The sequence below is a fragment of the Ixodes scapularis genome, unplaced genomic scaffold, assembly GCF_016920785.2.
Source record: "Ixodes scapularis isolate PalLabHiFi unplaced genomic scaffold, ASM1692078v2 PGA_scaffold8__174_contigs__length_109621045, whole genome shotgun sequence".
NCBI classification, from domain to species: Eukaryota; Metazoa; Arthropoda; class Arachnida; order Ixodida; family Ixodidae; genus Ixodes; species Ixodes scapularis.
Genome location: NW_024609883.1, coordinates 97,078,419 through 97,134,974, shown reverse-complemented (window position 1 = coordinate 97,134,974; position 56,556 = coordinate 97,078,419). Strand labels below are relative to the sequence as shown.

At 45.4% G+C, this 56,556-nt stretch overlaps 1 protein-coding gene and 1 pseudogene across 1 annotated transcript; one reads left to right on the top strand and one right to left on the bottom strand.

Moving 5' to 3' along the window:
* Positions 1 to 11,630: 11,630 nt before the first annotated feature.
* On the bottom strand, positions 11,631 to 56,127 carry LOC121047612 (ATP-binding cassette sub-family C member 2). Its single transcript, XM_040503000.2, has 19 exons — positions 55,982 to 56,127; positions 52,458 to 52,620; positions 51,049 to 51,306; positions 41,374 to 41,577; positions 37,896 to 38,042; positions 33,484 to 33,580; positions 32,019 to 32,221; positions 31,524 to 31,700; positions 30,419 to 30,586; positions 28,500 to 28,681; positions 24,628 to 24,845; positions 19,757 to 20,067; positions 19,270 to 19,605; positions 18,232 to 18,333; positions 17,235 to 17,408; positions 15,583 to 15,741; positions 13,687 to 13,853; positions 12,735 to 12,929; positions 11,631 to 11,853 (listed from the first exon to the last, which is right to left on the bottom strand). Exons 1-19 carry the CDS (start codon positions 56,125 to 56,127, stop codon positions 11,706 to 11,708), a joined length of 3,555 nt encoding a protein of 1,184 aa, XP_040358934.2. The 3' UTR covers positions 11,631 to 11,705.
* Positions 46,246 to 47,293, top strand: LOC121047608 (annotated as a pseudogene).
* Positions 56,128 to 56,556: the final 429 nt, after the last annotated feature.

Here is a 56,556-nt window from a genome sequence, read left to right as displayed (position 1 = left end):
TCAGCATTAGCGCACACAGCTATGGCCGCCAGTGAATACTCCCTATACTTGGTTGCACCTTACGATGAACCGGAAATGACACGAGCCGCCGGAGCCAATTCATAGCTCGGAGGGCGTGACGTGTCCTTGCGGTTGGGCGCAGCAACGCGGAGTGCGCGAAGTCACACGACAAGCCACAAACTAAAGATTGACTTGTGTAGCTCGTAGCATGCAGTGTCGCGGAATGGGCAGCCCCATTCCATTCCAGTTCGATTCTGGGGGATTTAGAGTTTCCGACAATTTCATTTCTTTGAACTCGTCGGAGTGAAGACACTAGGTCCATTCCCACTCCTGGAATGACCGATCTCCCCCATTCCATTTCTCTGATTCCTAAACGTGAAGAAATGGCTATTGAAAGCCGCATAGTGTTACTGGAAAAAAAGCCGCATAAAGCTGCTGACGTTATCAAACGCGGAGATGACTTCAAAAGTATGCGAAAGCTTCATCGAAGCATTCTACTATGCCGAAGGGTGGTCGCAGAAAGCGCTTCGTAGTACTCGGTGTCGGTGAAGACATAGATCGTGCGGTCAAGAGTCAAAGGCTTAGAGCGAGTCGCAACAGACGCCAACAATTACAACCATTAATTTTCTTCACAAACGGACCGCATACCTTCTACGGATACATGGTTAGCGTGTTGTTTGTTTGATAAGAAATTAAAATTGTCTATAGACAGTTGCAGGTTAATGCAAATTTTCGAGGGGAAGGGAGGCCGAGGAGGAGGGAGCAGACGGAACGCTGGAGAAAGGAGGAGGTTTCGTTCTCTCCATTTCAGCATTCCGTTCGCTTCCTCCTTCCCAGCCCTCCTTTCCCTCGAATACTTTTCTTAACCTGCAACTAGGGTTCCATCCCTCTTAAATTGCCGAATTTCAGTGAAAAATCTTCCTGTCGAAGAGTCGGTTCGAGAATATCTTGGTTGAAACAAAGGGCTCGATTAGAAAGGGGAGGGGAAGTAATTTTAAGTACTTCCAAAAGTAATAAAATACTCTCGCGATTACTCTTTATTGAATGTAATAAAATAAAATAATAAATTACTTCGAAAGTAATCGATTAAAAGTAGTTTGATAACTTATAATGAGTGTCGTACAAGTCCGGCCGTAAGGGACTGTAAAAACTGAAAGTAGTGCCGAAAACAAATCTCTGGCAAAAAAGGTATATGATTTGTTTTTAATTCACGCTGGTAGCGTTCACCAGCTTCGGAGGTACAATGTTCCTCGGCCTTAATGTATATCGTTTGCTTCAAATATACATTCATATTTGGAGTGTCAACCAGTATTCATCGCTCTATCCGCGTCCCAGATGGAGAAGGTGGTCCCGTCGACGACAAGGCGTATCAGAGACCGGGCTGGGCGCTGTTCGACATCCAGGTCGAGATCTACGACGACGTGCTCTGCCAGAGGAATATCTCTAAGCCGGCCGTATTCGCGCGCATCATCGCGGCCAAGGAAATCCTCGAGAAGAACAGGAAGAGGACATTTCCGCCCGGGAGATGACCGACAATATAATGAGCGCTTGATTTCGTTGTGCCCAGACTCTTAATCCAAAGGGTTCATCTCTTGCACTCTAACGCCGCAGTCAGTCTGCTCGTACATCATACAAAAGACCCGGTGTTCGCTGCGTACGTGACTATACAGGATGTCTGCTTCAAGCATGCCTGCTGACTGTCTTTTGTAGGATGTATTAGCAAAGTAACCTCGACCTAATAAACCTGAAGCGTATACTTTCCCGCAGAGCAAATGAGGGGGGGGGGGGGGGGGGCAAATTGCTGCACTTTACGGTGGGAGTTTAGCGAGTGACAAAGCTAAAAAATATGTCTATACTTCAACAACAACTTTACGCTGTGGAACAACGCATGGCGTTTCATGCACATGCCCTGTACCGCAATGCAGACTGCATTTTTTAGATCTAAGCATATTTTCAGTCCTTTGCCGAGTTCCCTCCCTAAATTGCTGCCATTTGCTCTCCCAACAGGCTTCGCCGGTAAGTATACGCTCGAGATTACTTATAGTGTACATTTTGTGTAGCGCTTTTTCTTTTTTATCGTGCTCTCTTTCTATACGGTCACCGAGAGCTGGAAAGTGATAAGGCGACCCTCTCGGATGCCCGACCTTCGGCTCTAGGGCGCCTTCACGTGCGCTTCGCTTAAAGGCCGACGACCAGACTCGAGATTCTGCAAGGCAGAATATCCTCCTAACCATGGGGGAGGAGGAAACAGGCAACGGTGGAGAAAGTAGAAGGGGGGGAGAGAGGAGGAAGCGAGGGAAATCTGAAAAGCGCGAACGGGTCGTCGGTCTTTATGAAGGTGATGACATCTGACCGTTTTGTTCCCGACGGTTTTCTAGCTATCCCTGAGCGCTAGCAACCGCGCCTCCCGGCAAGAGCTCTCGGCATTATAACAGTGCTATGGCGGCATTTTGTTACCGGCTATTTCTTCGCATTTTTCTCGAAAGCGCGTGCTGTTAGCATCAGGTAGTGCACAAAGAATGTCGTCACCCTATGCGAAGCGCGCATGAAAGGACCCTAGTCACCACTAGCTCATTGCCTTTTAAATGAATCCATAAATAAATAAATCGTTTATTGAGCAATTCTTATACATAATTTGATCGGAGGCCCGCAGAAGCGCGGGAGCGCTTGTGTGCGGGACCGTGGCAATTCAACAGAGCTCCAAATAATTAAAACGATGCTAATACGAGTACAAACATTTTGCTCAAAAGAGGCTATACAATGTTAACACAGCACTGGTAAAAAGAACAGCAAATGAAAGGACAGTATGTATACACCTCAAACGTAACGGGAGCACCACTCCTTTAATTTGTGTTTCTTGCCCTTTCAGAGACGGCAATTCATACAATTCTTCCGGAGGTTTAATAAAGTAGAATGGAATATATTATTTTCTTAAACGCCTTCCGTAATTTGTGTATACCATAGGAATGAAAAAGGTTTCGGAATGTCTCAGCAGTTTTTGTAAGTTGACCCTAAATCTATACTTGGAATCGTTAGTATAATATTTTATTAAAACTGCGAATTTCCTCAATTTCTCAACCTGCAATATTTGTAGAGAGGCCAATTTTTCACCGGTATCAACAGTTTAAAATTTCATACCATATGCAATACTATCTGCAATCGTATAGATTAGTCTATTTAATTTTTTCTTCCAGTGGGCAGAACAGGAGCCATACACAGTGATTCCGTAACACAAAGGAGTGTACGAAGCGTATACTCTTTTTCTAAGTGAAATATCATAGACATTTCATAGTTTGAACATATACGCTAAAACCAGTCGTAGGCGCTTAACTAGATTATCGACATGTGCATTCCATGTCAAGCTTTCATCAAAAGTTATTTCTAAATATCTTGTTTCGGTTGTAGCATATACGTGCGGAGAGCAGTCAGAAGAATTACGATCCGTGGAATGCAGATAGACTGGACGTATAGGGTTCACTTTTTTTTATGTGTCCGGAAGCACGTTAAGTTGGTTTTGTTTAAAAATATAGTGTTTCAGAAGAACCAGTCTACTAAATTGTTTATGTCACTTTTAAAAATGGGAACTGCATCTTCGTAATTTTTTTGTGCATATACAATTGCAGTGGCGTCCTCGTATTGATATAACTATTTAGAGACAATTTTTTAAGTCATTTCTATAAATTTTAAATAGCAGAGGACATAAGATGGACACATGTGGTAAGACGGAAGTGACGGTAAAAGGTTCACTTATGCTACTTCCTATCCGTACACGTTGTGTACGTCTATGAAAGTAATTCTCCAAAAGCCGAAGAAAAGGTCCTCTGAAGCCAAAGGTTTTTAGTGTATTTAATAACAACCCATGATCACTTGTATCGAACGCTTTTTTTAGGTAAAAAAGTGCTAGGACAATATGATTATTCTCTCTCTCATGGATTCTTTGACGCTATTTTTTGGTAAAATGAACGCTTTTTTTAGGCAAAATAAGTGCTAGGACAATATGATTATTCTCTCTCTCATGGATTCTTTGACGCTATATTTAGGTAAAATGAACGCTTTTTCTAGGCAAAATAAGTGCTAGGACAATATGATTATTCTCTCTCTCATGGATTCTTTGACGCTATATTTAGGTAAAATGAACGCTTTTTTTAGGCAAAATAAGTGCTAGGACAATATGATTATTCTCTCTCTCATGGATTCTTTGACGCTATTTTTAGGTAAAATGAACGCTTTTTTTAGGCAAAATAAGTGCTAGGACAATATGATTATTCTCTCTCTCATGGATTCTTTGACGCTATATTTAGGTAAAATGAACGCTTTTTCTAGGCAAAATAAGTGCTAGGACAATATGATTATTCTCTCTCTCATGGATTCTTTGACGCTATTTTTAGGTAAAATGAACGCTTTTTTTAGGCAAAATAAGTGCTAGGACAATATGATTATTCTCTCTCTCATGGATTCTTTGACGCTATTTTTAGGTAAAATGAACGCTTTTTTTAGGCAAAATAAGTGCTAGGACAATATGATTATTCTCTCTCTCATGGATTCTTTGACGCTATTTTTAGGTAAAATGAACGCTTTTTTTAGGCAAAATAAGTGCTAGGACAATATGATTATTCTCTCTCTCATGGATTCTTTGACGCTATTTTTAGGTAAAATGAACGCTTTTTTTAGGCAAAATAAGTGCTAGGACAATATGATTATTCTCTCTCTCATGGATTCTTTGACGCTATATTTAGGTAAAATGAACGCTTTTTCTAGGCAAAATAAGTGCTAGGACAATATGATTATTCTCTCTCTCATGGATTCTTTGACGCTATTTTTAGGTAAAATGAACGCTTTTTTTAGGCAAAATAAGTGCTAGGACAATATGATTATTCTCTCTCTCATGGATTCTTTGACGCTATTTTTAGGTAAAATGAACGCTTTTTTTAGGCAAAATAAGTGCTAGGACAATATGATTATTCTCTCTCTCATGGATTCTTTGACGCTATTTTTAGGTAAAATGAACGCTTTTTTTAGGCAAAATAAGTGCTAGGACAATATGATTATTCTCTCTCTCATGGATTCTTTGACGCTATTTTTAGGTAAAATGAACGCTTTTTTTAGGCAAAATAAGTGCTAGGACAATATGATTATTCTCTCTCTCATGGATTCTTTGACGCTATTTTTAGGTAAAATGAACGCTTTTTTTAGGCAAAATAAGTGCTAGGACAATATGATTATTCTCTCTCTCATGGATTCTTTGACGCTATTTTTAGGTAAAATGAACGCTTTTTTTAGGCAAAATAAGTGCTAGGACAATATGATTATTCTCTCTCTCATGGATTCTTTGACGCTATATTTAGGTAAAATGAACGCTTTTTCTAGGCAAAATAAGTGCTAGGACAATATGATTATTCTCTCTCTCATGGATTCTTTGACGCTATTTTTAGGTAAAATGAACGCTTTTTTTAGGCAAAATAAGTGCTAGGACAATATGATTATTCTCTCTCTCATGGATTCTTTGACGCTATTTTTAGGTAAAATGAACGCTTTTTTTAGGCAAAATAAGTGCTAGGACAATATGATTATTCTCTCTCTCATGGATTCTTTGACGCTATTTTTAGGTAAAATGAACGCTTTTTTTAGGCAAAATAAGTGCTAGGACAATATGATTATTCTCTCTCTCATGGATTCTTTGACGCTATTTTTAGGTAAAATGAACGCTTTTTTTAGGCAAAATAAGTGCTAGGACAATATGATTATTCTCTCTCTCATGGATTCTTTGACGCTATTTTTAGGTAAAATGAACGCTTTTTTTAGGCAAAATAAGTGCTAGGACAATATGATTATTCTCTCTCTCATGGATTCTTTGACGCTATATTTAGGTAAAATGAACGCTTTTTTTAGGCAAAATAAGTGCTAGGACAATATGATTATTCTCTCTCTCATGGATTCTTTGACGCTATTTTTAGGTAAAATGAACGCTTTTTCTAGGCAAAATAAGTGCTAGGACAATATGATTATTCTCTCTCTCATGGATTCTTTGACGCTATTTTTAGGTAAAATGAACGCTTTTTTTAGGCAAAATAAGTGCTAGGACAATATGATTATTCTCTCTCTCATGGATTCTTTGACACTATATTTAGGTAAAATGAACGCTTTTTCTAGGCAAAATAAGTGCTAGGACAATATGATTATTCTCTCTCTCATGGATTCTTTGACGCTATTTTTAGGTAAAATGAACGCTTTTTTTAGGCAAAATAAGTGCTAGGACAATATGATTATTCTCTCTCTCATGGATTCTTTGGCGCTATTTTTAGGTAAAATGAACGCTTTTTTTAGGCAAAATAAGTGCTAGGACAATATGATTATTCTCTCTCTCATGGATTCTTTGACGCTATATTTAGGTAAAATGAACGCTTTTTTTAGGCAAAATAAGTGCTAGGACAATATGATTATTCTCTCTCTCATGGATTCTTTGACGCTATTTTTAGGTAAAATGAACGCTTTTTTTAGGCAAAATAAGTGCTAGGACAATATGATTATTCTCTCTCTCATGGATTCTTTGACGCTATTTTTAGGTAAAATGAACGCTTTTTTTAGGCAAAATAAGTGCTAGGACAATATGATTATTCTCTCTCTCATGGATTCTTTGACGCTATTTTTAGGTAAAATGAACGCTTTTTTTAGGCAAAATAAGTGCTAGGACAATATGATTATTCTCTCTCTCATGGATTCTTTGACGCTATATTTAGGTAAAATGAACGCTTTTTTTAGGCAAAATAAGTGCTAGGACAATATGATTATTCTCTCTCTCATGGATTCTTTGACGCTATTTTTAGGTAAAATGAACGCTTTTTTTAGGCAAAATAAGTGCTAGGACAATATGATTATTCTCTCTCTCATGGATTCTTTGACGCTATATTTAGGTAAAATGAACGCTTTTTCTAGGCAAAATAAGTGCTAGGACAATATGATTATTCTCTCTCTCATGGATTCTTTGACGCTATTTTTAGGTAAAATGAACGCTTTTTTTAGGCAAAATAAGTGCTAGGACAATATGATTATTCTCTCTCTCATGGATTCTTTGACGCTATTTTTAGGTAAAATGAACGCTTTTTCTAGGCAAAATAAGTGCTAGGACAATATGATTATTCTCTCTCTCATGGATTCTTTGACGCTATTTTTAAGTAAAATGAACGCTTTTTTTAGGCAAAATAAGTGCTAGGACAATATGATTATTCTCTCTCTCATGGATTCTTTGACGCTATTTTTAGGTAAAATGAACGCTTTTTTTAGGCAAAATAAGTGCTAGGACAATATGATTATTCTCTCTCTCATGGATTCTTTGACGCTATTTTTAGGTAAAATGACCGCTTTTTTTAGGCAAAATAAGTGCTAGGACAATATGATTATTCTCTCTCTCATGGATTCTTTGACGCTATATTTAGGTAAAATGAACGCTTTTTTTAGGCAAAATAAGTGCTAGGACAATATGATTATTCTCTCTCTCATGGATTCTTTGACGCTATATTTAGGTAAAATGAACGCTTTTTTTAGGCAAAATAAGTGCTAGGACAATATGATTATTCTCTCTCTCATGGATTCTTTGACGCTATTTTTAGGTAAAATGAACGCTTTTTTTAGGCAAAATAAGTGCTAGGACAATATGATTATTCTCTCTCTCATGGATTCTTTGACGCTATATTTAGGTAAAATGAACGCTTTTTCTAGGCAAAATAAGTGCTAGGACAATATGATTATTCTCTCTCTCATGGATTCTTTGACGCTATTTTTAGGTAAAATGAACGCTTTTTTTAGGCAAAATAAGTGCTAGGACAATATGATTATTCTCTCTCTCATGGATTCTTTGACGCTATTTTTAGGTAAAATGAACGCTTTTTTTAGGCAAAATAAGTGCTAGGACAATATGATTATTCTCTCTCTCATGGATTCTTTGACGCTATTTTTAGGTAAAATGAACGCTTTTTTTAGGCAAAATAAGTGCTAGGACAATATGATTATTCTCTCTCTCATGGATTCTTTGACGCTATTTTTAGGTAAAATGAACGCTTTTTTTAGGCAAAATAAGTGCTAGGACAATATGATTATTCTCTCTCTCATGGATTCTTTGACGCTATATTTAGGTAAAATGAACGCTTTTTCTAGGCAAAATAAGTGCTAGGACAATATGATTATTCTCTCTCTCATGGATTCTTTGACGCTATTTTTAGGTAAAATGAACGCTTTTTTTAGGCAAAATAAGTGCTAGGACAATATGATTATTCTCTCTCTCATGGATTCTTTGACGCTATTTTTAGGTAAAATGAACGCTTTTTTTAGGCAAAATAAGTGCTAGGACAATATGATTATTCTCTCTCTCATGGATTCTTTGACGCTATTTTTAGGTAAAATGAACGCTTTTTTTAGGCAAAATAAGTGCTAGGACAATATGATTATTCTCTCTCTCATGGATTCTTTGACGCTATATTTAGGTAAAATGAACGCTTTTTCTAGGCAAAATAAGTGCTAGGACAATATGATTATTCTCTCTCTCATGGATTCTTTGACGCTATTTTTAGGTAAAATGAACGCTTTTTTTAGGCAAAATAAGTGCTAGGACAATATGATTATTCTCTCTCTCATGGATTCTTTGACGCTATTTTTAGGTAAAATGAACGCTTTTTTTAGGCAAAATAAGTGCTAGGACAATATGATTATTCTCTCTCTCATGGATTCTTTGACGCTATATTTAGGTAAAATGAACGCTTTTTCTAGGCAAAATAAGTGCTAGGACAATATGATTATTCTCTCTCTCATGGATTCTTTGACGCTATTTTTAGGTAAAATGAACGCTTTTTTTAGGCAAAATAAGTGCTAGGACAATATGATTATTCTCTCTCTCATGGATTCTTTGACGCTATATTTAGGTAAAATGAACGCTTTTTCTAGGCAAAATAAGTGCTAGGACAATATGATTATTCTCTCTCTCATGGATTCTTTGACGCTATTTTTAGGTAAAATGAACGCTTTTTTTAGGCAAAATAAGTGCTAGGACAATATGATTATTCTCTCTCTCATGGATTCTTTGACGCTATTTTTAAGTAAAATGAACGCTTTTTTTAGGCAAAATAAGTGCTAGGACAATATGATTATTCTCTCTCTCATGGATTCTTTGACGCTATTTTTAGGTAAAATGAACGCTTTTTTTAGGCAAAATAAGTGCTAGGACAATATGATTATTCTCTCTCTCATGGATTCTTTGACGCTATTTTTAGGTAAAATGAACGCTTTTTTTAGGCAAAATAAGTGCTAGGACAATATGATTATTCTCTCTCTCATGGATTCTTTGACGCTATTTTTAGGTAAAATGAACGCTTTTTTTAGGCAAAATAAGTGCTAGGACAATATGATTATTCTCTCTCTCATGGATTCTTTGACGCTATTTTTAGGTAAAATGAACGTTTTTTTTAGGCAAAATAAGTGCTAGGACAATATGATTATTCTCTCTCTCATGGATTCTTTGACGCTATTTTGAGGTAAAATGAACGCTTTTTTTAGGCAAAATAAGTGCTAGGACAATATGATTATTCTCTCTCTCATGGATTCTTTGACGCTATTTTTAGGTAAAATGAACGCTTTTTTTAGGCAAAATAAGTGCTAGGACAATATGATTATTCTCTCTCTTTTTGTCGCGTCATGATTTACTGCCAGCGTCATTCTTCCATTGTTGTATTGATTTTACCATTTCCCCAGCGTCGAATGATTCTTCTGTAATATATTTTTAGGACGGGTTTGCAACGAATGGGGGCAGTTGTCAAGTTTTTGTCGTGTTCCTTTTATTTTTTTCCTTCAGTGTTTATCAAGTTTTTTGTTCATGCCCTCCCTATCATAATAGTCATGTAGGGACTGATAGTATTTTGAAATGAAATAATAAATAAAATGTAGTCAGCAAAATCCTCTAACAAGAGAGTTGTGTTTTTTTGCTGCCTAAAGCCATACTGGCAGCTATTTAATAAACAATATTTTTCGCAAAACGATCGCATAATTTGAGACACAAACTTTTCCATAACATGGGACAGTGCCTCCGTACAGGGCTTTGGCTGGGAGCGCACGCTCGAACCTCACAAGACGCCAAAGCGGGACAACTGGAAGAGCTTCCTGTCTTTCTCATCCTGCCACTGGCTGTAACTCTTCACGCTTACTGTGGTATCGAGCAGCGCGTATCCACGCACGTCCCTTTGGCGAGACAGGTACAGCATCAAGCGTCCAGAGTTTAGTTCCTGAGGGCCCCACACGAAGTTCCCAACACCATCGTGCAACAAACATTGCGTTTTGGCACGAAGCCGACGAGTGATGACTTGGGAAACACGTGCAGGGAGCCGCAAATATGTAGGCGACGAGTGATCGAAGCAACACCACTCAGAATAATCAAACCCCGCACACTAGCATTCTTACGTCATAACGTCGACGTCGAGAGCAGACGCGTATACCTTGACGTCGAGCGCAGACGCGCATCATGACGTTGAGCGCAGACACCGACTGAACGCGAGCGATTCGTAAGCGTTCGACTGATCCTCGTAACCAGTCAATGCTTCAAAAAACGCTCAATTACAAAAAATAAAAAGAAGAAAATCTTAATGTAGTGATTGCGCAGGCGAGCTGGTGGATGTTAACCATTTTGTTCTTAGCCCGAGACTGAGGCAGGAAAAGAGGAAAGTTTCGAAGTAGAAGAAAAATGAACAGTCGAGGACACGTCTCTCTTATTAGAGACGTGTCCTCGACTGTTCATTTTTCTTCTACTTCGAAACTTTCCTCTTTTCCTGCCTCAGTCTCGGGCTAAGAACAAAATGGTTAAGAAAATCTTACAAGGGTTTTCGGCAATCCCACATTGCACTGCGCGACACGCGGTATTGGGGGGGCATTCGGATGTATGATCGGGTCGGCTCGTGCGTTCCGTACACCCAAGAGGTGAGTGGCTCACCTCCTCCTCTCTTACCATTGTGAGTTCAGATTAGAGAAAACAAAGAAAAAGCATCACAAATCCGATACGCGTACCGCTTCTTCAAGTTATGAGTATGTAATCCTTCACGCGCCTTACTTCGAATTGCCGTATATATAGTGCGTCGAGAAGACGACGGGAGGCGCTGCGTATTTCCGGAATGGTGTACTGCTGAGTTCTAGGGGTGTCGCGAACCGGCCGCGGTTCGAGTTCGACCAGGTTCGACTTTTTCTAACTCTTAGTGAAAAGTCCGGCGAACCTTGTATCATCGTTCGACTCGTTTGCGCATGCGCGACAGGCAGGCCAGTTGGCTTCGGATTGGATGGCGATGGCTAAGGGAGGAATCAAGGGCAGCGCCGATTGGTTCTTTCAGTTAATTCAGTACAAAAAATTAATTAGGTTATTAACTTCTTCAGTGATAAGAATTGATTTCTTCTAAGTGCAACTGTTCATAAAATAAAAAACCCATTGCATACAAAAAAAAAAAAAAATTCTCCAAACTTAGACATGCTTGTATCAAGGTCTGGCCACAGTGTCCACAAAGTCGAACCGGTCGAATCTGGCGAAAAGTTCGAAAGTTCGTCGAACCCCGAAAGTTCGACCTAAAAATCCGGTTCGACAAAAGTTCGCGACACCCCTACTGAGTTCGGTGACATCCGTGTGTGATGATGTTACGTAGAGAAGGCTGCTGAATGTCTTTGATTATTCTAGGTGGTGTAGTCTAAAGTGAGGTGACGCTGTCCTTGGCTTCGGCGTCGCTGGTGAGGAGTGCGTCCTGGGCCATGTTTCGGAACACAGAGTCGGGGTTTGCGAGGAGGTCAGCCACAGGTCCGAACTCCAAGACACGGCCGTCGCCCATCACGAGGATCCTGAAGGAGAACCGTACGCGACGTTAAAGGCTGATTCACACATTTTCGTTTTGGCTGTCACCGACTGCGTTGCAGCAGATTGTGACTGCTCACGACGAGAAAAGTACGCTAGCGCTGTCTGTCGGGAACCCGTGGAATATTCCATACCAGCGAGGACATCAGACGTTTCACGTGCTCACTGTCCCTGAGCACATTTAATTTTTTTTTAAAAATATATAATCGTATTGAGAGCTTCGTGATTTGCAGATATATTTATGTTGTTCGCCGTGATTGGCTGTCTCCGTGTTCCGCCAAAACGAGAGCTCATGGGCGTTTTTTTTTTTTAAAGTGTATATTCCGGACAACAATAGCGACACGTCTAAGCCTTCTTTTGCGCTACTCTTGTAGACGGAAAGCCTTGAGGCTACGCAATGCTTGATGCTTATCGTGAAATGTTAACTCTGTGGATCGGGCTGACCGGCTGTTCCTGGAATGCGTCTCCGACTTGTGTGTCTACAGCGTCAAAAGGAGTGGTCCCTCGACTTCCGCCTGTTGACGTTATGAAAGTGTCGTACCGTCGATGATCCTGACTCTGTCACAGCAGCGGTTGTGTATGCGGCAGACGCCTCTTCTGCTGCAGGTCGCTTTCCAGTGTGGCAGCTCACGGAAGCTTCTGCAGCTGGAAGTTGGGACGCCGCGACGACAGCGACACTCGCGTCTGCTCGTGCTTTTTGCAGGAACTTCTACGACCAACCGCCAGGATCGCGACATCCGACAGCACGACACCCCGGTGTTTGTGACGTCATTTGTTGCCACTTTGGGAACACTTTCGATGCAAGGGCAGGATAGGACGCTCAATGGGGCCCTGCACGATGCATGGAGCTGCGGTGCAGCCGACTCACTTGTCGTAGTCGAGCACGGTGTGGATGCGGTGCGCGATGGTGATGAGAGTGCAGTGGGCGAAGGCGGTGCGCAGCGTGACCTGGATCAGTCTGTCCGTGTCGCCGTCCATCTGGGACGTGGCCTCATCCAGCAAGAGCAGCCGCGGTCTCCGCAGGAGGGCGCGGGTGAGGCAGGCCAGCTGGCGCTGCCCTACACTGCGTCGGGAATTACGTGGTCCGGTCAGATGTGACTTTCCGTACTACCGTAATAGGGAGTTTTGGTAGATTGTTTCCGCCGTCCTGCAACGCTCTCCGCAACCCGTTACGAGACCCAGAAGTCTGCAGACACGCTTAGAGGCAAGCATGTCTTGTAGAGGGTTGTCCTCAGTGAAGGGAAAGAAACAGTCCACAAAAAATATATGATGGCTGACTCCTAACAGCGCAATGATTAAGGAAATGATGGCTCAGATGCACACGTGACAAGGCAGAAGGCAACCTTTGCGACGCTTTCGCGTGCTCACTCGGCAGCGAACAATTGAGCGCGTTTGTCAGCACGCAATAGTGCTAACGCTAACGTAACCGAGTGGCGCAAAAAAGTTTGATTTCTCTAAATATACGATAGTTTCGTTTCCCTTAAAGACTACAAGACAGGCGAACGCAGTATACTGAAAGTTGGGCTTGTGTCCTTCAACAATCAAGTGCGCGCGTTTTCAAGAAAAGAGGCTCGTTGCCTCTGAGAATAAAACTCGAGCTAATTGATCTACTACTGCGTGAATGCGTATTTGTGTACAGATCTATCTTAGGAGACAGGGTATACCTGTGTGCATGAGTGATCATGCATGTGGCTCCGCTTGGTAGCAGTAAAAATAACATAAAGGGGGGGGGGGGGGGTATAGTGCGCTAATCGCGAAATTTGGAATAGGCATATTTGGAACCATGCAGGCTCACAACGTTAAGAGAGCCATCCTGTTACCTCAGGTTCGAACCGCCGTCTCCGGTGTCGAGAAGCAGTTTCTCGGGATTCCTCTCGACGACCTCCTTGAGGTACGATTGCTCCAGAGCGGCCCAGATTTCCTCGTCCGTGTGAGAGCCAGTAGGGTCGAGGTTCTCACGCAGTGTTCCCCGTACGAGGATTGGATCCTGCGCGTGGAAAGGCGCCAAGTCTTTTACGAGGCGGGACACCTTCGACAGGATGCCCTAGCAATTTAGCTAGTTTCAGAATGGCGTAAGCAAGAACCTTGCGCACAAGAACGACACATTCACTAGACGTAATTGGTTTCAGTGATGGCAGCCGCACAAAGACGACGAGCACCGTGACGGTGCACTTTTGGAGCAGTTTGATTGGTTCCGTCGGATCGAAGTGTCGGTTGTGCTAGGACTTAAAGTGAAGGGAAGTATAAAAGGCGGCAATTTACTGTGTTGGTCTGTTTGCACTCCGCTCGAAAATGTATAGGAAAGGAGGAGGAGGAAAAGCGCTTTTATAAAGAAAGGAGAAGAGTGGGAAGGATGTGGAGGTTAGGGGAAAGGTTGGGAGAAAAATCGGTAAGTTAACATGGAGTGTCGGCGAAATACGATTCTATCTTTGCTGACCCGTTCACTTTGTTGAAAAAATAACATAAATTAAACGGGCTAAATGCTGTTGAAAAAAAGGGGGGGGGGGGATGGGAGCAGTAAATAAATGTTGGTCTATTATTGTGCAATCTGGATATTTCCTAACCTCAGCGTGCACTGAAAACAGAGTCAGTGATTTCGATTTTTTTTCCCGTAATTAAGATAAGGGGTGCGTTTTCTTCATAATCCTTGATTTGTTTAAAAAATTGCCAAACACATCAGCAAACATCCCTAAAGTATTAGGCCAAAATAACTTTTTTTTTTTTTTTTTGCAAAGTTATTGAATTTGCAAGTTTGATCCACAACGTGTTTTTAAGGGGAAAGTCTATACTGGCCGCAATGAAAAAGTGACGCCACCGAAAGGCAGAGGTTCACTCTTTGGACTGTAGACTTCGTTCCCAACCGATTACAAGCAGGTTCATGATGTCAAACGAATGCTTCGGAAGCTCACTCCAGCACCCGAGCAGCAGCACGAAACAAATGCTCAGCATGCATAGTTCATTTTCAGACTGCCCACTCGACCTGCAAGCCTGTCTTCTCCCGACATGACGGCGCTTTTGGGTACCGGGATATATATTTCAATGTTGGTTTTATCATCATTTCCACTTGCCGATTTCGCAATAACTATTCTGCATTTCTTGATACTAGATAGCATACACCAGGAAGGGAAAGGCTGGTGTTTCCAAATATATAATTAATAGCAATAGCTAAAAAAGGAAGAAGATAATTGCTGGAGTTAAGAAACACCGGGTGTGCCTTATTATCTTCGCGCTTTCTCGATTCGGGGGTGGGGTTTCTTATCATCTAATGCAGCCGGCTCATTGGACGGGGAGCGATAACAAGATACTGGGATATTCGGCGTGCCATTAATACTTCGTCTCATCCTACGATGGACTAAAAGCCAAAGTCACGGGCCGCCAGGTCCAATCACGTTCCACGCTAAACTATGACACTGCATCATATTCATAGCTTCGACACTCTAAAGATCCCGTATTTCGTGGCTTTCTTTGAAAGGTAAAATTTTTGAGTCACTCAGTGCTTTTAGATTCAAACCATTATCTCATTAGCGATCCGAGACGCGGGCACCAATACATGCATCGAAGCGAAATACCACGCAACTTCTAAGTGGCTCGTGATTGGATCTGGCGGTCTGTGGCTTCTGCCTTTAGTCCATCGTAGGGTGAGACGAAGGATAGCGTTTCCGAAACTGTCAACTGGTGACTATATGGTATAATATTCGGGCAGCGGGAAGACTGGCCTGAGGGATGACCGTGACGACCGAGCGCAGGGTCTGCAACGGAACGCCGGCGATGTCCACGCCGTCGATTCGGATGCAGCCCCGAGAGCTCTTCAAGACCCGGAGTAGCGCCAGGACGAGCGAAGACTTGCCGGCGCCGGTCCTGCCCACCACGCCCACCTGCGTCCACGGTTCGCAAACAGTTTAGAGCACGCGGGTGACGCTCAACAAAGACCAAACAATTACGGACCGCCGTCGCTTCTCTGCCACACACCACGAAATGATCGGTGAACATGAATCCGTAAAGCGGCACTTACTGCTCACACGTCGTAGTACAAGTGAGACTAGTGTGTTCGTTGCAGGCATGATGGCGGAATTCTCGGAAAACACGCCTCAAAAGTGTACAGCCTACGAATATGTCAGCAGAAAATGTTTGTATATAACCATATGTGACCGTTATGCAAAAAAAGAAACACGCCTCGTACAATGTCTTGCAGACTGTCTTTTTAATGGTCCACACGTTTCTCAATCAAAGGCAAGCAAGTTGAAAATCAGGCTTTACTGACAATATCTCACAGTCCGGTTCTTTATTAAAGAGGCTCTGTGTTAGTAGGCTGTGACCAGACTTTTTTTGAATGCATGAGGCACAATTGGTCCTTGTTGCATTGTTGCGCTTGGAATTTCGCAAATATAAATGGACTTTCACCTGAAATGGAGCGCTCAAGCACTGCTGGTGACCGGTGGCCGCCGAAGAAAACGTGTCTGGCCCGGGAATCGATATTGGCCACCTTCTCAAGACTACAAGTGGGAAGCTCTATCAACTGAGCCGACTAGGAGCTAACTGTCCGTAGGACAAACGGATGTGAAGAGCTGCCAGAAGTCTTGATCGTTACCGCAAAGGTGAGACCCAATGTTTAATGATGAGGTTGTTCCGCTTCGAAATGACATCGTCACTGTGGACTACTTTCCAAGTAGAGTGCGGCTTGCCATGTCTGGGCGTTGATCGTTTATGTTGAGCTAAAGAGACTTACACAGATATATTTAAAAAAACGATTAAGTGTGGAGAGCATGCTTTCAGAGAAAGTTTTCGAGTTCAACGCACTGCCACCTATAGACCAACACGCGGCTGTGACGACACGCCTCTGCGATGGCGCCGTTGTCGCCATGGCGCGTGCGCAGAAGCTCCACCTCACGCGAATCTGGTTTATGCGCTCGCGCAGTGCCCAAACCTGCTGTGGGCAAATGCCGGCTTGTTTGTAAACAGTGTGTCGGTCTATAGCAACCAAACGATATAAGTCAAGTGACAACACCCGAAAAAGGCGGAACTCCGGAACACATTAGTTTTACATTCTGCTCGGCAGGATAATGTTAGGGCCTTGATTGAACAGAGGTGAGAACTTGAGATTTTGTGACGGAGAGCCAATATATGATTCGCCTTCCCTTTCCACGAGGGATTTCTGTTTTTCTGACGTAACTTGTGGCATATACGGCATAAGTTACTATATGGAACATCAGTAGCTTCACATAGATTCCCCAAATAAGCTCGTTTTGAAGTTCCAACATTTCATTCATCTTGCTAACGATGGCCGATGGCGTCCCCTCCAATCACATGAATGGCGAAGCCCAGAAGAACTTTGGGGAAATGTTGAGTGTCGATATGTAGTCGCTCTTACTCTTTCCGTGGGCCATACGGTGAAGGAGACGTCCTTGAGCACGTCCGGCAGGATTCCAGGCTTGTAGGACGCTGCGTAGCAGTCGAACTCCACTTGGCCTCCGGAAGGCCACACTCGTCCCTCCGCGGCCAACGCAGTCATGGACTGCCTCTTGGCTTCGGGTTCGACATCGCTCTGCGGACGCAGAAGTCTCCGTAAGCGGGTGTACCGCAGCTCTGACCATTTGGAAGTAGCCGACATTAAGGTCCCAGCGATGGAATCGATTGCCGCCTATAACTGATCGACGCCTTTTGGTCGATACGTGATCAGTTAATTAAATGATCGATCAAAAGAATTCCCGGTTTCTTTCCGTGTTGTGCGAGTGAACTGCGGCTACGTCAAAGCAGCTGCACACTCTGTTTGATACAGTCTGCTGTACACAGACTTCACAAAATAATTGCACGCCGCGCAATCATTTTTCCGATGCATCTGGGGTATACATTTTCCCGCTAAACATCGCGTGATTTCACGTGACAAAATGGCGTCATGTGACACCGAGGCATTTCTTGACACTATGACTTCACGCGACATCGTGGCGTCAAATGACATCATGACGTCGCGTACTGCGACGACCGTATACGTGAAACACTGTGGAATCCGCTGAGAACCGCGCCTATAGACGCTTTGCAGCAGTTGTGCATGGGCGCCGCCATTACCGACCTCCATTTTTTTGTTTCCTCTTACTCCCTTCACTTCATTTCATCAGTACCACAAAAGGCCAGGTTATTGCCGCCTTAGATTTTATGGTGTCCTTCTCTCCAGCACTGGCCTTTATGGAGGGTCGTCAACACCCGCCTCAGTGACTCGGCATCTCGGTAAGACAAGAGAAGGTCAGCAATGGCGGCTATAATCTGGCGCGTGTGTAAAGCGTCTATAACCGGCTGTCGCCGTACAACTCCACAAACTTCTGAAGGCGAGGCTTGAGCCAGCGTTGTATGTAGCGCCCCCCGGTGCTTACCTCACCAGGAAGCTGGGTGTACTCGAGGCAGCGCTCGAAACTGACAACAGTTTGAAGACTCGTGAACAGCATGTTGCAGAGGGCAACCAGGGTCTGTGGGACCTGCGTATAAAAAAATTAAGCAATTGTGTTGTGTGTTTAGGCAGCGGGTAGTTAGTCAGCTCCAGTGGGCGTCTTATGCCTCTGCTGTAGATGAAAAAGTTAACCAGTGCAGTACGACTACTAGTCATGAAGCCTTTAACGCGCATCACGCAGCGGGGATACGCGTGCCGGTACGATGCTCATCGGAACTGCCAGGGATGAGCATTGAACCCATGCAGGAGTCCATGGGTTCGGCAGCGCGACCGTTCGCTCGTACTCCGAGCTATTGTAGGTTAACGCGCTCGGCCAACGAATTTCTTTTTAAATCGCCAGTGTTTGACGGAAACCTACAACGGTGAAGTAACACATACATAGGAAAAGAAAGTACATCGGTTACCCTAAGCCGAACATTCGGTCAGAACGTCGGCGAGATTCCTGGCTGCGGTAATTGACCAGACTTAACGCGGGTCCCTGCCGAACGTTAAAATATAGCACCTTTGTCCAATCTGCCTCCGCAAGGTGATGGTGAAATCCAGCACTATACGACGTTCTGCCCAGGTGGTGTTCAACTCCCAGTTCAATGGGTACCAAACTGCCCATTCCACGACATCGAGCTCGACAAGCTTTGCTGTTGGCCGGTAAATATTACGCAGACAAAGCTTGTAGATGCCGATCGATGCGAACACGAAGAAAGGGAAAGAGACACACCTGTTTGTCTCTTTTGGCGTTTAGAATTTTCCTGGACAAACTACCTGTTTGTTTCTGTTGTTCAGCATATTTGAAGCACGGCTACCTCAACATAAGTATGCTTAAAACTTGTCTGCAGGCAAAGTTTGGATGACCAATGTGACAAGACCGTCGTACAATGAAGAGACACGACCCAGACAGTGTCTACAGACTGTCTTCTCTACAATGTAGTGCGACCGCGGCGTTATACGGACCAGAGGAGGGTCTCACCGAGGAAGCCGCGCTGAGTGCGAGTGCCATGGTGCTCGGGTCCAGCGATGCGGCGTCTGGGGCGAGCAGGATGACCAGTAGCACCGTGCACAATATGACGAAGAACCCGGAAAATGACGTCACCAACCGAACGAGACGGTAGCAGACGGCGAAACACGCGAAGGAACGCATGGTGTCGTCCACCAGGCGGCAGAAGTGGCGACAGAAGCGCTCGAGGACGCCGTAGCCGCGGATGCTGCTCAGGGAGTCCATGGTCTCGGTCACGTGGGACAGGGCTCGGGACAGGTGGTAACTCTCGCGGAAGCGTGCCACGAGCGAGGCCTTCAGCGCCAATCTCTGCGGGAAGAAGGACGCGTGCTTGGGTATACGAACTGCACAGTCACGCAGTGACGTGCATCGTCAGGGCGCTCGTTGTCTCCGACTGCACCAACCGCGGTTTAGTTGGGGACGCAAATGCACAAAGACGATGAGCGCCGTGACAACTTACCACAGTAAAGGCCATCAGCACAACAGAGACAGCGCCGCTGATCAGCACGACGGGAGCCTGCGTTCCAACGACCGCCAGCTTGGAGATTGCGAGGAGGCTGTTCTGGACGGAGAGTTTGCCCGCCAGGTACATCCGGCTGTCTATGCTGTCGAGGTCCACCGCGAACCTGTTGAGGATACGGCCCCGGGGCACCGAGTCGAAGAAGGACACCGGGCTGCGGAGCACGTGACTGGCCATGCGTCTGTGCATCAACTGCGAAAGCCGCCGGACGCCCAGGGCCAACAGGAGGCTGCCCAGGGTTCTCGAGAACACTGGAGAGTCAGGGAGGTCGAATATTGACGGCGACTTCTATCGCCCAAGTCCTACAATGCATGCACTACAGTACTTCAGGAGCAATTGTGTGCATTTGTTTGGGTCATTTAACGATCGGGGAGTGAGGAACCTATATTTTTTGCCAATTTCCTCGCTAAAATTAGCAGCGAAACCGTCTTGGTACAAAAGTCGCGTGACGTCACGTCACGTCACGTGACATAAATTTTCACGCTAAATAGTTTTTGCGCAAACTTCGATAGAATTTCCGCAGTCCATATATTTTACAGCGGCAGCTGTTTTTAAATCAAATCAAATCAGTTTATTTTTTCACCTTGTACAAAGATGAAGGAGCTGTGGAAAAAACCTACAGCATTGCAGCTTGACGAGTCCACAGACCCTTACTATTGGCAGCTAAGCAGCATCGTGCTAAAGTATTCATAGTAGATAAAAACAAAAACAAAAAAAAAAGGCGGGAAGAAAAGTAATCTTCACAACACATTGCAATAACACATTCACGAAAAAAAAATAATTGCGATCATAAATGTTTTGGGGCGCACACATTTAAACAAAAAAATCGCAAAAATCATACTCTCTCGGTTTCATACATTCTACGGAGTTCACTGTATTTACAGGTAAATAAATCAAAACGCACAAGATGATATCTATTTAATAAAGACGGTAGTATGTAACTTAGGCAATCTTTTCCATAGTTCGAACGAGGTGTACGCACTACCCAATTTTCTCTATGTCTTGTTGAGTAACTAGTTATGTTCTTTATTTGAAGATGAGCCAAATCACGTAAGTTAGTAATATTGTTTCGTGTTTCTAATTTATACCTCAAACTTAATCGATATCTATAGAAGTTGAATGCACTAATCACATGGAAGCGGTAGAACAAGTTAGTACTTGGCGCTCCATAAGGCTCATTGTAAATATGCCGAAGACATTTTTTCTGTAATATATGAATAAGTTGAAGGTTTGAAAATGTTGTTGTTCCCCATACCAATTGACAATAGTTTAGATGAGAGTAAAAGAGCGAATTATAAACGAGTAACTTAATTTTTGTGGAAAGAAGGTATTCAATACGACCTATAATGTCTGTGATCTGAGCTATCTTAGTTACTATATGGTTTATGTGGCTATCCCACGACATAGAGGAAGAAAATACGACACAAAGGCACTTAAAATGTTGAACAATTTCTATAGAACGCGAATTTAGGATGATATCATTATGTACTGGAACTGGCTTGTTTTTTTGTTTTTTTTTTGTCTAAATATGACTGCTTTAGTTTTTACTTCATTTATTTGCATAGAATTAGAAACTGACCACTTTTCTATTGCATTCATTGTAAAATTACATTTGTCTACAAGTTTGTGGATGTCATTACCAGAAAAGAAAATACTTGTGTCATCCGCGTATATAATGAATGTGGCTGTAGGGTTGATGTTAACAATGTCATTAAGATAAATGTTAAAGAGTAGCGGTCCCAATATACTACCCTGAGGCACGCCACAAAGGACGGGTTGAACTTTGGAGCACACATTATTTATTTGAACGACCTGCTTTCGATGAGATAAGTACGACTTCAAAAGCAACAATACCTGTCCACAATACCATAGCATGAGAGCTTTTTTAACAATGCATTATGATTTACCAAATCGAAAGCTTTCTAATAATCCACAAATATACCAACAACAATAGCTTTGCTTTCAAACTGTGTAAGTATGTATTCTTTTTGTTCAAATAGTGCTATTTCAGTAGATTTGTTTTTACGGAAGCCAAATTGGTATGGGGTTAACAAGTTACATTTATCGATAAAGTTTGAAAGTCTTGAACGTAAAATTTTTTCAAATACTTTTGAAAAAAAACAGGCAGAATAGAGACTGGCCTATAATTAGCCAGATTATTTATCTCCCCCTTTTTGTAAAGAACTGTTACTCTTGCAACTTGCATTCTTTCCGGAAAAGCAGCAGCCACTATACATTGATTAAATATCTTAGCAAGAATCGGTGCAAGGATGTGAACTACGTGCTTCACGGGCTTTATTTGTAAGCCGTCGATATCGCAGCTATTACTGTTTTTTTTATGTTTTTGATTACTGTTATCACCTCTTCCTCGGTAACAGGATGCAAAAACATAGATCTGTCATTTTGTACATTTACATAATCACAACATGTGCCAGGCGAGTCATCGCCGACAGCCATACTTGTAAAGAAATGATTAAATGCGTCAGCTAATTCTCTTCCGGATAATTCTTTCCCACTGACTTGCAGTTTGGAAGAGGGACATGTGAGGAACCGCGATGCAGGACTGTATTTAATCTAGACCACATCACGTCACGCCTACAGTTCTTGTCGTTTATAAATGAGGAGTGATATTCCGTTCGCGCACATCGTAGTTTCTTTGTTATTTTGTTTCGGTACTGCTTGAAAATGATCAAATCATCGGTGCTGCGAGTATTCAAAAATTTCTTATACAGGTTATCTCTTATTTGCATTTCCTTCCGTAATTCTGGCGTGATCCACGGCTTACGAATTTTTCCAGTTAGCCTACGCACTTTTACAGGGACGTGAGTACAATATAAAATGTTTAAAACTGCTCAAAAAGGTATTATAAATCTCGTTTGGCTCTTTTAAATTGCTTATATAGCTCCAATTTGCATGCAAGATTGCATCCCAGAACGCATTAAGTGCCGTCTCTGTAATTGATTGGTAAAGTATTTCGGATGATTTGTTTACTGCTGGCCCATTTTTTTCAACGTAAAGAAACACAGGAAGATGGTCACTAATGAGACACGATATAGCTCCCGCTTCATAATTTGATCGCACACAGTTTGTAATGAACAGATCAAGGACGGATAGACAATCCGCTGTGACCATTGTTGGTACGTTAATCACAATAACGAAACCATTTGATAATATAAGTGTGTCAAAATCTCTGGCTGACGGGCTATTATTAGCCATATCTATATTAAAATCCCCTCCTGCAAATAAAAGTTTTCCAGCTTCGGCCACAAATGCAAGAAATTGATCGTAGAATTAAAAAAAGTTTAAAACATCTCCGTTTGGTGGTCGATAGCAAACAGAAAAGACTGTCTGTCCCGAACACAGCGAAAGCACTTCATAATCAGGAGTGATTGCACTGTGACCATCAAGCAACGTGCACTCACTACTATTATAAAGTAGCAACGCAACCCCGCCATCTCGGCTGCTGGTTCTGTTTAAATAATAGGTTCTATAGTTCGGCAATCTAAAAACATCAAAGTCACTTGTGCTCCAAGTCTGGGTTAGCATAATAACGGAAAATTGAAACGAAAATTCAGCAAAAAACTCTTCTAAACACAAAAATTTTTTTCTTACCGACCTAGTGTTTAAATGTATACATTTCAATGAAAGGGGTGAAAATCGAGGTACAAGCCCATTCACATCATTCGGCAAATGCCTCCTTTGTGCTCCCTTTCCCACGAAATCCCCGTGCCGTCCGTACGCAAAAGCCCACTTGATCGCGACGCGCTCTCCGTCTCTCCACATCGCCGTTGCCCCTCGTACAACATCACCATCTATGACAAAACGCGCTCTGGCTCACTCTCTCCTCCCCCCTCCTCTCTTTTCTCTCCTCACCTCTGCTCACACGGGGGCAGCTCTGAAACTGCCGCAGCCTCCACCTCTGCTATACGTGATTGTGGAAGGTTCTCCGGCGCAGCCCCGGGCGGTGCCTATTCAATTCTATTCCCCCTCCTCCCCCCCCCCCCCCCCCCAACACACACACACACGCACCAGATATGGTACACCATACAGGATTCACTGTTCGTTCAGAGAGCACGAATAACAAGCGCACCGCGCTGAGAAGAATAAACAGAAAGCCGCAGCGGCAGAAGAACAGTGTAGGGCACTGCAGGACCCCGACCATCACGCACGAGAGGCAACGCGTAAACGCGAAGGTTGTCAAAACCCTCACGTCATCGACTAAAAGCATGTCTTTTAACAACGCATCAGCTGCCGCTGACAATAGACCGATTTCACTCTGCTTTCCACGCACGCCTGACGCCGCCATAACTGTATGTTCACACAAGGCAAGCGACTGTTCACGAGAGACCTCGTGCGACCTCGTGCTCAGACCCCCGTCATTTCTTGATCACGTGCTCAGAGCACATGACCAAGCAATGGCGGAAAGGCGATGGCGTGATCTCTTGAAAAAGGGTTTATTATTTCGTGAAATCTGTTCGTTGTACCTCATCATTCGCACCGTTCTATCCGCAAGCGTTAGCTGGGTTCAAAGCTCTGCCACGAAGCGGCAGTTATACACCGCTAACAACATCATACGAAAGACAATCTTGAGACACTGCCTGAGGCATGTTTCTCTATTTGCACTACGGTTCTTTCACGTTGGGCATGGAAAAGACTGTCTGCAGACAGGTTCAAAGCATATGAATGCACGAAGCAAATGACTGTAGATGGTTGTCATCATGTTTCCAGTGAGCACCATATGTTTTTCGTGTAATGTACAAGCACTGTGACTGCAGGTTTAAGCGCGAGTTGGAACACTTGTGCAGGCATACCGTCCACCAGGCAGATGGCAACGAGCGGCCAAACCCAGACTTGACTGTCTGGACTTCCGCCCGTGTCACTGCTGGAAGCGTTTGTCCAGTCCTTGATCCACAGGAGCTGCCAGGCGACGGCCACGGTGCTGGCCACGAAGGCCACCAGCCCAACGCCGAACCAGGATCCAGACATCTTCATTAAAGCGCACGTCAGCTGCCAGCCACTCTGTCGTGCAGGGGAAACGGGAGTTCGCGTCAGGCAGCCGTTCGGTAAGGGATTTGAAGTTCAAACAAAAGTTGTCACAACGATAGTCAGGTGATAAATGGTCGCCCCCCACCCCCCCCCCTCTTTTCCCAAGTAATAGAAGCAAAAAAAAAAAAAAAATAAAAGCAATCACCTTTACCCCACGAATAACGTTTTAAATATGGAGGATGCCGACTGATAGGTAAATTTAACCATCAGCTACCGAACAGTCGAAGATATTTCTGTCATCGGTGGCCAGGAATGAAACGACCAGTCTGTGGCTAGCCCCTTTCTGGGCACTATTTTTGTCATCGGTGGCCAGCAATGAACCGAACAGTCAGTGGCCAGCCTCTTACCGGGTACTTTTTTGTCGTCGGTGGCCAGCTGCCTGCCGGTGGCCAAGCTGGCCAGCCAGGTACCAGGCTAATAACGGACATTGGCCGATGGCTGGCCAAAGTTTTGCGCTGCCTGGGGTTACTTGGTCTCGTGGCCACGTCACCCGACGTCAGGAGGTCACGTGACCATGAAACTCAGAGTGGCACCAACTACGTGACCATGCGACCGGAGTGGCGCAAACTATATGATCGTCTTACCTTTGTGTTATCATGTTCATAAAAAAGTTTTTGTGACTCTTTAAGCTCAGAGGACAGCCCATATCTGCACCTAAAAAGAAGGCTATTTTTTCACCTCATTTACGAACAGACAGCTTTGTTAAGGACTTTTAGAACTTTACGTGTATAAGGTGACCAAGCGTTGCCCAACCACCGGGCAAATTTAACGAGAAAATTAATCCATAAATGAGTCTCGAGGCGCCTTGGCACTTCAAAAACTGTTTAAATTGATTTAGCCATAATCGTAACTGACGTTAATTCCGCAATTTCAAGACGACCCGTCTGACCATTCATTAAAAGGTTAATAAACATATTTTTGTTAATTATCCGACTTATTGTCACGAATAACCCCTATATTATGCACCCCTGGCCAAATAAGTAACTTGCACCGACAGCCTTAAGGTAGCCTTCACGGCCTTCAAAACTTAATTAGAACTGTTAAAAAAAAAGAAAAAAAAAGAGGAACAGCTTGCATGTTTTGAACACAGGGAAGACTTTAGAAGAATGTGCAAGCGCTCGTTCTAAAATGTTGCTAATAAAACAACATTGTTGATTAGTTTACTTTCAGTGAGAGCACAAAACAGGAGGGAAAGATTGCTTGTACTCGTTCATGAAGCTTCATAAAACCCGCGCATTTCTTTAAAAACCAGAAGAGCTCTGTTGCTCTTACGGTCGAAACTGATTTAATACGTTGGTCTATAAAAATAATTGACCAGGTGCAGCCCAGGCTTCTTGCATTTTAAACTTGGATGGGACTACGTTATAGCCACGGAGTACATTACAGGTGTCTCCACTGCAAGAAATGAGTTATTATTTTTGAATTTGTTAGAAAGTCAAAGTTTTGATCAACTCATTGCTTCGGTTTGCGCCGAGACGTTTACGACTCATATAATATTGGTTGCTCGAATGTTTCGATTATTCTATGTCTGAAGTCCTGACAGTTGCGCCAAATTTACAAATACAACACCCGTGCTGTTTATTTTTTTTTTTTTATAGCGTACGATTCGTTCGCCACTGTACTCAGCGAGCAATAAACGCTGTGGTGCAATTTGTTATTTAAACAAACCTACTATTCTTACAATAATCAAAAGAGCACCTACCATCGTCGACTCTGCGACTTCATCTTCGATGACTCGCCCGTTGAGTTCGCCATCATTCGATTCTGCGCCACGACTCCTGGCGGTTACAAAGACCAAGTAGTGAAGATTATACGATGGCCAAGACTGCACGCTATGTGGCGCAAACAAAAACAACCTCAGATGCACAAAAAAATGCGTAATATCGAAACATATGGGCGCACTATGGGAGGAGCATACAACTTAGTTATTTTTCTTTCATTGTGGCAACCTTCCAGATAATGTATTCAGCATATCATCTATGCGAACAGTCAAGCAAATTAAAGAAATTGAGTGAAATGCACTAAACCCAATTTTTGTTTCCTTTTGTGCGCATAAAATCTTTTAATTATCTCCCGATTGGCGCGGCGAGCAAATGACACAGTCTGTCGTCTACTCGCTGCGACTAAAGACTATCCAGTGACTTTAGCTGTGACTATCGGGAGATGGCGCCACGCGTTACAAGCGTCCCTTAGCGTCGCTAACTCAGTCGTCGGCGAATCCGTACGCCGTTGTCCTTAGCATAGCCTCCTATATACTAAAAAAGCCTGGCAGATCGCCACAAAAAGCGGCCGCCGAAATGGAAAAGGTGGGGCGGCAGACAACGAATGAAAGGAAAGCCACGTGACTGGCGCCCCGCTGCGGCGAGACTCCGAAACACTTTTCTCCCGGGCGAACAAGTGTTTTTCGGGCCCTCGCCGCTGCAAAAGCTGCGCGCAGACGTCCAGGTTCCGCGAGAAATTCCTCTTTGATGCTCTGTGCTACCAGATACTCGCCCTCCAAACCTGCGACCAGGCACTCTATGGCTCCGCCGTCGAACTGCCAGGCTTTGTTAGTGTAGACAAGGCTATGTCCCTGGCTATACGCCTTTCACCGCTAAGCTGACAGGGCGGTTTAACCTACGTGCTGGTTTCAACATTTTCGAACGTCGGCATGGCACCATGTGATTACGCTCTTTACGCTTACTCTTGAGCGAAGAGCGAGGTTAGACAATAAAAAGCAAGCAATGAACTGGATCGACAAACACGCAGCTTCAATCGCCCTGTCAACTTTGCGGAGATAGTTTGTTGGTCTCATTTTACAGCAAAGCTGTTTATGGTTACGGTTCCGTGGATTTTTCATGTGCGTCCACAAAAACTCTACGCTCGCACCGCCGCACCCGCCGCATGCGCACACCTTCTTCGTATAAAAGATTCGAGGTAAATAACCAGAATAAAGCGTTGACGAACGCGCTTGCAGGATGCCATTTGTTTTAGGCTTTTGCTTTATATAGAACAGTTACTGCTGCAAACCCCGGCACGTGGGGCGCGTGGAAAACCATTCTTTGCATTCTCCTTGGTGCTTGGGTAATTTAGCAATATGCCTATTCAGTAGATTAGTTATCAATAGGCACCATTTTCAAGATCAGTAGACTCTCGGGTAGTCAGTAACGGTTTCTCAAAGATTTGACGTTGTGTGACCTACGTCGGCCATGTCTACGCTCGCACCGACCTCTCTTTGTCGTCGTTCCAAGCGCTCGCGTGCCTAGTTTCCTTTTTTTCCGCTCTCCCGGGGTGGCGGTCCCGTCGCGCGTGTCTAGTTTTCTCCGGCTCCTCGGGGCGGCGAAAGTCGTTCATGCGAAATAATGACCACCGATCAAGACAACAATAAGTGTGTGCGCGTACCTATCGTCACGATGACCACCGATCAAGATGATAAATGTCTTCGTGCCTTTGTTCAAAATTCTGTCACGTCTGTGCCGTGTGCTAAACAGCTTCGCTGGTCATCCGCCTTCAGAAAGTGGAATAGCTCATGATTTTGTTTTACAAGAAGGAAGCTATGCCCCGATTTTGATTAAACGGGCTCGGGGGGTCAACTTTCGGGGTTTATCGGTTTTGCTGAAAACACGAAAAGTCGGTAGCAAATGACCCTTCAACTCACACGACGTCCTTCTTTGACTCGGTTTCCGACGAACTGAAACCCTGACGAAGCGTCAGCGGAGTTGCGGGGTCCTCAAGGAGCTCGGTGAGGGTTTCGTAGATAGTGACCGTGTTGTTATGTACCAGGACGAGCTTGTCCATCTGGTGCAGGAACGAGCCCTGGTTGCAGGCCATGATTCGCGTCTGCAAGCATGCAAGTTTGCCAGCTCCTATCAGGCGACCAATTTCAAGAAGAGCTCTGCGCATGCGCGGGCTCCCACGCAGCGGCAAAAGCTGGAACTACGGTTGGCGTCGGGAAGGAGAGTTGCGCTACCTCATACCTGCCTCCCCCGCGACTCAGGTTCAAGAAAAGTTCTGTGCACGCGCAGGCCCTCCTCGCGCAACTGCCTCCTACAATTAGCATAATCGTCAACAACATCGTAGTTTGCATGCCTCAAATTATGTGCAGGTGTCTGCGTTCTTGTTATTGGTTATAGGGTTTTGTGTTTTCGGATAAATCGGACAAAATCCGAAAAAAAAAAAACTTGCCGGTAAATTTTACGTTAAATCGAATTTATCGTGAAAACTATGAATTTCGAGGTCACAACGACAGAATTAAGGGCAAGAAAGGCGGTGTTCTGCCAATAAACTTCGTAAGAGCACAGGGTCAGTGGTTTCGAGGCACTTCAGTTTCCTTCGAAATCTATAACTGCTAGGAGAAGGGGTTTGCCTTGTGGCACGTCAAAGGTCTTTCAGGAAAACGAGTCATGGTGCCCGGACTTTATTTACTTTAATTGTTTCTGAATTTTTAAAATATAAGAAGACAGCAAAATGAACTCCAATATTTCAAAGAATTGGGAATCTAACAAAAACAAACCGCGATAAATCCCAATTTTTCAGCGAAAAAAATAAATTCCGAAAAACACCCTCCGAATTTCACTAGAAATAAACTTCGAAAACACGAAATTCTATAGTTACGACACATATCTTGATTGTGAGGGTAGAGAGTAAGAGCACGAAAAAAGGAGAACGTAAAGCCTTTTAATTTATTAAGCATGCATTTGTAGTTACTAAAATGTCCTGGGTCAAAATAGTTGTAACAAACTATAGTATGTGACAGCTTCAGAAACCGAGGGTGTGGCTTATCGTATCCCTGCTTCGTGATTGGTTGTTCGGCGTTCTTATCGGCTAATGCCGCAATCTGATTGGTTGAGGGGCGACAATGAGATGCAGGGCACTCGACACCCCCTGCATTTTTTTTAACTGTCAGGACCATGTATCGTATACGTACACATTCTAAGAAATGTCTGTAAGTCTACTTTCCCGCACCACCACTCGGAGAGCCAATCAGCGCAACTTACGGAGGCAGCTCAACGAATGACGATGCCGAAACATATGTTTAGACCACAAAACGCAGTCTGAGTTGTGACATTAAGCAATGCCAAACGTCACGCTTGCATTGCTTAACGTCACAACTCAGACTGCGTTTTTTGGTCTAAACATATGTTTCGGCATCGTCATTCGCTGAGCTGCCTCCGTAAGTTGCGCTGATTGGCTCTCCGAGTGGTGTGCGTGAAAGTAGACGCACACACTTTTTTTAGAGTGCAAGACGTCGCTCAATGACCACCGATGCTTTTTCCACCGATGCTCAAATCTTGTTAAAGGTTCAAAAGACACGACAGTGCCCTATGCGTGGCGCAAGTTCGTCTGCTTCGTTTCTGGTGACGCCAGAACGCCGAGCTTCGATTGGCTATGATTGACGAATAGTGGGTAGACCTCAAGGCACCTGGCTTTGAGGTCTACCCACTATCCTTCACTCAGAACCAATCAGAGCTCGGAGTTCTGACGTCACTACAACCCCCTACAAGAGAAGCAGACGAACTTATCCTCCGCATTAGGTGGCACCAGGGGGCCTTAAAGGCGAACAGACGGACTCCTCACCCTGTTCCTGAGGATGCCGTTCTTGCCGAGGACTTCCTTGAAGACTTTTCTCGCGACGACCGGGTCGAGCGCGCTCAGGGGATCGTCCAGGAGATAGATGTCCGACCCACTGTACGCCGCCCGTGCCAGGCAGATGCGCTGCTTCTGGCCTCCACTCAGCGTTTCACCCTGTGTACGTTAGAGAGCTACAATATGAAATCTGCCTGGCTCTCCGATTCACTCATTTCTAATCTTTTTGTATGAAAGGGACCTCTCTGCAGAGGTGCATCCCACGTTTTTGCTCGACGTTCCGAAGGCCTCGAAGACAGCACAGTCTGTCTTCGAGGCCTTCGGGACGTCATCAAGAACTTAGATCTAGAGTCTGCCAGTCTGGGCAACTATCTAGACTTTTCCTTTCAAAACTTTTCCAATCTACTCCAACTTGTTTGTGTTTTGCTGGGTCGCGGTTCGAGTCAATTTAAGACACAGTTTGAAAATTAGTATTGAAGTATTCGCATTGGAAAGAAAGGGAACAACGTCTTCAACTTTCCTAGCGTCGTTCGTGTTCAAAGTGACCGCAGTCATATCCTTCTAAGGTCTAGACGCTTTCGGTGTTACGAGTTGATGAGGCAAATCAGACAGCGTCAAAAGCGCACGATCATGCTGCTCGTCATGTTTCTTCATGTGTTCTATTATCGCTGAACTTATAAACCGGAGAGGCATAGTGACTTGCGCTTTTCACGCTGCTCGGGTCCCAATCCCTCGTAGCGTCGGTAGCGTCTTGACTTAAGCTGAAACAAAGTATAAGCGTCTTGTTGCCCGTTAAGCACTTGGGTAAGCCAATCGCTCCAATCTACAGAGGGACCTTGGCGAAGGACAAGGCTCAAAGTGACCCTGAGCATGATGTTCTACCATGCGGAAAGAATGTCACAACGAAAACGGTCTCTTTTAGGCCTAAACATATGTTCAGTCTTGTCAATGGCCGAGCGTCCTCCGCAGACTGCAACTAGTGACTTCTCTAGGGACTCTGCCAGAAAGGTAGCTAGACGCTCCAGCTTTCTGAGAGTGAGGGCAGCACCCAGCCCTCGGTTATTTGTTCGTTACCCGTCGATGCACAAGAACTTACTTTCTCCCCGACCTCCGTGCGGTCCCCAGCGGGTAAAGAGTTGATGTCGTTCAGAAGTTGGCAGCCGCGAAGCACTCGGTCGTAGCTCCTCGCGTGCATTGGTTTTCCAAAGAGGATGTTGTCCCGCACGCTCATGTTGTGCACGTCGGCCAACTGGGGAACATAAGCCACGCGGCCCTGCGAGGAAATATTAGGAAGTTTTAGAATACCTCTGTGCTTGCGCAGAACCTCTGTGCTTGCGCTGAACCACTGCGCAAGCGCAGGGGTGTTCTTAAAGGCGTAGAGTGCCTGCTTTATAAACGCCTATTCACCTAGAATGATGAACGAAAAAAAGAAAATGTACAAAACTTTCGTGCCTACTAGGGCAACCCGATAAATAATGCCAGTGTATTCTCTCGTCGTAAGATACCACAATAGATTTTAAGGCACACGGTCGTAACCAGTCGCAAGCCTGTACCGGCCCTGATAGGTAACAAGAACACCTAAGCCACGTACCGTGCACGTGGCGACGCCTTCCAGGCAGTGCATGTCTCCCAGGATTCCGGACAGGAGGGAGGACTTTCCGGAGCCCACGAACCCGACCACGCCCACCAGGGATCCAGCCTCCACGTGCAGGCTCACTCTCCGGAGCCCCGCGCTGGCCTTGCCGTCGCCGTGTTTGCTCCAGGCAAAGGAGCACTTCTCCAGGATCACTTCTCCTGAACCGGAGTCGAACGAGCACCGTCATCCTAGATCTTTTCTTTTTAGTCAGCATTGTCCACTTTCCAAGACATCGCAAAAAGGTTTGAAAGAAATATCAAAATTCTAATTGATACCCAGACAATTACAGTCCTCTGGAAGGTTACGATCTCTTGCAAAGAAAAGCGGAAATTAATAATTTTGTAAATGTAATTAACCAAACATATTCAATGCAAAAAAAAAAAAAGAAAGAAAGAAAAGAGAGCTGTGCAATAAAATCTACAGGTGTCCAAAAGTTGAATTACTGCCTACTTATATTTTACGACTTTCATATAAAATATTATCAGGGAACATTGCAATCTTTCTTGTTCTCAGTTGAAATTCTCATTTGAGTGCATGCTCCGAGCCGTAAATGTTTAAGAAAGTTGGAAACAACCAGAATTTGTAGAGAGAGAGAGAGAAAAAAAAAGAGGCTTTAGCGTCAGGTTTTTTTTTAGCCCTGGGGATAATTTAAAGGTCATGGGGTTTAACATTGGCGACTTCTGATATGTCGACGGCACGTTGTGGCTAGGATAGATAGCTGTCACGGCAGGCGCGTTGGCCAGCTTTCTTGAGCAAAACACATTTCACGGCGTCATGTCAGGAAACCAAAGCTCTTATTGGCTGATAAAAAAAAAAATAGTGGGTAGACCTCGTGTCATCTAGCATTGGGGTCTACACACAATCCTTCCAATGAAAGCCAATGAGAATTCGGCGTTTTTCTGACGTCACAGCAACCCCTGTGCAAGAAGCAGACGACTTGCTCTCCGCATACAGTATAGATCAACAAGCAGCTCTGACGTCACGTCGCTGCGGTGGCGCTACTGTCGGCAAGGCCCATGAGCAGACGCTACACGTCACGTGATGTGGGTCTCTGCGTGAGCGAAGTACCGTAACATGGGCAAACGCGGGTCTGCTTTTAAACAGTGCTTATTTGGCCTATATTGAACAAAAAGAATGAAATACTTCTGTTACAGCGGAGCTGTTAAGGGCTATAGTTTCCCCAGGATCGTGTCCGTCCTTAAATGACCTGATGACACAGAACTCTGGACAGGTACTGCCGTCTATAAACGACAGGGGCAACCAGACAACCGGCTTGCCGGTTGTTGGGTGTCCGCCGTTGCTCATAGATGGCGGCTACCTTTCGAGCCTTTCCACTCTGGCTTGCCGACTTGCGGCCGGCCATTACTCCAGAGTGGAAAGGCTTACGGTTTTGATATGTGGCGTGCTCATGGAGCCCTACCTTGTTTCCGAGGTATCTTGTTATCCGTGTCCTTAGACGTGTCCTCCATCTCTTCTTCCGTGCAGAACGCGACGATGCGTTTCAACCCCAAGGAAACCTGACGGAAGGATCCCAAGTATGCATCAACGCCCTTCTCCTTTTTTCCCCTCCTCGATGCACAAACTATTGGTGGGTCCTTGCAGTGTACCGTAAGTTCGTGTAAGGTACAACTCGTGTCAAGGGCAGTACAATCAAGGCATAGCAAATGCCGTGCATGGGAAAAAATAAAATAAAAATGGGACAGTGCAATCTTTAAAAAAAAACAAAAAAACACCAAATATTCTGCACGTATCGACGCGCGACTTTGTTTTCGGTTAGAACGTCAACCACGCAAACTGCATGGCTTTGCTTCTCGCTGTGATCTCCTCCTTTTTTTGTTTTGTTTTCGGGAGGTTGGAGACTGAGTGCCAAAACAACACCGGAGGCCTTTCAACAAACGTCAGTGGAGCGTGCGAGTGCCTGTCCAGAATCACGTGATAGGCACGATCCAAGCCTGCATCCAAGGCAGTGTTGTACATAGACTTGGGAAGTAGTCCGTTACAAGTATAACGAATTACATGTAATTCGTTACTTTTTTAAGTAATTTTGTAATTCTCACGTTACTTTTTTGCGAAAGTAATTTGTAATGTAATTCTATTACAAAATTTTGGTAACAGACTACTTTAATTACTCGTCACTTTTTTTAAAAATATGAACATAATACATAAATTGTAGCAATATCAGTCTCAGGCCAACCGCTCGACCAAAGCACAAAAGCGAGCGCTCGCGCTCATGCATTTTTCAGTACTGCAGCAACGTGCGCGATCAAAAAGCGTCGCTGTGGTCGGCCTTCCACTATTGGCCAAATGCTGACTATGACGTCAGCAAAATATTTTTTTTTGACGGAAATAAGAGGAATGGAAGAACTTCAATTTTGGCGGTGTTGGCAGCGTTTGTTTTAGAGCGCAATGATTTCAATCTCCCACCATGCTCATTACAAACACAATCGAACTTGTTGTTCGCAAGGTAATGACGTCACGAGAGGGAACCACGGGAGGGCGCCACCGAAACACCTCGCCGCTAATAGGGAATATTCACTGGCGGCCATAGCTGGGTGCGCGGCAGCTGTGCGCGTGCTGACGGCGAGCTTTCACAGTTCTCCTACAACGTGCATTCCGCACAATCAAGGTTGCCGGTCTTGGTATCCAATTAATGTTAGCTCGTTCTGAGCATGCGCTCTAAACATCGCCGTCAAAAATACATAAGCTGACAGTGCGTGAAAGCACGAGAGCGCAGCTTTGAGACGCAGCACTTACGCTTGAAAGGCCCATCACAGAAAGGAGCTTTCGTATAATCGGTTCCTTACCTCCGAATCTTGTAGCGGAGCAGATAGATACTGCTACTGAGCATTCGCACAGCCAGCTTTATCTGTAGGATTTCAGGAATCTTTTCCATTCACCGCAAACGAGCGGAATGGCGGGTGTGGTCGCAGCTTTCGCTGCTTTGTCAGCTTACAGGGTGAACGAAGTGCATGCACTATACATTCGTTCTCTTAAATATAATATTTTGTTTTTACAAGGACTACCGTAATGGGGTGGTGTGAAAATGGGCAAGTAGTGTTGCAGATCATTTTTGTAAACATCAAACTTGTTTCAATTGTTTTTCTATTAAACGTACGGGAAGAGTAACGTGAAAGTAATTTGTAACGTAACGATTAAGTAATCCGTTACTTTTCAGTGTAATTAATTCGTAACGGTAATTCATTACATTTGAGGCTACATAATTTGTACTTGTAATCCATTACATTTTCCAAGTAACGGGCACTAGTCTGGTACGAAACAGCGTTCAAGTAAACGAAGTTCCAGGAAGGCGTTCCTTTTAGGAGGGACGAAGGAACAACGCCGTTCCATCTCGCATACGTGGAACTGTAACGGATATACGTTACGGTTTCGAGGAGATGGTAGGAGGAAAGACATCTCTTCTTTTTTTTTTTTTTTGGTCCATTTAGTCGAAATAGATAGTCGAAAACCACGAACTGGAACAAACGTGATCGTGGCAACACAAGACGTACTTCGACACGGATATTTTCTCTTGCTTGCTTTATTGTATGCACGGATTATCCGGATCAACATTTTATTAAAATACACGAATGAAACGCTTTTGCAATGGCACGTTCCAATTTTAGAATTGTGGCGTTTTGGTTTAAATCAGTGTGTCGAACCGGAACCGAACCGAACCGAAAACCGGAACCGAACCGGTATTTTTTCCGGAACTGAACCCGAACCCGAACCGTTATATTGTTATCGCGATGAACCCGAACCGGAACTGAACCGGAAAAAAATAACGGTTACCGGCTCATGTCAAAACGGTTCGGCCACGCGCTGTTGACAATGAATGTGCTATCAATGCCATTTGTTTTTTAAGTGCCGTCAACTGACACACACCTCGATTACATATTTTTCTTCTCCACTCAGTCTTAGGAATATAAACGCTGCATCCATGAATCTTGACAAATGCTGCATCCATGAATCTTGACATAGGAACCAGTATTGCGCTGGTCGCGGCTTGCACGGAAAAAAAAAAAGAATTAAAAAACTGTGCAAAAAAAAAAAAAAAAAAAAAATCGCGTCACGGGATTTCATTTTCCTACAATCTCGTAAATCCTAAATGCTGCTGTGTGCTCATTTCATAACACGTTTCTAGAACGCGCGAGTTCTTGAAGCTTGCTTCCATCGGAATGAGAAAAGAAAAGGCTGTGGAGTTTGATAATAATGCATCCGGTTTCGTATAGGCACTTAGAAGCTAACATATTTGTGAGACAGCGAACTCTTCTATTTTAATATTTATCCTATTACGTCCTTCTGGCGTTGCGTTCGGTGAAGTGTTTTTCATATTCCGTATCTTGTCTAATGGAAACTTCTTTAAGGGTCTAATTTGAGTTACCGAAGGCTAGTTCAAATAAAGAAAGCTGTATTTTCTCCCCACTGTTCCTTCAATTGCTTACACGCCGAGGTGGCGGGACAGTTAGCGAGTTCTACTTGTAAGTGGGTTTGTAAGGAGGTCGCGGATTTTACAGCTACCGCGTCGGACCCAGTTAGATGAAGTCCGAATGCGTAAACGTCGTTGAGGTAACCTTTGAGTGCACATAAAGAAACCATTCCTGGTAGAAATCCCTGAGCCTTACACTACGATGTATCCCGTTTCGTATGTGCTGATTTCAGATGTTTTATTTGCAATTTATTTTGATGTTGCAATTTGTCATTTATAATTTCCGAACCGGTTCGCGAACCGGTTCGGGGATCGAATTAATCGAACCGGAACTGAACCGGAACAAAATAAATTTACCTGAACCTGAACCGTAACCGAACCCGTATTTTTTTTCGGTCCGACACACTGGTTTAAATAGAACTAATAATTCGTAAATATTTATTTGTTTATATATTCTTGATAGAGACGGAATCGCCTCGAACTACTTTTTGTCGCGGAGGGCTCTGTTGCTGTGGCGGTAACGAGGCCTCCGTGGCGTCGAGTGTTATCACGTGCCTTTTTCCGACGCTCTTATTGGGTCGCGTGGGTCGCAGCCTCCCCAGTTTGCGAATTTATCGTGAGACGGAATAAAGGTGTCGCTTCTTGTATCTACAGGGTGTCACAAAAGAAAATTTACACGGTCTTTTTAAAAGTAAAAATAAACTAGGCATCGCCGAACGCTCATTCTCCGCCCAAAGGTAAAGCTAGAGGTCACAACCAGATGCCAAAGTTTCAGCCCGATCCGATAACTTAATCAAAAGTTATAAGTGATTTTCTGAAAATTTCAATGGGAAAATGGAGCCCATTTTTGCCCGTTTTCGGTTTCTGGTGCCATAGAGCCCCATGTGTTTGAAAGCTCCGTCGGCCGCCATTTTCCCATTGAAATTTTCATAAAATCACTTATAACTTTTTATCAAGTTATCGGATCGGGCTGAAACTTTGGCATTTGGTTGTGACCTCTAGCTCTACCTTTGGGCGGAAAATGAGCGTTCGGCGATGCCTAGTTTATTTTTGCGGTAAAAAAGAGCGTGTAAATTTTCTTTTGTGACACCCTATACTATAGTGACGACGTAATAGACCGATCTCACAAACTAGCTTAGCTACGCCACCGCTACCGCTATCCATCGAGGGAACTTGAGTCTTTCTGTGTACGTGCGCCAACCCCGCTGGAGCTCTGTGCCTGTGGAGCACGAGACGGCACGAGCACTCGCATGCCGCGGCCGTGTGCCTCCTGTGAACTAAAGTTATGGCGGCGTCACGCATGCGCCGAACGCTTAGTGAGATCGGTCAATTGTGGAAGCCTCGTCCTCTATAGGTGGTTGTGCTCGAATGCGGCCCATATGGCGGCGAACCAAGAGGAGGCTCACCTGACTCCTGAGCCTGAGCCCCATAGCAAACTGCGACGTGGCCACGTCCGTTATGTAGAGGAGGGACACGCAGGCGAAGGATGTGGCGGCTGTCAGCGTCCGCTCCGGGTAGAAGATCGCCAGGGTGCCGAAGAGTAGGATGATGAGCTGCGGATGACACGCGCGCATGTTGATCTGCTGCGCGTGTAACCCTCCAGGCGAGACATGGTGAGTCGCTAGGCTGTGGATGGACGGGCGGTACCTGACAGTCGACAGGACAAGTCTACTGCGCATGTTCAGAACGCCTTCTACAGCACAGTAGACAAAGATGGACGCTGAAGCTTCGCCTTTAAGAGTGGAACCCGATAGCGAAAAATATAAACACATACTCCCGCCTATTCCCAAGCCGTGTAAACGTGCCTTCCGTGGCCCAGTCAGTAACGTGACTGGTTCGCATCCCAATGTTCGAAGGCCGACAAAAACTCTGAAATTTGATTTAAGACAAATGAATTAATTTATAGAGTGAAATCAGTGGAGACACGCGGCGACCTTCAATTCGCATTATATGCCATGTTTCTCAATCAGTTTCATTCCACGCGTGACGTCATGTTTCATGCGACCGTTGTTGGGTTGTTTGAAATTCTCGCGCGAGGTCACACGGCTGTGACGTCATGGACCCATCAACCAATCCTTGATTTTAGCACACGCCACCGATGCCGGCTTTCCGGCGACACAAGCTACCTAACGCTATCACGTCAAAAAAAAAAAAAGTGCGGGATGACGGTGCATATTTACTGCGCCTCATCGGTCTAACCGGTGACAGCAAACGTATTGAGACAACGAGCAGCGTGACAATGTAGTTTTAGGGACTGCTTGATGGGCTCAGTCCGATCCATCGTGCATGTCGGTTGCGCTATAGGCCCTAGTGGGAACCGGAGCTTAGGGAGGTTTAGTAGATCATTCCGACACCCCGATAACGATACCTGATAACAAAACGACGCACGCGCAAAGGCGACTGTGTAACTAAAACTCTGTAAAGCTGCAGTCACACTGCTCACACATCGAAAATCGCTGCAGGCATGATGACAGAACCATCTGCGGACGCGGCTCAAGCATCTAAAGGCCCGTTCACACTCTTGCGACTGCTTGCGACCTCTTAAACCTGGGTTCCTTAAAACTTCTTAAACCAGAGAACACACTGGCGCCATCTATTGGGAAGCAGTGTAAACTCGGCGGTCCGGCATATTTTTTTTTTATTTCTCGCGCAATATCCTTTCTTTTTTGGCTCGAAAACTTTTGTCAATGTTATAAACGAGCCTTTCTATGGGTATTACGCACATTTGACCTCGGAAATCCCGCAAAACCTTCGCTTTTGTGAAATGCAGTTCTAGGGTCACCGCATAGATGGCGCCACTATGTCAGTGTGTCCCCTCATTCTAGAAACATTTAAGAAGTTGTAAGAGATCTCGTCTCTGTCAGTCGTACTCGGTCGCAAGAGTGTGAACGGGCCTTTAGATTCACGTTGGCATTATTCAAACAGAGTGCGTTTAACAACGAAGCTGTTTATTGCTAGGGTTCCGTGGATCTTTCGTGTGCGTCAACAAAAACTCAGAGGGGGCTCGCACCGCCCTCTCTTTGTCGTCTTTCCAAGCCGCTTGCCTGTCTAGTTTCCTTCCCCTCCGCCGGGTGGCGGTCCCGTCGCACGTGTCTAGTTTCCCCCGGCTCCTCGGGGCGGCGATAGTCCTCGAAATGTGTGTCTATACCTTTCGTCACGATGACCACCGATCAAGACGATAAATGTATACGTACCTTTGTTCATAATTCTGTGTCACGTGTGTGTCGTGTGCTAAACAGCTTCGCTGGTCATCCACCTTTACAAAGTAGAGTGGCTCATGATTTTCTTTCTACTTTTTAGATTTGTTTAAAATAAAAAGCCATGAAAGCTACACTTGTGCGGTTTGTGCAGGTGAGTTTTACGGCCAGGGGGACAGGGTATAGGAAGCTAATCGTAACGATCGATCAAATAATCAAGTAAAATTGCTAATAAACTTTATTAATTTGTTAACATAGATGCGTGGTTCCGATAGAGGGTCTCATCAATCGCTGGGCGCATGTGTGTCCTCGTTGTAACTTTAGTTCTCAGGAGGAAGGAAGCAGTGCACGAGAAGGCTCGTGCCGTCTTGTCCTCTCCACGCGCAAAGCTCCAGCGAGGTCGTCTCGCGTGCAGAAATACTAAAGTTCCCTCCACGCACCGGGGCAGCGGAAGCGTGGCGAAACTGACTGGTGAGATCGGTCTATTAGAAACATGGTGAGCGTCATCGAAAACCGCTAAATCAGTAATTTTCAGAGAGACACTGAGCGCGTGAGAAGCGCAGTAGTGCGCTACACTCTCAAGAAAAAAGGGTGTCAAAAGGTGTATTTTTACACCCTTTGTCCCATATAATACAACCCAGAATTTCAATTCGACGTACAGTGCCCTACAGTCGAACAGAGGGCCCGAAATTTTACGAGGGGCTTGATAGCCGTGTGGTACAACATTTTAAATAGCTAAAGTACGTATCAAAGACCACGTAAACAAAACACCGAGTGTTTACAGTAGGGCCAAGAAAACCCGGGTTATTTTTTTTTGTCTTCAGTAAAACGGTACATTAGCTATTTTAATAAGTTGTACCACACGGCTATCAAGCCCCTCGTAAAACATCGGGCCGTCTGTTCGACTGTAGGGCGCTGTATGTCGAATTGAAGTTTGGGGGTGTATTATATGGGACAAAGGGTGTAAGAATACACCTTTTGTCACCCTTTTTTCTTGAGAGTGTTAAATGTACGCATCAGGAGCGAGGCTTCCGGTTCGACAAGGCGACCGCGCGATTTTTCCGCCTCTTATCGTAGCCCCAGCCTTGTACCTGCTCCACGAGTCGTACCCTTAAGCGCGCTACTACGCTTCCACGCGCTCGAAGTATTTCTAAAAATGAGTGATTTCGTGGTTTTGGACGACTCCCAGCAAGTTTCTAATTGGAATGAAATGTCTAGTTTCCCTAATTAAAAAGTTTACTAAAAATTTTACTTGACTAGCCGATTGATCGTTACGATTAACCCCCTATACTCTGTCCCTCTGGTCGTGTAACTCATTTTCACAAACCGCATAAGTGTAGCGTTTACGGCTTTTTTAAAACAACTATGTAAAGTAAAAGAAAAGCCTGTATGTATGCTTCGAACAGTTGTGCAACGAGTTCTTGTATGACCGGTGTGATAGGACTGCAGCAAGGCATGTAGTTGGGCTAGTTGGTGGTACATAATGTTAGGAGGGAACAGCGCAAAAAAGGACGTAAGACGAGGTCGAAGCGGTGAGTGGTGGACTTCGACCTCGTCTTACGTCCTTTTTTGCGCTGTTCCCTCCTAACATTGTGATAGGACTGTCATACAAGAATGAAACGCGCCTGAGACAGTGTTTGCTGACTGTCTGTGTTGTGTTTGCAGGGCGAGCGCGGCTGGAACGCACCAATGAGCTCGAGGCGCTGTAGACAGAGTCGATGATTCCATCCAGCGCGTTGATCCTGAAGAGCGGCTTCATCTCCGCGTCTCTGGCGCGGAGCAGCTTGTCCTGGTAGGCGTCCTCCCAGGCGTACATCTTGACCAGGCGCACGGAAGACAGCAGGTCCGAGGTCTGCTTGAGGCGCTCGTCGCGCGCCCTCATCTGACGTCGCTGCAGTGGGACGCCGTTATAATTAGAACGGAGACTTTTCTTAGTTACTCGTACACTTTAAAAAATGTCTGTGTGGTGCCTACTTTCACGCACAACGCTCGGAGAGCCAATCACCGCAACTTACAGAGGCAGCTTAGCGAATGACGATGCGGAAACATATGTTTAGACCAAAAAACGCACTCCGAGTTGTGACTTTAAAGGGGCCATGAAACGAATTTTGGGTTGGGATGAAAGATTTTAAATTGGTACTTTACTAATCGCATATCGTTTAGTTGGCCAAAGGAAAGAGGCTAGAAAGTCAAAAGCCAGCTTTTCGGTACGAACATTTGAAAATATAGCGGACTATTTTGTACCTTCTTGCCTTCGAAAGCTCTCCGCCTTTTCACCATGATACATCCGCGGTTCCAAAAGCGCGTCACCGGCGCCAAACTGACGTCAGCAGAGCCCAGCTCACGCATTGGACACGAGAACTGCGTCATTCGTACGTATGCGCTCGTCAACAATCAATCCGCCGACGAATATTTGGATTCGCGTTCGTGGCCAATGAGTGCCCTGACGGAGCTTATCGTCACTGGGGAATGACAAGTTCTATGGTGTGCATAAAAAGCACGGTGAAAGCTAGGAGTCATCGCACCGGTGCTAAAGGAATGTCACGACCACGTAATTTCACAATTCGGATTTGAGTTGAGGATTAAGGCTAAGGAGGAAGAAGTAGGAAAATCGTTTCATGACCCCTTTAAGCAATGCAAAACGTCACGCTTGCATTGCTTAATGTCACAACTGACTGCGTTTTTTGGTCTAAACATATGTTTCGGCATTGTCATTCGCTGAGCTGCCTCCGTAAGTTGCGGCGATTGGCTCTCCGAGTGGTGTGCGGGAAAGTAGACGCACAGACTTTTTTTAGAGTGTAGATCTCAAAAAGCGCGGGGCGGGGCGAATGCCGAGCATCTGATTATCGATCAGCAGCCGATCAGATTGTGGCATTGGCCGAAAAGAGCGCCCCCACTAATCACCAGGTAACCGTCATCGACGACATAAATCACGCTCTAAACTCTAAAAAAAAGAAAAAAAAAAAATGTCCGTGCGTCTGTTTTTGCGCACAACACTCGGAGAGCCAATCACCCCAACTTACGGAGGCAGCCCAGCGGATGACGATACCGAAACATATGTTTAGACCAAAAAGCGCAGTCTGACTTGTGACATTAAGCAATGCAAGCGTGCTGTTTTGCATTGCTTAATGTCACAACTCAGAGTGCGTTTGTTTGGTCTAAACATATGTTTCGGCATAGTCACTCGCTGGGCTGCCTCAAGTTGCGCTGATTGGCTCTCCGAGTGTTGTGTGGGAAAGTAAACGCACGGGCTTTTTTTAAGGTGCTTTTCTTGAGCTTGATAGTGCACTCGATTTTTGTCTGTGTGACGAAGTAGACCCAAGTCCCTCCCCTCCCTCCAATGCTACATAGCTATAGAACGCTATCATTTTGTTGCATGGAAATGAGAACGCAGCGCCCGCCACCCGGAAGCTCAACTGACAAAATACGCACTATAAAAAAATTGTCGTAAAAGAACTTTTAGAAGTTCTTTGGCTTGTCCATATTTTGCACCCTAGAGAGGTATTTTCAGCACCCCCTAAAATTTTGCTTCGTGAAAAACGCACAAAGAGTTCTTTTAAGCTTCTTTTTTTGATGCGAAAGAGTTCTTCATCGCCCACTTGCCTCCCTAGTGCGTCAGAGAGCCATAGTGGTTGAGGCGGAACCGTTCCTCACAAGCTGAAAGAGTTCACGTGGCGTCAATGAACGTTTCAAGAACGGATTCTTTTTCTTAGAGTGTATAGCTATAGACCATTCTATTTAGCGCTCTCAGGGCGGCGCCATTTTGTTGGACCGCAGCGCCCTCTCCGCCAGCAGGTTCGGCGGGGTAAAGCGGGAGAGAGGGCACGGGCCGGATTCCGCTGGCAGACGACAAACCGCGAGCTTGCCGTTCTCCATCTTTGGGCTGTCTACGGCGGGCTGTACCGAACATCGAACTCTCGCCCTTAGCTGTCGTTGTGAAGTGGTTCGCGTTCTTAGAATATTTATAGCCATTCCAAAATCAGCCTGTAGCGCTCTCTTGTTTTATTTAAGGATCAATTAGCGTATCTTTGTTCCGTTATTTAATTAGCAGTGTTACCCCCAATCACCGCGCCTTTTGCGTGAGGAGAGCAGGTTTTTATTTGTTATTCCAGATTTCCACTCATTTTCGCTAAAGGCCTACAGCAGTACGAACTTCGTATATACAGAGCTATTGCAACCGGATTTACTTTTCGCCGGAGGACCGGCCACTTTATACAATTTTCCCATTTTTATTTTTTTTTTATTTGCACGCAAGTACCAGCACAATCGGACTTAGTTCTTTTGTCGAGCATAGCATTACACGATAATTTCCATATCAAAATCCGCGGATCTACGCTTGAAATGACCAAAATGACGCGATTTTAAACCAAGTTTGAACGCCATCCGGATGTTAGGTACAGCGCTCACTCGGCGGAGCAGACGACGCCGGGGTGAGAAGGGGAAGGCATTTTTTCTCTCTCTGCTCTTCCTAGTGGAACGGTCTACTCTATACAGTGAGGCTCATTAACAGAGGAGCGTTCACTTACGTTATTTTATACCACAAGGGAAGATTCGTTGTGTGCACAACTACTCCCTGAGATAAAAAAAAACACACACACACAGACAAAACATAGGTCTGCGTTGTGACGCTATGGCTTGGATGTTTGAGCATGCTCAATACCACGCTACAAGCTATGTTTTTAAGTCCTAAGCATACCTTCCGCTTCATTCAATCGCTGAGCTTCCTCCGTAAAATGCAGCGCTTTGCACTTCCAAGTTCTTTGAGGGAAAATAGGCATTTTATATTTCATAAACCGCAGTCAGGCAGCTCGAAAAACATGATGTCAGAAATATCTGCGGACATACATTAGTCATCTTAGAAGCACGTTCGCCTCATACATATGTGTGTTTCGAACATATCTGCAGACTGTGCTTTGTATGATCAACATAAGAGTACCGTCATATACAAGGAATTCCGAATGAACTCTAAAGTAGAAGAAATATATGCTGCATGATGTCAGAAATATCTGCGGGCATACCTCAAGAATCTTAGAAGCACGTTCGCCTCATACATATGTTTGCGTCGAACATATCTACAGACAGTGTTTTGTATGATCAACATAAGAGTACCGTCATATACAAGGAATTCTGAATGAACTTTAAAGTAGGAAAATATATATGCTGCATGATATTGCCTCACGCATGGTCGAGAGGGAACGTTTCTCCATACTTTTAGAAGATAACTGTTTACTCTTACGCCCTAATGAAATAGATAAGAAGGACAACATAACCCTCTCAAGTCAATCTCCCAAGTGTTCGACGTTCGAAATTTCTAGACCGAATGTTCGAGATACCGAGTGTAGTAGATAAGAAGCCCACAGAGTGGCCAGCTGCCACGCCGACACCGCGGCGCTCGCTGCTGCTTTATTGACGCAAATGATTTCTTTTGTTTGTGGCACCCCTACTAAAAAATTAGGCCAAAACTTCCAGTGACATCCGGTGAACTTCCAGTTACATCCGGTGAACTTTCAGTGACACCCGGTGAAAACTGGTTAAGTGTCACCCGTTTTCATTCGAAGCCAGCGTAGTTTCCCAGTCGTTGCTGGAAGATTTGCCGGAGGCTACTCTCGGTTAGGAGATTTTGCTGGAATTTTACCCGCAGCCACTTTCGTTTACCATTTTTACCGGAAACGAATTACTCGTTTCCCCGTCCACCAAACTTCACAGGAAACCGACGCGAAGGGAAGGAGAAGCCATACAAGTCCAAAGCCACCTAGAGGAGGAAAGCCTGGGGGCTCCCGCGATCACGTGGGTCTACGTCACCGCTACTCGGCCTACGGTTCGGCCGCGGTGTAGTTCCGTTCCGGCTCGGCAGATGGAGCCGGCTTGCTTCGGCGTCTTTCCAGAACGTTCCGCGGCTTCTTTCGGCGTGTTCGGAGACGCTTGGTTTTGTCTCGGCTGTTTTCTTTGTTTGTCTTGTTTTAAACGTCGCACAACTTGTGAGTGCTCTGCGTTTTGTGCGCGATGATCAAGTGCTCTTTCCGTCATGCCTGACAAATGCTGTGTGCCTCGGTGTAACGGTAATTACAAAACGGGGCCCAAAGTGCACGTGTTCGGACTCCCCAAAGATGAAGCGCTGCGGAGTGCCTGGATAAACGCCATCCCCCGAGAAAACCTGATCGTTTCCCAGAGAACGAAGGTGAGGAATTCCCATTTCCAATTGTTTATCTCGCATTCGTAGTGGCATAGCGCCATTTGGACGGGCTAGCAATAGAAGGGTTGTGGGAATAGGCGATAACGGCGACGTGTAGCGCGTTTAGTGGTAAGTCGCTATTATTTATACGAAGGGTATATATCTTTATAGGTGTGCGAGCGTCACTTCTCCGACGACGACGTTCTTCGGGAGGTGTCTCGCGTCGACGAAGTTACCGGGAGGACGGTGACTGCGCCGCTGTCTAGGGTGCGCCTTCGCCCAGGCGCAGTTCCGTCGAAGTTCCCTGGCTGTCCAGATTATTTGTCGAAGCACCATGCGAGAAGAGAAGACCCGGACAGCAAGTGATTGCGTCAAGAGGCTTCTGCAATGGAAAGAGCGCTTGCAGAGTCGATCGATTCATTTCGCAATGAGGAAGAAGCGGGCCGAATACTCAGCATAAAGGACTTGTCCGACCACTTGAAAAACGTAAAATCGGCATTCTGGCATGTTATTGAGGGCAATGGACACCTCACTCTGGTGCACATTGTTGAGACTGAGGCCCCTTGGATAAAATACTCGATCGTCGTGAAGCCTGACCTTACACTAACTCTACATTTTGCGAAGACTCAGGTCACAAGGTTGGGCTCCAACTTGCTCATACCAAGAATCGCAAACAGCAAGAGGGGAGTTGTAGAACTACTCGAAAGTGTCGAAAATTGGGACAACGATCTTGAGTCAAGCTCTGAAAGCTCGCACAACGATATCTGTGCCACGATTCGTTTTCTGCTTGACAAGCTGCCCGCAACGCAAAGCGAAGATCAAGCAGCGGTCATCCAACTGCTCGCCGAGCAACTGAAGCTGATTTCTTCCAAGAAAGAGCGAAGGCGTTATTCAGTGGATTTTATGGTGTTTGCATGCATTCTTTTCACAATATCGCCTCATGCATACCAGTACATCCGTAGCTCTGGAAGCATTGTTCTGCCACACCCTAGGACAATCCGATCGATATGCTCCTCGTTTGGAATGAGCCCTCAAAACGAGCAGCAAAGTTCAAGTTTTCTCAGCTACATGGCAAAGAGGATCTCTGACTTGAACGATGACCAACGCTATGTGACCTTGATGGTGGACGAGGTCCACATCAAACCGTTTTTTGATTATAAAGGAGGTAGCATTGTCGGTGTCGCACTTAATTCCACAGAAGTAGCGAATAGTGCGTTCGTGTTTATGGTGCAAAGCATCAAGTGCCAATTTAAGGAAGTCGCTCACGTCGTACCCGTGCACGGAGCCAACGCCGAGTTTCTGCACAAGTTGCTTAGAGACGTGATTTGCGGGCTCGAGAAAATCGGGTACCGAGTGATGTGCGTCGTAACGGATAACAACGCAGTGAATCGAAAGGCTATGGCTCTCTTTAAGAGCTCGATGGACAGCCACGACACGCCTGGTACAACAACGCGCAACCAGGACACGCCTGACACAACGATGCGTCGTTCAAACGAGTTCTGCTACCCACATCCGTCTGATCCCAACAGGCCGCTGTTTTTTGTGATCGACACTGTACACATAATCAAGTGCATACGCAATAATTGGCTGAAGCAAGACGATCAATGCTTCTGGTTCCCCGAGCTTCATGCTGACACGGAAGGCCAGCGGCGCATGCTGTGTGCGTCGTTCAAAACCATCAAAGCTGCCTACGACTTGGAATGTGACCAACTGCTGCGCTATGGATACAAAGTGTCAAGGAAATCCCTTTGCCCGTCGAGTATTGAGAAGCAGAACGTGAAACTTGCTCTCCAGATATTTGACAGCTCTCTTCCCAGTGCCCTCCATGCCATTGGAGAGAAACACAACCTGAAGTTTTTCAAGGAGACGGCCACTTTCATTGAGATTATAGTAACGTGGTGGAAAATTGTCAATGTAAAGACACCCGGCAAAGGAAGCAGGCTGAAAGATCGGTTCCAAGAACCTGTGCGCCCGGCTCCAGACGACGAGAAGGTAGATTTTCTCTATGACATTTTAGACTGGTTGGACGAATGGCAGAAAAATGCAAACAACTGCAAACTGACCGACAAAACTCATACCGCACTGCACCAGTCAACTTACGCGCTTCTCGAAATATGCAGGTACTGCTTCGAAGAACTCAACCTGTCCTACGTCCTCCTCGGGAAATTTCAGACGGACTGTTTAGAGGACCGCTTCGGAAGGTACCGGCGGCTGGCAGGTTCCCAATACCATATCTCAATACGACAGCTTTATGAAGGAGAAAACAAGCTTCGGCTGCAGAACACACTTGCACCGATTGGCAAAGCTTCTGAAACAGAGAGAGATGAAAAATGGGAGGAAATGCAAAAACGACGAGACGCGCCGCGCCCTAGCTACAACATAGTAGTAACAGAAGACTCCCTTTCAAAAATAAAAGACATCGTCCCCGTTCTAGCCTATATGGCAGGATATGCGGTGTACGCGACGGTGAAGAAGCTAAAGTGCGAGAACTGCAAAAATGCCCTGACAACAGACCACACGATCACAGCCGCCACCGGCCATGAGCACTATCATCTCATCAAAGAGATTGACAGAGGAGGCCTTCTGTACCCAGCAATGACCGCAGTCAATGCCGTCGCCTACAACTACGTTGTCGTGGAGGAAATGTCGAAGCGGGTGGACTTCTTAACGATGAGCAACCAACGCCAGCTGGTCACGGAGCTCACACTGGACTTGCTAGTCGACGAGGATTGCGACTTCGATGTGTGTGAAGAAGGACACACGAGTGAGGTCGTGCTGAAACATCTGTTGTGGTGCTCTACAAACATTCTACTAAAAAACTTTTGCCGCAAGCTCAACGACAAAGTTGTCGAAACGAACAACAAATCTAAGAAACGAAAACTGGCCACGTTAACAAAAAAAAATGATGTGGATATTCTAGCATGCACAGTGACAACCGTTTTGTTCGAGATTTCTAACGCGCGAGTCAATAAACACGCGTTTGTGCCGAAAAACTGGAGTAATTGCTACCCTTGAGCGCTGCTCCGCGGCGCGCTTCGGCTTCGCCTAGGCCGACTAGCGTGACGTCACGCGCGGAGAGCCCCGGCCTTCCGCTCTAGGTGGCTTTGACAAGTCCCCACGCACCCTTTCTCCCTCACATTGGGTTCGTGGGAAAAAAGTGAGGGGGTCTTTTTGCTTTTTTTTAGCCAGCAATGGTTACAAAAAGTCTCTCACTGTTGGCTTCCCGCTCCATATGTGCGACATGTATCTTCCAGAGCAGCTGAGTGTCCGAATAAAAAGAAAATGTCTTTCAGTGACCTGCTTCTACGTCTCTTTGTCCGTCCGGCTTCAGAAGCATCCAGCGAGCAAAAAAGACGGCAGAGACGCCTCTATGACGGCATCAGGGACGACACCGTGACTGCGCCCAAGATTTCTCAACGGCGGCGGATGTTCGTTCCACGCGTTCATGGTTTTCGTTAAGCGTGCTACTGACAGTGTGTATGTGTCCGCTCGGTGCACCCGCGGCGACGGCATCAGAACGACACCCTGTCTGTGCCCGCCATTTCTCAACTGCGGCGGATATTGGTGGCGCGTTCGTGTTTTTCGCTAAACGTGCTCCTGACAGTGTGTGTGTGTGTGTGTGTGTGTGTGTGTGTGTGTGTGTGTGTGTGTGTGTGTGTGTGTGTGTGCGTGTGCGTGTGCGTGTGCGTGTGCGTGTGCGTGTGCGTGTGCGTGTGTGTGTGTGTGTGTGTGTGTGTGTGTGTGTGTGTGTGTGTGTGTGTGTGTGTGTGTACCTGCTCGGTTTCATTAGTTAAACTACCGTACATCTAGAAGTTTACCCCGCGACATCGTGAGTAGCTTAAAAGATATTTTTTTGCGACAAAGAACTCAGTTGTTCCTGTGTGCACCTGATTGCTTCTGTCTACAGTTGTGCAAATTGTTTCACTGGTATCGACCCTGCAGATAAAGACATGGAACTTTGAGGCCTATATGGACTAACCGTTCTAATTGTTACCGAATCGTCCAGCATCTAGTGAACACACACCACCCACGGTTCACAGGCTTCATCTTAACGGCCTTCCGTTAACGTCCAAAAAAGAAAAAGAAAAAAAAAACAAAAAAACAGGGTAAGTTTTGGTGAATTGCGACAAACCCGGTGACTCCCGGTGATTTCAGGTAAATCCAGGCAAATCCGGTGACTTCCGATAAGTTCCGGCTTTAACGGAAGTGAACAGAGTTCTATAATCCAGTAACATAATTCTTTTACTGGAAATAAGATTCCAGTAAAAAATTCGGTGACTTCCGGTAAATTTGTTTATTGTTTGCTTGATTGCTGTTTTTTGTGCATGGCGGAGTGTGGGCTAATATATTGTCTCTATTCAACTTTTATATTGAACCCTGCAATAGGGTATAGAATTTAAGTTTTCCATTTATTTAATTAGACATGTTTTCTGCTGCTTTTCGCCATGGGGGCAGGACCTCGTCGTGCTACCAATTTGCAGGTTTGTGCCTTGTCTTCCCTTTTGTTTGTGAAGCAAAGGAAATTAATAATAATAATAATATTGATAATAATAGTAATAATAATAATATTTATTGTTATTATTATTATTATTAAATACGCATCAGACGGTGTCCACACATACTGTCTTTTGTATAATATATTAGAAGAACGACAACGGCTTTAGAGTGCTACCAAATACTTTACTGGGACAACTACATCATACTCCGCTAACTTCCATTAGACGGCGCGCCTCTGCGCCACTTTCTCCCCTGGCAGTTTGGACGTCTCGCTGGTTTGATGTGATCCCAAATTTCTAAATTTCATTAGATCTTCCGACTTTTGCTGTTTTATTTAAACTGTTGTGTATTAAGACGCTTTACATAATATGTGTTTCCCCAAACATCTTTTTGCTCTAAAAACGTTTAGGGAACAAGCTATGAGACATATGGAGCAAACACATGCATCGACCGAACGGCGTGCGGCGCGCGCTTCGGCCATCGGCGAATGCCTTATAACCTCGACTTTCGTGGCAATAGGGGGCGCCTCTCACCACTCCCAACTCAATGGGGAAAAACCCGAGGTTGCTGGTCATACAGCCATTCTAACTGCGGCAAATCTCTCCGCGCCGAGGCCATTGTGTTATTGGGGAGTAGGATATATTCTCCCTTAGTAGAGCATTTGGTGCTACGACAAGTGGAGGCTCCGCTCACCCAGAGTGCGTTCTGCAGCCTGGTGACCGGCACCAGCAGAAGCAAGGCGCCAAGGAGGTAGGCGCCACAGCACAAGGTCGGCATGGCACCCACCCTCTCGTAGAGTAGATAGAGCAGGACGGGAAAGCACAGCGTCCCGCACAGGGGGTAGCAGAAGCTGTAGCAGGCCAGCGAGATCTGCACGCAGTCCACTCCCAGGATGGACAGGACGTACCCCGGCGGGTTGGCGGCCCTCGCTGTCGGAGACAGCAACGACATCTGAGAAGAAAGTAAAAAAATGAATAAAATGAGGGCAGTACACGGCGCAGTGCCGCATCAGATGTGTTCTTCTCTTAACATCTACGGGCATTAACGGCGCAAAGCTGCGGTCCCACTGTTATACAAGGGACAGTCTGCAGAAATCGTCTCAGGTGTATTTCTTCCTTGTGGGACGGCCCTTTTACAGTCGCGCAGCTGGTGCGACATACAAAGAGACCTGCAGCAGACATATTGACAAGATGTTCGAAGGCTTCGTACATATGTACGCTTAGGAGCTGCCCGCAGACATTTGCTATATCACCAATGTGACAGGATGGTCTTACAAATACCCGCTTTACACGCTGTCTGCAGAGGGTCATTCGCGCGATGTGCTTGAAACGTTACCGAAGCTTTACTTTGGTCACGACAAGACTGTTCGCAGACGTGCTTGAAGCATGCATATGCACGAAACAAACAGGCCTCGGACATGCTTCAGGCGAATCCGCAGGTACTTTTCCGAGTGTCTTATGATCATTCCGTAGCCAATACGGATCGCTAGTTCGTCTTCCTCTTGCACATGGTTTGCGATGATGTTAGGACGCTGAGCTCTTCTTAGCTGATTGAAAAATAAATAGTGGGTAGACCTCAAGGCATCTAGCGTTGAGGTCTATCCACTCTTCTTTCTATCAAAGCCAATCAGAGCTCAGCGTCTTTCTGACGTCACCGCAACTCCTGCACAAGAAGCAGACGACTTGCACTCCGCGTATGGTTCCGGCCAGGGGGGTTTTCGGGGACAACGGCGGCCATTTTGAAAATGTCCATTGTCTTATTTTCGCCTATGAATCATGTGCATCGGTGGCATATAATGGAGAGTTATAGCAAACCGGAGAACCGGTCCCGGTTTGGTACCCGGTAGCCGACCGGTGCCACTGCGCGTGCGCAGAGGTGGAGATTAAAATCGGCTGGCTGCAAGTGCACCGACCAGGGCCGTACCCAGAAAAAAATTTCGGGGGGGGGGGGGGGGGGTCAGAACCCCCTATCCTCCCCCCTCCCCTGGTTACGGCCCTGGTTCCGGCACCAGGCGTCAAGACGGTGGCATGCCGCTAGGAGCGCTCCGGTTTGTTTGTGCACATGAGTTGGTGTATGGAGTAGAGGGACTCTTTGTTTCTTACCTTCTTGAATATGGTTCCCCGCAAGAGAGATAATATACGGTTGCCGAAGATCGACGTCAGTTCATTCTGGTAACAGGTGGCGAGCCATTCAGCGGCGCTGGTAGCGATGTATAGCAGCACCGACACGAAGCGTTCTGTAGCGTCACAGCTGTCGATGATAAGTCTGCGAGACGAAAACGACCTTGTAAATTCCGTCTCGCATTTCCTTTGTACTTACTATACTTCATTTCACCTTACGGACGATGTTATGAGCCAAAGGGACAATCAAACAGCGCAAAAAGCGCAACGTCATGGAGTGCTCTCTGTGCTTGATAGGACTAGCCGGCGGAGGAGCACGCACAGAGAGGCGGCGAATACCGGCTAGTCCTATCAACTGCAGAGAGCACGCCATGACTTTGTGCCTCTTTCGTGGTTTAATTAGCCCTTCGTCTACTAACATTGACCGCGCTCGGATCTAAGCTGAAACAAAGTATACACTTTCAAAATTGTATCGCGTCTACATTGACGCAAAACACCCAAGTGAGCGAGTTGTCGCAGTCTGCGAGCTAGGCGAATAACGAGGCTGAAAATATATTCATACTTCGTTTCAGTGCGAATCCAGACAGAGCCAACGCGGCAAACTGATGGGACAAATCAAGCAGCGTCAAAAACGCAAATCACTGTTTGTTTATGTTTATGATTGGTTCGACGATCATAGAACACGTACAGAAACATGACGAACACCATGAGAGTGCGCTTTTCACGCTGTTTAATTGCACCCCTCAGCTCGTAGCGTCGACTGCTTCTGGACTTAATTGATGTGAAACCAAGTATAGGACCTAAAACAAAACAGTCTGCGCTATGACATCGAGCACAGCGAAACGTCATGCTCAGCGCCGAAGTCCACGATGTTTATTCTTTAGGTCTAGACCTATCTTAATTATGCAGTCATTCGAAGAGCTTTCTCTGCAATTTGCAGCGTCCGGCTCACACAAGTATTTTGCGGGAAAGTAGAGTCTTTAGGTTACTCAGAATGTGGCTACTATAGTGCCTGACAACTTAAAGGGACACTGGCACCCCGCCCCTCCCCCCCTCCCCCTCCCCTGGCATCCCTTTTTTCATAGGCGATTAAATATGGTGTCCAGGAGGAGACTACCCGATCAGTATTCCGCTACAGAGTCGCGTATATTTTTAATAAAGCCCCCAAAAAAAAAAAAAAAACTCAATTGCTCAAAACCGAAACCGAAACACGTGCTCAAGCCGAAAGCCACGTGACTACACAAGGCCGCGTATTTTTTTTTTTTTCTTTCCACTTCTCCGGCGTGGGAAGCAGAGGACGGCAACAATGAAGTTACGTGCTCCGTTTGTCGTGCAACTTTTCGCACTTATATCCCTTCCGCCCGATGTTCTGCGCGTAAAAATCGATTGCCCGGTACCACGAACGACAGTTTCAAGATAGTGACTCCACGTCCGTCGTGCGCTACCACCAAGTCGTCCAGCCCATGTTACGCCGCCATGTTGACAGTGACGTGTACATGTACTTCCTGTGATCTGTGCAACATCTTTTATTTTTCGTTTGTTTTCAGTCAACGTATTCGCAGCTTCTTGAAGGCCACGAAAATAAGGTTCACATTCTTTTATATTTTTAATATTGAATTGGTTTGGTGTCTTAGATAACCCACAACTTTGAATATATTTCGTACATATATTTTGAACGCCATCCATGGGAAAATAAAAAGAGAGTGAGTGCGGCCGAAACCGGCCAATTTCCGACCGACTTTTTTCAGGCGGAAAGAAACCGAATTTCGACCTGCAAATTGTGTTCTGGATACTTGAACTCTTATAAGTCATGTTTAAATAAAAGCATTGACAGGCATAAATTACCCTGTCGGCGTCCCTTCAACAAAGGCGGGGTGTTGGGATTCCCGTGCGTTTTACTATCACTAAGTATAGCCCATGAGACTGGGGCATTAGCCCATAAAAACGACGAAGAGCGAATCATCGAGCAATAAGCGTGAACGAAGTATGCCAGGTCGGTCTCGCCATTCCTAATAGCTGGCAATGACTATATAGTTTTATGCAGGCTTTTAACGAATTGTGTTCGTAGAAGGCCAGCCTCAAAGTCCGTGGCAGTGTCGAGTCGTTATTTCGAGATATCGTGAGAGGGAAATGTTATGTACGATAACACTCGCGTTAAGACATCGTGGGAAGTGGTGCTGCAAACCAGAGACAGCTGTAAAAAAAATGTAAGAAAGCATTAGACGTAGAAGGACAAAGGAAAAAAAAAACGGACAAGATGTGCTGTCTGTGTTTATGTCCTTCCGTGCTTAATATATACATATTCTTAATTTTCTACACTATACCAACGCGCTCACCTCAAGAATCGGATACAGAATTGGGCTATAAATAGCCAAATTGGGCTAGTTTTATTTGCAGTTGGCGGGAAAAAATGGTAGTTGGCTATTTGGCTAGTATTGGGCTATTTCTAACTATTTCTAACCTGTGCACTGAGCAATTTCTGACCTGTGCTGGAACCAACTGCCTGAAAGCACTTGGGTTTATAGGTTTGAATGTATTTTTAGAATAAGTTACGTGAACATTTGGCGCTTCAGTCCCTTAACCCTGATAAGTGAGCGACAGCAAACTAATTCGTCTTCTTTTTGCGCGCTTTGTGCAATTGTTTACCTCCGAATGCAAGCATGTGCTGTTATTCCTCCATCTCAACAAGTGACGGCGCGATTCCTTGCGGCCTTAACAGCACCTGTTCTGCGCATTCTTTATGTTGTCTGAATTCTGCATAGTTCTCCCGTGTCATGCGCTCGTACGAGCGTTTGAGGAAGTTCGCCGAACGTGCAAGGGACGCCATTTCTGGGGCATTTGATGGATAAAAATGTATTATGTGTCTTTTCTGCTCAAAATAAACGTTTCAAATGACAAGTTTTTTTTTGGGGCTATTTTTGGGCTATTTTTCTGGATCGACATTTGGCTATTTTTGGGCTAGATCTCGTAGACGTTTGGCGGGTTGGAGTTCAAACACCTGGCAACCCTGGTGTAGTGACGATGCTCTTTTGCCACTGGTTGATTGGCACCATCAGATCATTGCTTCGGCCGCCCTTAGTGTGAAACAGAGTATGGGGAATTGTAGTAGACCGTTTCCGCAGCCCGCTAAGCACCCGGATAGCGCTCCGTAATCCGCCACAAGACCTTGAACAATGCAGAGAAAGCTGGCGGCGCGCATGCTCAGCTGCGGCGTTTTCTTCACGGATACCGTAGCGGAGGAGAAAAACGGTCTATTACAATTCCCTAGTATAGGAGGTATTCGTGCGTCGTCACCAGGGAGAGCTGTGAGTAAACCAAACTTAGCGTTTGCCACGCTATCCGCAGCTTGGACTGGCGTGACAGGAATCCGGTCAATGGTCGCTGCCATCATGCACGGGCTCACCTCAAAGCACGTAGGTATGGCCGCCAGTGAATGCACCCCATAGTGTTCGAGATGAGTACACGCGCCAATTCCCTGACCGCCATCGAAATGCGAAAACACTCACTCCATCAGAGGGATCTTGATGAAAAGGCAGGCGAAGTAGACGAACGTGCACAGCAGCATTCTGAAGATGTCGATCCAAAGGATGCGCAGAACGGCGACCGCGAAGTGGGCTCGTCGTCGCACGTTTTTCCTGCAGAAGTCACACATTTTTGTTAGGGTGAAACAACTTGCCGCAAACTAAACACAAAGTTACACTGCTGGCACACTACACAAAAGACAGGGTGTTCGTTGTCAGTTCGAAGCATATTGACTTCGTACTTATGCATACTTCAAACATGTCCGCAGGCAGTGTTTGTATGACCGATGGGAACGGGACCGTTCATTCAAGGACGAAACACGCCTCAGACAGTAGGGAGTTTTAGGAAACCGTTTTTCTACTTCCAATACGGTACCATGAAACCTCCGGTACGGTTCCCTAAAACTGTCTAGTGCCTGCGAACTGACTTTTGCATGATGCATTAGAAGGGCGGCCGCGGCTTTAAGTTAAGGCGGGTTCACGCATACACCGAGCTGACTAGGACGCAACTTAGCACTTACGCAGCCCCGTATGTATTAGCGCTGTATCACTAATACAGC

Excerpts from the sequence above, each read along its gene's own strand:
- LOC121047612 (XM_040503000.2), bottom strand. The coding sequence starts at position 56,127 with ATGTGTGACTTCTGCAGGAAAAACGTGCGACGACGAGCCCACTTCGCG. Across the intron at positions 38,043-41,373 it reads ACAGCGCCTCGAGCTCATTG|CTCATCATCCTACTCTTCGG; the intron begins GTGCGTTCCAGC and ends TGTCATCCGCAG. Across the intron at positions 32,222-33,483 it reads CAAGATACCTCGGAAACAAG|GAGAAGTGATCCTGGAGAAG; the intron begins GTAGGGCTCCAT and ends ACTCCGGTTCAG.